At 41.5% G+C, this 72,089-nt stretch overlaps 1 protein-coding gene across 1 annotated transcript; it reads left to right on the top strand.

Annotated features, from left to right (window-relative positions):
• The first annotated feature begins 31,854 nt into the window (after window positions 1-31,854).
• Window positions 31,855-69,891, top strand: HOMER2 (homer scaffold protein 2). Its single transcript, XM_054387716.1, has 9 exons — window positions 31,855-31,910; window positions 34,387-34,543; window positions 52,562-52,693; window positions 59,020-59,112; window positions 60,584-60,723; window positions 62,279-62,435; window positions 64,672-64,782; window positions 68,200-68,280; window positions 69,703-69,891. The coding sequence occupies exons 1-9, from the start codon at window positions 31,855-31,857 to the stop codon at window positions 69,889-69,891; spliced, it is 1,116 nt and encodes a 371-aa protein (XP_054243691.1).
• The last annotated feature ends 2,198 nt before the right edge of the window (window positions 69,892-72,089 follow it).

Here is a 72,089-nt window from a genome sequence, read left to right as displayed (position 1 = left end):
CAGCAGTCTAAACTTAAAATAATATTGAGGTGTTATCTTGAAAATGCAAAGTTCTGATGGAGGCTCAAGAAAAACAAGCTCAGAAAATCTCACACATAAATGAAAACCACACAAGAAGGCTAACAGTATCCTGAGGTGCACTAAGAAGAGCATGTCCAGCAGATAGAGAGAGGTTCTTCCCCTCTACTCTGCCTTAGTGAGGTCCCACCTGGAATATTGCATCCAGTTCTGGGCTCCCCAGTTCAAGAGGGACAGGGATCTACTTGAGAGGGTCCAGTGGAGGGCTACAAGGATGATTAAGGGACTGAAGCACTGCCTTATGAGGAGAGGCTAAGAGACCTGGGGCTTTTCAGTCTGGAGAGAAGACAACTGAGAGGGAATCTCATAAATGTATATGAGCATATGAGGGCTGGGAGTCAGGAAGGGACAGCCTCTTCTCACTTGCACCCTGTGACAGGACAAGGGGCAATGGACGTAAACTACAGCACAGGAAGTTCCACTTCAACATAAGTAAGAACTTCTTTACTGTAAAGGTCACAGCAGCACAGGCTGCCCAGAGAGATTGTGGAGTCTCCTTCTCTGGAGACTGTCAAGACCCATCTGGCTGTGTTCCTGTGCAACCTGCGCTAGGTTCTATGGTCCTGCTCAGGCAGGGGGGTTGGACTTGAAGATCTCCAGAGGTCCCTTCCAACCCCTAACATCCTGTGATCCTGTGAGTATGATTGTTTCCTATTATGCTGTGGCTGCTCATTTTAAGAAGAATAGTTATTTTCTTGGTCTAGAACAGTGGTGTGGGAGTATCACAAACTTCCCAACGCTGATCTCCAAGCAGTAGCATTTGCAGCATATTGCAAGATAAAACTTCGCCAACCTGAAAATCTAAGCAAGATTCTAATTAAATCAGGGGGAAAATGATGAACTAGATATACATTTTTAGTTAAGGATGGGAATTACATAAGATATCAAAGACCTCATAGTTGCTTTCTGATGGGAAATGTTGCTGCCAGATCTCACAGACTATTTCCAGGGAGAGAAACACTTGTTCCCCTGGTTCCAAGTACTGTTGTGATTTTGCTTTCAGTGAGGACAGGACTTGGCTGTGGCTCTGACTCGGAAGTCACATCAGGCCAATTGAAAGCTGCAGATGATCCAGTAATAAAACAATGTGTCATTGTGGTATGAGAACACACCATAGTGCAAGCGCTGCCGTCTTTCCAGTGAGGAACAAATACAAAATCCTGACTATTTATGGTTATTAAAGATCCCAGTGCACCTTTTGAAAAGTAAGACTCTTAATCCCTGTGTGCTGGCCAAAATCTATTTTCAGTGTTTCCACTCTGGCTATCACCATTTCCTGTATTGTTCCAGATACAGATAGTGTCATCCATTGCCTCCTGTTCCAAACTGCATGCTGGGCTCCTCTCTCTTTTAGAACAGCTAGTGCTTTCCAGAGACAATCATGCCACAGTGGTGTGTGAAGTGATCTCTATATATCCCTCACTTGTCTCAGAGAAATTGAATGAGAATTAATCAATTATGACTGAATCATGTTTCCAGCGAAGTCAAAAGAAACAATTTTCCATTGGCGCCATGAGGTCCAGGGTTGGCTTTTGTGTGGATATTATTTTTTTGAGATACCCACACATGAAAGCAAATGAAAATGCAAAGCATTACCTTGAATGTGTCTGTGTAGTGAGAGTTCCTTTAGCTGGACAGGAAAATGCATTTTAAAGTCTGTTTCCTCCTGAGTCTGGTTACTTGTCACAACAGGCATTATTGTGCACAAGGTAATTCTGGTTCATTTAATGTGTCTTTAAGCATATGGTGTTGGCTGGCTGGCATTTGTGGTTTTGCATGTCATATGCATTCAAAACATTCAGGACTGGTTCCTGCTCTTCTCCCAATACAGCTAATGGTGTGGAATTGTATCTTGGAATCCGTGTACTTAAAACCATCAATAATTTGGTTTTCAATACCAGAAGAAAGTTTAATGCAGAGCAGCAATAGCTGTAGGTTATTTTTCTTGACCAAATGTTAGTTCCTCTGGGCAAACAAAGGATCTGAAAAAGAGCAACTCTGGTTAGGTTTGTAAGAGACTGTAAAATATTTCCTGCTTAGATATTCTATCACATGCCACTTATGATGTAAGATTTCAAATTTTAAATCAGTTTACAAGCTAGACAAGTGATATCACTGGAAATTTTTGCAGGATCACCTAACTTCTTCCACACGAATATGGTAATAGTACATCTCTGGAGCAAATATAGGAAAGAGTGGTCATGGACTATTCTGGGAAAAGCATACTCACCAGGTGGACATAGAGAGCGTATTCAGTCAGCCACTGAGGAGCAGAAGAAGAGTAATAAATATTATTAAAGGTGAGTATGGATGAACATTAGCCTGTTCCTGCAGGAAAACTATCAAATTAAACTTAAAAGAATGTTGGTAGATTCAGAATGAAAAATAGAGGATATGTGTCATCCTTACTTTATAATGTTGTCTTCATTTTCTCAAGTATGTAGAAATGGTTTTGATGTGTGTATATTAATATCACATTTGACTAAAGATTAATTTAAAATAAAACATTGCTCAAAGCCTTTTTGGCAGTCTGAAGTGTTCTGCTTCACCTTCCACTGAGTCTCATGGAGTTAAACTGAATTCTATAACTGTACGTTTCATGTCATCTCCCATGGCATTGCACTGGGATCCCTCCCCTGGCTCCAAAGCCCTAGCTGAACTATGGCTGAAAAGCTTTATATGGTATGAATGCATGGCTGCTCCTCCTTGCCATCCTTTCTGCACTTCTTCAAAACCAAGGAAAGCACTCTGGATCTAGAGGGTGCTTCTCCAGGTGCGTGAGCTGCAGACATGTCCCTAAACAGTTTCTTTTTAAATATTTGCAAGTGATTTAACATTTTCCTCTGCCCCTTTTTTAATTTTTTTTTTTAATGGATTTTATACACCTTACAAGCACTGTGAAATTTCCCCAGAAGAGTGGAATCTATGTTTACCATTGACGTGAGCATTTTTATAACTTCTGTTTACTAGAATTATACAAGACTGGATTTAAGAGTGTTGACAGTAAATACTTTCCAAGAAGTGAAATACAGAACTGGAAAAAAATTGATTGTGTTTGTTTAAATGATTGGTAGTGTTTATGTATTTTGTCATTCAAGTATTGTTGCAGAACAGAGTTACATTTGGTAGAATTAGGAAAGCAGAAGTTCCACTTGAGCTAGTTTTATCTAGGGAAGATGTGCAGCCCAACTTGCCACCCAGCAGATTCTTTTAAAATGCATTTCCTCATCAAACTATGGCTTACATCTTTCTTTGTGTGAACTGTATTCTCGTTGTTCTTTTGTCAAATAACTGTTTTTCACTTTTCCATATTTTAATTCTTAGTGTAGTAAAAAGAGAACAAATTCTGCAGGATTTGTGGCCTTCTGGCTTTACTTTTATTTTTGAGTAATTTTGTGGTTTAGCAGGACGTAGGCGTAAGGACTAGGTATTAATCAAAGTCTTTAAATTTACTTGGAAGTTGTATAAATTAAGTCCAATGGGGCTTTTTGGTTTGGTTGGGGTTTTCTGTTTGCTTGTTTTTTTTTTTTTTTTCCTAGTACATTTTGGAAGAATAGAAGTATTAACCTACTTCTTAATCTTATTTTCTGCACTTTGCAGGATGAAAAAGTCAAGGCTTTTTATTTCAGAGAATGATTCAAAATACAGCTATTGTGGTGACAAATAGATTCCTTCACAAATGAAAGTTTGTGAAGTCCCCTGTCTGTGAGAGATGCCTATAGCTGGGCATTTCTAGCTTCTTACCTTGAAGCCAGGTCTGGATTCCCTGAATTCAAGATATTTTTCATGACTGGAGGAAAGAAATTTTGTGCTGCAGTGCTACTTGCATCCTTATGAGCTTTAGTGAGAGCTTTGGAGTGCTTGTCCCTATACCTCAACCATCACTTTTTGTAAGTAGGCTTCAAATCTCATGTGGCTTCATTCCCAGCTGCGACTCTCTCTGTACTGCATAGTCCTTTGAGAAATTGGTCCAGGTGAGGCATCCAGATGCCTCTGCCCACAAGGAAACATATATAAGCCTTTATCAGGCCATTATGCATTCAAGTAAATGAATCAGACCTCCAGTGTACCCAGGGAAATGCCTGTCTTTTCCAGTAAGGCAAGCAGGGAGCTGATGAAGGGGCAAAGTCCACCAATGAGCAAATTCTAAGGAAATGCAAAGAACGTGGTATTTTGCATCTGTCTGTGTCAATTCCTACAAGCAGCCAAGGCAAGTAGTTCTGGAGAACTAAAATGCTCTGAAAGGTCTGGCCTCAGCCTCTCTTCTGACCTGTTTTATTATGGGAATAATGTTTTCTGGGGAGAGTGAGAGTGGGGATGCAGTGTGGAGTGACTCTTCAGGAAAGGAGCTATAGGATGGAGACCTGCCTACTGGTGTGTGCAGGACCCTGGGAGAAGGATGAGGAGGAGTTAGAGTGTCTTGAAGGAGGACAGATTGCAAAAAGAATAAAACAAATTTCTCACTACAGCTCCTAGGAACATCCCACGTTGCCTCTTCGTCCCCTTCCCTGACTCCCACTGCTCTGATCTCCCTTTCCTTCTGGTGTACCCATCCTGTGTCCACACATGTCCCTGAGTACACTCTGAAATTGTACTCACCACTGCAGACAGTAAAGTGTGGGGCAGCAAAATTCTGTGTTGCTTATGTGACTTGACTGGCTCTGCTCTCAAGGGCAGGATTCGTTTTATACACGGTTCAGGACCACAGCAGAGTCCCAGGCTCAGCAACAATCCCCCACCCACACAGTCCCCTTGGAGGCCAGACCCCCTTCCTGCTTTAGGAGAGCTGGCCACAGTGAACCTGGGGAGGTTCTTCTTCACCTCTCCTCTTCCTTATCCCCCCATTGCTTGTGGCAGCATGACTCCCTTGCCTGGCTCACCGACCCACACCCGCACCAGACATTGTTCATGCACTGTAGAGCCCAACACAGCCAGCAAGTGGAACGGGCTAATTAAAAAGGCAACATTTAAAATGCCAGTCCGTGGTTGCTTAGAAATGTAATCCCACTTCAGTATTATTTTCGAGCTCAGATTTTTGAATCCAAATTTCCATGTGACGGAAGAGATGGGTATTTAAACAGATGTCTGCAATTTCTTTAAAAAAAGAGAGATTGAGTTACAGATGGTAGAAAGGGCCTGAAAATTGAAAACTCCTGAGCTACAAGAAAATTTACATGTGAGCAAAATGGTTTCCTGAAATGAATGGTCGTGCGATTCTGCATGTTTGAAAATTAAGCTTCTTTCACCAAATTGTGAATACCTTTTCCCTTCCCAAAATATCTGCTTCTCTACTAGTGGCTTTGGCTGTCACCATCATCATCACAGCCAAGCTACAATATGAGGGTCCTGTTTCTAACAGACATGGCATACAGTTCTTTCCTTCTCCTATCACTTGTACAGTTTTGCCTTCTAGGACCAACATTTTTGACTGAATTAGTTTAGAAGAAAAGTAAACAGCCCCATCTGCATAGCTGGTACCTGATTGCCCTAACTCCTATTTTATAAATCACAAATAAATGGAATTTGGTGATCCAAGTCTGGTAGAAAACCAGAGTCATCATCTGTACTTGCAGATGAAATTAATTTTGGGGGTTTTCTTCTGGGGGGATTTAAAAAGAAAATAACCAAACTAAAAAGCTGGTAACTTCTTGTCATATGAAATGCAAAGGGCTGCCATTTGGAAGGGAAAGACTCAACTCTGCGTTGGTGAGTAGCTTCATGAAAATCTACACTCATGCATATGTGCTCAAAAGAAACCACTATTAAGATGTATATGCAACAAGAATGTAGACTCAAATGCAAGCTATAAGGAGACTTTTACATGCAATGCTCTGCACCTAATCTGCAGAGTTCCAGTCTACCCATTGTGAACCCAGCTCAAATAAGTATGATTTCAGAGAACAGCAGCAAGACAAACTAGGTGCAGAAGAAAGCTGTTATGTAAAGAGTGACTAACCTTACCTACTCTGTAGTGGAGTAGATACAAGCAAAGTGTCTCCATCAATGACAAGATTAAGAATGAGAATTGAGGGTATCTTTTTACCCTGTACTACCTCGTAAGTACAAAGAAATAGGTCTGTTAAAGGGAACAAGGTTTGCACCAAGTGTGGGACCACCTTAACAAATGTTCTGGTTCAGTGTGCAGTCGTGAACGTGTCCCAGGCTGGATTTCTAGTAGACCAAAGGATGGAGGATGCCTAGAGTATCTGTCCCAAATTGTTTATTAATGCTGACAGATGCTGTCTGACTACACCAGTATTATTAGAAATCCATCAGCCTCTTGCAATTTCACAGTCTTCAACACTGTGCTGGGTAATCACACTCAGGACTGGGAGACATGTGGTGACTGGTAGGGTGTTATTCTGGTTTTGCTGGCTTTCTTTATGTTTGTGTCATTTCTCTCTAAATCTTATTCAATATTAATTTTTGTTAGCTGTGTATTTTTCTTCACGGAGAAGACAGCATACAATATGGCATGACAACCACAGCTCTTTGCATTCAGATGAAAATCTGCTTTGAACTGGTGTTGGTGTATTTCACAGGACAGTGTTTTGAAAGGGAGGCAGAAAGTACTTGCATACATTCTATTCCACTTAAACAGGAGCTTCCTGGCACTAAGTAATTACATATAAGAATAAACTGCAAAGAATAATAAGAGAATCTTCAGCCTACTCTTTTAAAGGTGATTGACAAAATGCTTTTAAATGGAGTTCTGAGTTTTTGCTTTTAAAGACACAGAGTGTAGTCCCACGTCATTATTTTGGTTTGTTTCTGGAGAAGAGTGGAGAGGAAAATTACTTTTATCTTAGAAATCACATCTTGCTGGAGGACTTGTTGAAGGTCTCAGATGTTTATTATGAGGTCTGACATTTCAATCAAAAGGACACAAGTGTTGATTTTTTAAACAAATAGATCCTCTGTCCAAATCGTTCATTAGGTATTTGATTAAACAGGTTTTAACAACAAAAGTCATAAACTGGAGCATTTCCAGCAGTCTGACTTAAAATTCCTTCTTTTCACAGCTACTTATCTTTAAAATTTTATAGCCAGTGATATTTGTAATTACATTAATTCTCCATTTGTCTGGGGATTCTAAAAACTAATTCTCTGTTTCAAATGTGAAAATCAAGAATTCCCCAAAGCTTTTTTGTTAAACTGCTGGATAAGTTTAAAGCTTGAAAATGGTTGGTTATTTGTCAAAGGAGGGGGGGAAAGGGGGAAATGGCACAATTTTGTTGGAGTGCAGAAAAGGTGATTTTTTTTCAGTCCAGTCAGAAAAAAAGAGAAAACCACCGTACTGAATATTTTTTTTAATACTATCTGCCATGGGAAATAGGGTAAAGATTGTCTTGAAGTATAATAGTTGAAAAAGACTAAACAGCAGGTTCTCTGAAATGAAAGTATATCTAAAATAAAATAGAGTGGCAAAAGATGACAATAGTGAAAGCCAAACAAAAGGAGAGAACAGAAACACTGAGAGTGGAAGAGACCAGTGAGCTCTTTGCTTTTCAGAATGCAGACTGGGTACATACTCCTGATTTCTAGATCAGTTCTCTGAAAAGGATATTCACCCTCTAACTAGGAATCAAAAAATTATACCTTTAGGAGGCCCAAGGGAATAGGAGAAATTTCTCGTCTAAAGAAGTTACATCCGTTTACAGAACGTGGATATTTTTATTGCTCAGCTTGAATCATACCAAGGGATCCTGTGCCTTCAAAATTTTGAGTCTTCCTAACTGTGCCACAGTAATAAGAGCACACTTGTGAATACTAAATGAAGACTGAATCACCACCGTGTACACATCCTGCACCGGAACCCAATCGGAAGTGAATGTCATGTCATGTATGAAAGCTTGATTAATTTTGATAGCATATTTATAATTCTCATTTACAGAGAACCCAAAATACTTTAAGAAAACGGAATGCTAAATCTTACTCAAATATGACAACTATAAATGAGTTAGGACTCTCTGATAGTGGAGAAGTTCAAGATGGCACTATCTGTAGATCAACCACTTCATTCAGTGTTGATAAATGTTGAACAGTGTGGTGGACTGGAATGAAGCACAAACAGTCTTGCATGACGTCTGGGCCTTGTTCAAATCCGTGGCACTTAAACTAAAGACAGGACTTCATCCTCTTTTTAGCAGAAGTAAGAGGACAACAACAGTGTGTCGCACTTCAGAAAGAGGAATATCTCATTCATTTGGAAGAATAGAGGGAATTTCAGACAAAAAGAGTGCACTTAGAGCTCTAAGTCCAAATATGAGCAGAAAACTGGATCAATTTGCTGTCTAACAGACCAAATGTCTCAGGGTCCTTGAGAAATGGGACCACAACTCTGTCTCTTCTAGAAGACAGTTCTGAAAAGAGCATATATCAAATCAGAAGACCTTATAAACAAAAACAATATATGAAATTTCACAGCCAATTATGCTTCCATGAGGTGAAGCTTTTTTTTTTTTTTTTTTTTTTTTTTTTGTAATTGGGGATGAAAATACATTCCTGGATGCAAGACTGGAAAAGATTAAAACATTAGAAAATGCTAAGGCATCTACAGTTCCCCTTTCCACTATTCCTCTTATCATGACATATGTAGTAAGTGCATTACCCCATTTTGATCCAATTCCATAGATATTTGTAAGTCATGTACAGCACTGGTTCATAAATATAGCTTTTGGATACCCACCAAAATGAGCCAATTAATCAGAAAGGGCTGAGAGAACTCCTCTCTGATGAATGGAGTAATATGTAATTTAGCAAAATGAAGTAAATGGTGTAAAAACATCTATGGTGGGAGTTTTTTCCACAAGGTTGCTAGGCTGCTGTTTTTCCCCTTCAGAGAACACTACCCCAGGAAGAGAGGAATGGCCATATCAAAGCAACATTCAAGGCTACAGCCCATTGTGAACACCAAAGGATTGTCACATTTGCCATGACCATCCCAGATGAAATGGAACCTAGCCTTTCACTGGAAGAACAGGGCGTGGGTCTTTAGGCACCAGTAATTAGGTAAGGAGTTAAGTCTCCTTCCACATCCATAGTAACCTTCTGACCAGGAGAGAGGGTGGATACTTTGGAGTGGTGTCATCCTACAGCCTTTTTAAGGTGTCTTTGTAATTCACCCTGCTTTCCCCCCGCCCATGGTGTGACATTATTGGAGTGTATGGGATTGAAATTCCATTTGAATGTTCCAGACGTAGGAAATAGTTGTCTGTCAGAGTGGGAGAGAGTTTCATTGTCCATAGCTGGAAGGTGTTAGGTTGCTGGTTAAGTTTTGCTTTGAAAGTTCCCTTGAAGTCCCTTGAAGTCCCCACGTAACACTTGGGAACAACCCCAGCTGTTACATGTGAAGTTAAGGTTAGCAAATACAAAGCCTTTCCCATAACTTCTAAACTTTCTTTGAAAGAGAAGATAAATCAACATAAGATTAAAGAAGGAAAAAAAAAAAAGAAAAAAGAAAAAAAGAAAAAGATTAAAATAATTGCTCTAGATGGCAGGATATTAATTATAACTACGTGTGGGAGAAGTTAAAATCCTCTCTTATGTATGGAGAAGGCACTTTTTCCCCACAGAAGAATAACCGTCTGTGTAGCACAGCCCTACCAACACCTGAACAACACGGTCCATGGCTTTTCTATGGATTTGTGTCCTGTGATTGCCGGTCGGGTGTCAGTGTCACCCTCGTGTTGGGCAGCCCAAACACAGATCTTCCACACTGCTGCAATTTTTCCGTCCAGGGAAAGCAACCATCCCCCTCTTGATTTTCATGAAACCTGTGTCAGGAATGATAGCTTTGAGACTATGTGTAGCACAGATTTGCAGGTGGGCTAAGTAGGACCAAAAGAGAATAATTCCACCTGATGCAATTTACACTTCTGGGTTGAGCAGCAGGGTGGCGGCTTGGGTGCAAGACCCAGATCAGGACTGTAGGGCTGAGTCTGCCAGGGTCCGTCACCCAAAAGTGGGTGAAATTGACGGGTGGCGCGGGAGCTACTTGGGATGGCAGGGCGGGCGGGCAAGCAGGAACTGGCTGCTCTCCCTTCATGTCCCTGGGAAAACGGATTCAAGGCTTTAAGAGATGTGGGGAGGGCTTGACAGCGGGAGAGAGTCGCTTGCTTGTCTTTCACAAGACATCCCTCGACGGTGGCACCGGCCCTGGGTCGGAAGGGCATCCCCAGGACCCGCAGCCGTGCCCACGCTGCGGAGCCGGGGTTGCCGGCGGGGCGCCTCCCACGGAAGAAACCGGTCCAGGGACAGCCGGTCGGGAAGCAGCCATTCTCCTAGGGAACCTGATCCCAGGAGGAACACGTTACGGGACCGCCAGTCTGGACTGCCCGCCCCCTCCCGCCGTCGGGGCGGCTCCGGTGGCACCCGCACAAGTTCACCTGAAGTTTTCTTGCCGCCTCGTCCCCCTGCAGCAGGTCGCACCCACTCGTGGTGGGTACCAGGGGAGACGAGATGACCAAACCTCCCGCCGGGGCTTTTCGCTCTTCACGCGGGGCACCAACCGCCACACATAGACTTCCACCGTTTGCCCGCACCCGGGGCGAAGAACGGAGGAGCCCCGGGGGCGCACCTCGTCGAGCCTCGCCTCTCCGCGCTACCGCGCTGCCCCGCCCCTCTCCGCCCCACCGCCCCCGCCTGGCAGGGCGGCGGGTGCCGCGGGAGGCTGCTCGGTGCCGCCGCCGCCCGGGAGGGAGGTTATGTAAGGGGGGAGGGAGGCGGCGGGAGGAGGAGCAGGACGCCTCGTCGCCTCCGCCGTTGTCGCCGTGCAGCCGCAGCCAGCCGGGGCCGGTACCGGGGCGGCCGCATGTGCGAAGTGGGGACGCGGCCGCCGCTGGCCGCCGAGCGCGGGGAGCCGCCCGGGGGTGCCACCGCCGCCGAAAGGTGCCGAGACATGGGGTGAGTCCGCCGGGCTCCGGCCCCGCGTGAGCGCCGACCCCCGCGTGTGCGCCGCGTCTCGCTCCGGCCCCGCGTGGGTGCCACCGCCCTGGCCCCGCACCCGGCCCACGCGTGGGCGCCGCCTCCCTTCCCAGCCCGGTCCCGCCGCAGGTGGAGCGCCGGGAGAGTCTGGCTGCCCGGCGAGCGCTCCCCGAAACCAGCGTTTTATAATGTAATTAATCATTTACCGCTCGTTTTGAGCGGCGGCAGGAGGCTCCCGTCCGAGCCACCGGCGGAGCGGGCACGTTACCAGTGGCAAAATCCCCACTGGAAAAAACGAGGAGGAACCGAAGGTGTGGCGGACTCGAGGGAGGCTGGCGCGGGGCCGGGGTCCGGTCCCTCGCCGCGGAGCGGAGGGATGCGTGCCCGAGCTGAGGGGCGAGTTCCGTGCGGGGGTTCATGCTCGGCTCAGCGAGAGGTCTCGGCGGCTATAGGCACACGATAAACTTGCCTCGACTGTGCCAGTCGTTCGCTAATTTTCCTGATTTGTCCCCCTTCCTCCCTTGCTTTTTAAACGTGCCAGAAGTCTCTGCTCACATCCGATGAAGAATTCATTTTGATCATTCAAAAAACCAGTTCTGCATTTTTCCTAGCAGGGGAACGAGGGGACAAAAGCCAAATACTGGTGTTAGAGCAGTTTGTGAACTAAATATCAGAAAACAGAGGTTAACCTTGTGCTTTTGGCTTGAACTATATTTAGGTTTGAGATCCTCTCGACCAGAATGTCTTGGGGGATTCCAAACCCACACTTAATTTGCTTTATTTTTATCCTATTATGTTCTCTTACACCTTTTCGCTTCCTTGCCTCTTCTCACCCCCCTGTGGCAAGAAACTGTTCTCCAGTTTCTGGGCTTCTTCTTGCTGCTTCCAACTATGCACACTCCCACTATAGACTTGTGTGGTGTTGTCAAAGAGATACAATTTGAGACAATATGGATAAATAATGAATTAAAATGACTCACTTGTGTCTGAATTTGATACCCAGGAGTGCTTAACAGAAGTACAGGGGCAGAGGCGGAAATAAGATCTAAGTGAGTATCTCCCCATGTTTCACTTCAGGATTACAAGGGGCTCATGTGCTTCTTAATTATGTGAAGTTCCACTGGAAAATAAAACACAAGCTGTCCTCGGGGTTGGAGAAAAAAGCATTAAAACCTGTCTGGAGCAGCACTGCTTTGCTCAGTCCAGGATGGTCAGAAACATCCATACAAAGGAAACTTGTCTCCTTCATTTTTACCTAGGTGTCTCTAAAGGCAAATACATTTTTTTTTGTTGTCATTTTTAACCATTTCCATACTGATAGATCTGTTTAGCTGAAAAGTTTATCTGTGGCTTGGAGAGAATTAAGAGGAAGGTCACAGTGGTCATCACAGTGGTCCCCCACCCCCTTCTGTAAAATCAGTTGTAGTTCTGGGCTCATTGTGTTCCTGCTTTGATAGCCTTTGAGTGCTCTTGTGCTCATGCCCGTGCTGCTACAGAAGCAGTGTTGGGTTGTGTAGACTTGTACAGGATGAGGCACGTTCACCAGTCTAGCTCAATATCCTTATTTAATGTGTTTGACTTCAAGCGAGCTATTTCAGTCTTACACTGGCGCGTGTGAGATCAAGCTCCCAGTGTCATTCATTCCCAGAGTTTCAGTGTGGGCTGCACACAGTCATACGCTGTATAGAGTGCAGATAAGGTGGGTTTTGGATACACACTTTGACAGTGTCTCATGTCATTCACCTTCCTGACACAGAGAGCATGGAAATATGTTTGAGATAGTGCTATTGCAGCCATGGCTTAGCACATGTGACCTGAGTAATCCCTTCAGGTTCCTCCATGTACGACCTTTGCTGGGAAATTCTTCACCCCAGCATGTTCCAGTTTTTCCTTCTGTGAAATGAGCACCTGTCTACTCATCTGGCTTTGTGAAGCATGTTGTGCCAGGCATTCCAATGGGATTCGCTTCCTGGGTGCATTTTGGTGAAGGCATATGGGGTGTGTTCTCTCAGAAATTGTGACAATAACTTAACTCTTAAAATATTTTTATCCCTCTCCCCCTCCCACCTTTTATTTTGTCTTCATTTTCCTAGGGGGGGCCTTTGCTAATGATTCATTTAAATGCTGTCTATGGATTTGGCAGTGACTGATGGTGCTGTGAAACCTGATATAGCTACTTGAGCTCAGCAAAGTTATTTAAATTGCTTATTAACTGTGAGCTAAGCTATTTAAACTGTTGTTTTAGTTCAACTTACTAGGCAGCAAGATAGTGTCAAGTTTTATGGAAGTAATTTACATGTTTTAAAAAAATTAATGCCTGTAATTCAGGAGATGTGAAAACAACATTTAAAAACCCAACAACAAACCAAAGGCCTCAAAAGCATCTAAGTGTACAAAATAAATATATCTGCTTCAGTGTCCTTTAAAGTGAATGCAAAGGTTCCTGCTGCTTGAAGACTATTGTCTTTGAGGCAAGACACTGTTAAGGATCTCAGTGGACGAATGTTTACTTTAAAGGGAAAAAAGCTTTTCCTAAATCACCACTTTCTTCTGCCCAGCATATCTGATAGCTGCTGTTACCTCAATAGTCTCAGATCTTAAGCTTTAGCTGTTTGAAATCAACAATGTAACACATTTCCAGCTGTAAAAATCCTTGTTTGAAAATACCTCCTGCATTGTCTTGTGGTGTTGCAAGGCAAGGGCTAACACCACTGAGACAGTAGCTCGCTCCTATAGCTCTGCCTTCAGTGGGCTGTACCTACTTATCTAATAGCTGTGGTCTGATTCGATTTAGTCTCAATTTAAGCAGCCTAAACTAACTTTCCAGTAATAAGGATGCTTCAGGTTTGGTTACTGGATGATTTAAGGAGGCACTGAATAGATGCTTCATCTGTGCTTACCTTCTTTTCCTATTTGATTTCTTTGTATTTCTTTTTCTGTGTACTACAAAATATTTATTGTTTTTCAGCATGTAGCAAGTATCCACTTTGGATTAGACACTTTGTTGCTGCTGAAGCTGTTGTTTGTATTGTCTGTTGGGTTGCAACTCGACGAATTTAAATACCCTCTAGCAATAAAGTTGAATTTTAAATCTGTTTTATAAATCATATCAAAATTAAAATCAGGCCTCTGTGTGTTAGAAATGATTGCAGAAAGCTGTAAAACAGTGTGGCAGTGGTTGCTCTACAGGTTAATTATAAACTAGCTCATAGCACACATTTCACTGAAGTGAGATGGCTTCTCTGTGCTGCTTTCTCAGGGGCTGATGTGGTAAATTAGTTCTGTCTGTCTAGGACCCATCTGTACCTCCCCCAGGTGGGCTTTGAGCTCATACCTTCCTCTAGGAAGGTAAGAAAAGATGAGTTCTCAAGACTGGATCAAACAATGGAGTAACCTAGTCCTAAGGAGACTGGTCTCATGAACAAAACTTTGTCTCCTGTAATATACACATGAAAAGGTGCAGTTGAGGGCCTGTTTTTCTGAGAGCAGTCATATGTCACACAGTGACATTTAAGAGCATCAGGAAAGTGTGTTTTGAACTTTTTTCCCTTCTGCTGTTAGCAGTACTAATGTCCATTGGCCAGTGTATGGCTTTATTTGTGGAGTAAAAGGCAAACAAATGGGACAACAAGGAAAGAAGGTGGTGAAGGAAACAGAAGATGTGAGGAAGCTAGTGTTATAAGAAGACATTAATTTTGGATGGCTTCAAGCTGGCCTTTCCCAGTACCAGCAGTACTTTAGATACCATGGTGATAAGCTTCGCCTAAGAAGCTTCCTAGCAGGGAACAGCACATTGCAGAGGAAATTCACCTTGGCTGTTGTCCAGCTCCCACTAAAATCCACGAGAGTCTAACACCATTCCCTGCACAGTCTGGCTGAGCCATCTGTCTGTGAGGAAAGGGGGCATCCTGGGACCCTGGGAGTGGCAGGCATCCATCTTTTTTTGCAAAGCCACTGCCCCTCAAAGCAGGTTTTAATGTCAGCATCTTCAGTTCAGTTCCTATCTTAGCTCAAGGGGAGTGATTATATCAGGCATCATCCAGCTGGCGATGGTGGCCGTCAAGAAAGGGGACTGAGATCTGATAGATGCATAGGCTATTGATGTCATGATTTTTGGAGCAGCTGGCTGGGGATGCTTGACTCTTCACAGACTTTATTCCTTATGTAGCTATTCCCATTTTGCAGAGTGGATATAAATGGCCGCTGTTCTGAGTTGGAGAATTTGATATTTCTGTGTACAGATACAGGTGTATGTGCAAAATCCAGTGGAAAAGTCAAGGTCTAGAGAACTTTGAGTTCTGGAGCAGTGTGCTGGGTTTACTGAAATGGGTGGGAAAACTGTTGACTTCAAGAGTGGGTGTAAAACCTGTCATATGTAGTTCCTTTCTTGTATGTAACAACATTTAAATGAGTTTAGAGAGGCAGGGAGCTTGGTGGAGTGGGGGAAAAAGAATTGCAAATAGCTAGACTGTCATAAGGATTTATGTATGCTTAGGAATTTGGTGCAGCTGCATTCAAGTGAGTGAACAAACCTTTAATGTTGGAGTGTTTCATCCAAATGTGCCATCAAATAAGAGACCATGTTACCTGGCACACAATTATGTGAGGAGTTTGTAGCAGTGCAGATAGATGCAGGTAACTGAATTTGGGGGGAAAAAAAAAAATCTCCTGTGTGAGTAAAGTCCAAGGAAAATGTGGGATTGTGAGAAATTGTGAAACCACCCAACAAAAGAGTAACAGATAGAAATAATGAAGGATTGATTGGCATGAAGGGCACAGTGGGTTAAACAAACAAACAGTCATTGTGTCTGCTAGAGATAAATAGGAAAAACCAGTATCACAACTGTTATGAGTGCCCTGATGCAAATTTCCACCAAAATTTGCTCATGTAGACAATGCTGTAGAGAGTGGACAGAAAGAAAATGTAGTGTTGAGAGTGATCATAGTCAAGTTGCATTCAGCTGCCAACCTAAGTAATTGCCACTGTTAATGTGATTATCACTTGAGGAAAAAAAAAACTTATAAATAAAATATCCTCCACAGATTTGGAAGTCCCTCAAGCCCTTCTTTCTATTTGAAAAGAGGTTGGTGAGTAGGTCTCCTGATAACAAAGACATAATTTGAAACGTTAAAAAGAGTTATTTGATGTTCAGTTCCTTTAAACTGGAAGTAGTTTTAAGCAGTTTGAGATCTGACAAAGTGTCTTGAACTGTTCAAGCATATTCCCAGCATGACTGAAGGAGCAATGAGTTTGCTGAGAACCCAAGAGCAAGGACATCAGGCTAGTTTTGCATCTAGATTTTCCACTGCACTGTGTATTCATTCATTTGACTCCATTAATGCAGTGCCTACAATACATAGCCTCACCCATGAACATATATTTAAGGACATGTAAGCATTTTGAATCAGCTGTTGGTTTTCCTGTTGACTTTGTGATAAGGATGTATACAGAGTGGGAAGGTCCTCAGTACTGAAGGTTGGTACACAGTCAAATCTCTGCCTTCTCTCCCCTTGAATGCTGTCCATTGCATTTGTGCACTTTGTGCACTGCAAATACAGTGTGTGAGTTGTTTATACTGTGCATTGGCTCTTTATGATGTAAATGTGCTTAGAGGAACATATCTCAACTGTTTCTCTGATAATTCAGCTGTGCACTGTGAACAGCTGACAATGCTCTTATTAAATCTCAGAATGTGACAAGGGCACTGCCTTCAAACGAAGATGGGAAGCATTTAAGGTTGAACATTGAGGAAGCACTTTTAATGGCAAGAGCAATTAGTCAGGGAAGAGACCATTAGTATCAGGGAAGGTTACTGCTGCACCATAGCCACACATCACCCAGCAGAGGTTAGAGATGGTGTGACTAGAGGTTGTGTAATAGGTACTCATGCAAAATGTACAGGATGAGATTAGATGATGCAGTTGATCTTTGATTATATTTTTGATGACACATCCTAGCTGCTCTCTGCCTGTTTGTAAGAGAGAAATCTGCCCGCTGCTGCTGGCTTGGATGCTCTGTGCTTAGCTCATGTGTGACACAAGTAACTGGTTGCTTACTCCTCATTGACGTAGCAACTATTAGAGGCTATTGGATCCTCTTGCATTATTTGGAAAAGCTTCACAGTAATAATTTTGCCACTGGGGTCAGGATTAAAATGAAGATAATATTTTAAATAATTGATGCTTGAGGCATTTTAGGATTTGGGTTTTTTTGTTCGGAAATGGATATTGCTGAATGATGTCACCAAGTGGGACAGCCTGCTTAATGACTCATAGGGGAGCAGGAGGCTCTGCTGTGTAGGTGTTTTAGGATTTGTGGGCTTCATGCTGAAGGCTGGCAAGACTAGAAGCTTTAGCTGCAAAACAACTGTGGCTTTATCACAGAGAAGAGCAAGCAGATTTGACACAGGGGAAAGAGGGCCTGGCAATGGAGGTGTGAGCAGAACTGACTGCTGGTTACTGTGCAAGAGTTTTTCACTTCAGTAGTAACGTATCTTCCTTTCCTGCCTTACCCACATCCTAGTCTGATTTTATTTATTTGACATAGCTTATAAAAATGCAAGATTGCAAGAATTTCTGAAGTGACAAACTGTTTTCTTTCTGTCTGAAAGTTTCACTGCAGCCTACAGGATTTAGAAACTCAAACCCTGCTGCAATTCAAGAATAAATTTTCTGTTTGCACTTTTCTGCCTATGCATCAAGGGGTCTGAGAAAGCCCTCTGGAGCTGCTAGGTATTGTTCCCTATTAGCATTTGCATTATAATATTAGAAATCCTGCAACTGCATTCTTATCAGGCAAGGTTTAGCACATCAATGCAGCAAGACAGCAAAGGCCTCTATGGAATATGTTTAAAAATATGTATCCAACTCATACAATATGTTTTCCTAAATCTGCTTCTAGCTCTACTGAGGATCCTTCCTTGTGGGCTGTGAAATGGTGTGTATGAGTACTTACTGTATAAATACTTGTTCTTTGCTTCTACTTAACACCTAACAGTAGATTCTTCTCAGATATGGAACACTGTTTTTTTTTTTTTGGGGGGGGAAAAAGAATTGACATCTTGCATGGTTCTGAAGGGAAATGTTAATTTTTTTATTATGTGGAGATGTGAGCATCTTATTTTCAGCTTTCATTACTTATTTCATTCATCCCTATAGGAAGAACAGGTAGTGTAGCCATAGCTGGGGGTATTCAGTGAGGCTTTTCCTTTTGGAAGTGTAGTACTTCAAGGTATACACTGTTTCTCCTCATATTAATTGTGTTGCAATGCCTGACTCAAGTTCTTGGCTTTTGTTGAGTTGCTCTGTGGTACCTAACAGCATTGCTTTGTCGTTGCCTTTGTTTCATTCCCTGGGTTTATTAAGCTTTTGTATTCTGGCTTCCAAAATGTCTCCCTACAGTTGTTTAAGTGGGAACACATGATCTGTTTTGTGATATTGAAAGTTGTCAGTGAGAGCATTTGAAAAAAGACAGGCCAATTTCTGAGACAGGATGTGCCAAATGTCCCCAGCCAGCACTCAGGGATGTCCTGGGCCTCTGGTCTGCTTGGAGAATGCATGGAAAACATGGTGAGAGTATGGACACCTTATTACTGTTTATTACAAGAATCATAGAATCATAGAATCAACAAGGTTGGAAAAGACCTCAGAGATCAAGTCCAACCTATCACCCAGCACCTCATGACTAACTAAACCATGGCTTCAAGTGCCACATCCAATCCTTTTTTGAACACTTCCAGGGACGATGACTCCACCATCTCCCTTGGCAGCACATTCCAATGGCAGATCGCTTTCTGTGAAGAACTTTCTCCTCACCTCGAGCCTAAACTTCCCCTGGCACAGCTTGAGACTGCGTCCTCTTGTTCTGGTGCTGGTTGCCTGGGAGAAGAGACCAACCCCCACCTGTCTACAACCTCCTTTCAGGTTTAGCCTCCAGGCTAAACAACCCCAGCTCCCTCAGCCTCTCCTCACAGGGCTTCTGCTCGAGACCTCTCACCAGCCTGGTACTAGCAGGCTGGTAGTGTCGGAAGAGCAGGCAGGAGCTCTGTTCTGGTAGGTAGTTCAGATGCTGGTGCAAAAAGTGGCAAGAGCATAGTTCTTGCCCTGTCTCTACCTTAGCATTGCCTCATCCTTAACCAGGATGTATTATGCACTGCCCCTCCAGGTAAGGCCCCCACCTCTTACACCTTCACAGGGGACCAACCCCTGTAGCCCCAAAGCTGAAATATTCCTCCCTGACCTGCCAGGAGGTTTCTGCCCAGGCAGGACACACTGAGGTGGTAGAATGTATGCTCAAGGGCACAGCCATTGCCCTTGGGTGTGGAAGGAGAGGATAACTGACATCACAATGCTCTCTCTTCCAGCTGGGTTAGGGTGAAATGTATTCTTTTGTGAAACAATGGAGATTTAGTTGCCTCAAGCTTTACAGCACACAGGTGAATGAGAGCTCTCTCTTTTTCATGATTGTTTTATTCTGTTTGACAGCTACTTGTCATTTATGAAGTCCATTACAGGGGATAGCTAATTTTCTCTTGCCTGTTGTTTATAGAGATAAAAAACTTGTATTTAAGGTATCTTCTGAACATGCTAATACATAAAATTGAGCCTAATTTGGTTTATGGTCCTTTTCAAGACAAGCAGGAACTGGCTTGACTGAGAGAATAGGGATTTGTCACTTCAGTACACCCACCTAAATTCAGGGAAATTCAATTAAAAGCTCGAGTCTCTAATCTCAGTTACAATGAAACACAATAACTGTGGAGCAAGGGTCAGATCCAGTGTTCCAGAAATGCAGCTATTGGTTTGGGAGTTATCTGGGGTAGACAGGGAGGCTGCTCACTCCTCTCAGGCAGATCCAGATGTGTGCATAGTCTGTGCTTCCTTGGGGAAGGGGAACCTGCCTTTCCCCTCTTTGCTGTAGAGCAGAACAGTGTGTGTTTGTGCACAATGTGAAATTCCACTTGTCCTTCGTATCTCTCCGAAGGCAAAATAATGTCTTTAAAGTTCCAAAGCAATCCTCAAAGACATTCCTTGGGCAGAAAGTTCTGAGCATCTGTGTTCTGAAACCTTCAAAACTGCATATTATGGAAGATGTATCATCTTTGAAGGACTTTGTTGTATTCAGCCTGATACTCCCAGTAATCACTATTGCCCTGCTTTGCCTCCCCAGACTTCTTAGGGTTTTGTAGAGGGCTTCTTTCTTCAGCTGGACTGAGCTTCTCATGAAGCCTGGGGTAAACACCTGTCCTGTCATTGTGGTTACCTGCTTTTCCTTCTACAGAGAATGTCTATTCTGAATTTTTCAGTCTTGGAGCAGTAGTCTTGCATATATATTGTTCAGATCTTTGCAAGAACTTTTCTCCATTGAGTTAAAAATTAGCATTTCAAATTCTATGGGGGAGAAGTTGCCAAAGTTTTTATATTTTAAGCTTAGAGTTTGGAACGGAATCAAAATATCTGATCCACTTTGCATTCCCTGCTGAGTCTTTCCTCCCTGCCTTATGATTTGGCATCCTGTCCTTAGGAGGTAGAGCAATATTGTGCAACTCTGTAAGGCTTCTCCCATGAACTATCAAAGCAACACTGCACTGATTTGCAACACACTTTCCGGTAACTGCTAAATTAGCATAAGTGACATGAAGTTGTATTGGAAAGAGTTTATGCTTGTCAATTGCTTTACAGAATGACCTCTGAATTATTGGCCAGAAGAGAAAATAGACACACAACTGCTGGGAACGATTTGGGATGGTTCGGTGCTGCCTGTTACTCTTTTAAAAAAGAAGGGCTGATTTCCATGATCTGAACCTTGTGGTTCAAACGTTACACCTCTCAGTGCTAAGTTACTTTTCCTCCTTTTCTTTTCTTTTCCGACTCCTTTTGGCACTCTTCCTTCCCCTGTGGTGATGCTGGAGCCGCCCCAGCTCCCTGCAGGAGGACAGCCTGGCCTGTGCCTGGGGCAGCAGCAGCTGGGTCAAAGCCTTGGCTGGGGAGGCACAGGGAAAAACGCAAGGCAAGTCTGGGCTGTCTAGGGAGAAAGGGGCAACAGAAATGCACTTTTTCTGCCTTTCAGGGCTAGTAAAGCTTCCTAAAAGCTGTGTTTAGAGAGATCTGTAATAGAAGCTTTACAAGTGGCATCAGCTTAATTCTTAGGGTGCTAAAGTGTGAATGTGCAAAGAGCATAGTAAGAACTTCTCACCAGTTGGCACCTTGTCCTCAGTGGCTGAGTAATTGATCTGTCCTGCCTATAATAATTTTAGATCACAGGGACTAGGAAGAGTGCAGTTTCTAGCTATTGACTTGCTATGATTTACTAATGTCAAATTGGGGAAATTGCATAAACTTTTTTTCTCCCCCACAAGGGAAGTGTCTGCTTCCACTAGCAAAGAGGCTTATACCATGAGAGTACACTCGAAACATCATCTTTTATTTTAAAGCAAATAAATGTTCAGAATTTTGTTCCAAAAATGAAGCAAACAATAATTTATTCTTTTTCAATATGGGCTAGTATTTTAGCATAAAAATAGCTCTAGAATTTACAAGCTGGTTTTGCTCACGTTTCTTGGGTATAAAGAAGCAGTAACTTAGAGCAAAAGAGGATCTGTTCTCCTGCATGTACTCTTCTGTTGTGAAGGGTGAGTTCACTGCTGCCTAAGTCTTATATAAGGTTCAAAACCCCATAGCAAAAGTATTAGTAAAGGACACAGCAATAAACAGGTTGTGTCATCTGGGATCCTTATCAGCCTGATGTATTATCCATCGAGTGCTGTTTGCATTTGGTAAATATGATGAGCTACCAGCTTCATGCTGAAGTAGCACTGCAGAACTTAGCAATGGCTTATCCAGCTGGCAGTGAGCAGCCTGAGCCTCTGGTCAACATCCAGCCACTTTTTGTTTTACAGGATTGCTGGGACATAGTTCTGTCCTCTCCCAATTGATTCCTCTTTTGGGACCAGGTATGAGGACAGGTAAATGCATGTAGTGCATGTGTAAGTCCTATTCCAGAAACCCTACTGTCCCTTATTTGGGCTGTCCTTTACTGCATTTACATGGGGCAGAGTTGGATATGTGGCTACCTTAAAAACTAGGACAATAGCTTCAAAGCATTTTCAACCAGAGTTCAGAGAAGGATTTAGAAAAAAAATACTAGGAAAAAAAATATATGAATCAGTGCTGCCAGCTCAGAGGGCAGCTGGCATATTAAGCAGCAAACAGTAGCAACTAAATAAGGGTGCTACAGAAAAGTTAAAGGGAGGCATGTTAATCCCTGGCTGTCACAACAGAGCTGTGCTCCAGCTGAGGACCCAGTACACAGCCAGTTTCATCAATAACTCTGCAATACCCGCAGGCCCTCCAGCCTGCACCGAATGGGAATCCTGGGAGAGAGCCCAGCCCCGGTGTACTGGCTCACTGAGCCCAGCGTTTTTATCCCAGTTCATGGAAAATTTATTTTAGATCATCTCATCACTTTAAACATTTTAGTAAGTGTTAATATACTTTCAGCACAGTGGAAATAATCACCATATGGCTGTAAGATCTGCCATCTGTCCAGAGATGCTGAAATACAATTAGTCTGTGTAGTCCATTTATCAATCTATAAGTGACAATATTCACAGTCCTGGCAATTTTGGCTGCTGACAGAATCAGCACTTGTGCAGGCCTACCTGTCTGGCCTTATTACAGTCAATATATAAATGAGACAGAAAAAAAAAAATCTCATTGTTCAGCTCTGTCCTTCACCCTTGACAAAGGCAAAAAAAAAAAAAAGTCTGTATTGGTGTAAATGAGACTGAGGAAATGTTGTACTTTAATTTTTGTAGTGCTAATTGGATTTTTATGTCTACTAGGCCTTAATTTCATAAGGCAGAGCCAGATTTGCTTGCAGTCTTTCAATCAAGAAATACCAGCAGGACAGAGAATGTCACAGGGGGAGAAATTACTATTGAATCCACTTCCCTTGTATTACCTAACAAGGCACGGAAAGCTGAATGTTAGAAACATGAGAAATGTGATCATTAGAATCATATAGCTAAGACTTTCTTTTTTAACCCCCAAAGTTTCTTGTTTGATTTCAGAGGTGTGAGAAGATGGCTTTTCAGCAGAGTAGATAGTTTTTTTTCAAATAAAGGATTTTATTTTGAAATTACCAATGATGACACTGCAAGCAGACTTTTGACTGCTCCTGCAATTCTAGCTTCCGATGGGTATCCTAGCCTGGTCACTCAGAGCACTCCTTGAAACTTGGGTTAGATTTGTAATGACTACTGCATATCTAGAAAATGACTTGAACTTTTTAATTGGTGTTACATATTACCCAAGCTCGTCTTGCACAGTAAGTGTATAACAATAATGTGTGCTATGTTTTGTTTATTCTACAGAATTTCAGCCAGCCCACACTAATTTTTTTAATACCCCACCAACACAAGAATATAAATTTTTTATTATGTTTTTTTTTCCTTCAGTCTAGCCCATAGTTATGGAATCTGCACTGCATGAGAAATGCTGATACTTGAAATTAAATCCTTCTGTAGACCACACCTTGTATAACCTGCAAGTTGCATAACCCACAAGTTGGAGGCATGGGCATACAGAAATGGGAAGAGCCAAGGGAGCTCAGTCATAGGTTGCTGTTGAGGTGCAGGAATTCCTGGGATAAGTTTCTCCCAATATTACCTGCAAGTATGTGTAGTTTGTGGTGTTAGCAAGTTGTAGGGGCTTAGTTTTTGTGGGTTTACTGGTATATGGGGGTTTTGTGGCAAGGGGGACTAGTAGTTTTCTGGTTTGTAGCTACTGTATTTCTCACTAATAACCTGTTGGTTCGGTTTTTCAGATCTAGTAGGTTTTCTCTGTGAAGCTCAGGAGATTAGCAGAGGTCTTCACTTTTTTTTGCTGGGGTTGCTGACAGCTTTGTACACCAACAAGTAAATCTACTTATCTGAGATGCATAAATCTGATGGCAACAGATGGTCTTATGTTTTTAAAGATTAAAGTGAATAATGTTAGCTTCTAAATGTTTGAAATTTCCTTTGTATTTTTAACTTGAAGCAGAAGAAATGTGTCATTCTGTGATCTCACTGGCCACTAGTTTCAAGAACTGTGTCCTCCAGTTCCTTAGAGAGGTGCTTTCTGTGTGCTACCAGCAACCAAAACACACTGGATGTTGATTCTATTATTCTATTAAAATGGCCAGGTAATGGAATTCTGTTGTTTGTTTTTTTTTTTTTTTTTTTTTTTCCCCAGATAGTCTAATATAAACTACATTGAATGGGGAATGACATTAGCTTTAGCCATGTGTATTTGTGCCCAGCACCTTGCCCTTTCCCACAGTGAGGTTTCTGGCTGTGAGTAAGGGGAATACGCTTGCACTGGAACCTCTGCTGGTTTTAATACACACTCTTTGGTGTGCTTGACAATGTTTGGTGATTTTTGTCTTTTAGATGGTTTGCTCTAGAAGCAGGGCTGGTAGGGATAAATGTATTTAAGTGTGGCAGTGATTTTGCAGCCTGGTACTGTTCTCAGCATGGGCGAGTTGATGCATGTGCTGAAAACGCGGTGAGGGCATCGATTTGCATCTTTCTAGGCTCTTACAGAGTAAGTGGCTTATTCTGTAATTGCTTTTAATTTGTACATGCTTAAGTTTCATTAAAGGCATGTATCCTTTTATTAAACCATCTGTTGGCACCCTTTTCCTTGCAGTCTATGAAAGCATGCAGACCTGAGTGGTTTATTAGCCCAGGTGCTCTGGCAGCATCTCCGGTCACAGTGTGTACTGGCACAGGGTGCAAGCTGTGCCCTGCCTGTGCTGCCTGCACGTGGAGGTTCACTGGGACAAGCAAAGCCCTATTGTTTGCTTCTGATGTTTGGGCTGGGAGAATTCCTTATTTGAGCCTTTAGGTTGTAGATCAAAAAGAGTTATACAACTTGTTCTTTAAACTTGAACTGATTGGCTTTTTTTACCCCTGGTGTAAGTGGAAGAAGAGCCTCAGGGAAGAGGGAGAGTGTTTGAATAGGGCATGGGAAAACATATTGATAATTACATGCATGGATTAGTGCATTAAAGTACTTCCTTCCAAGGATCCACTTAGTTCTTGGCATTTGAAATAATGGAGTGTTTAATCATATTATTTTGCAATACTGAGGCTTTGATTATTCTCCTGATTAAAATCAACTTTTCAGATTTCTTTGCACAAAGATGACCTCAGCTGCCACACAAGTTCTATAGCATGGGAGGAGAAGTCCTACACATAAAGGTGCTGCCCTCTTGGTGTCAGTGTGTTTTACGTGCACAAACACACCATGGTCTTTCACTTCATAGTGTTCTGTTCGTAGGTATGTTGTATTTTTTAGTATCCTCTGACATTTAATCTCTTTTTAAATTAACACCAAGTAATGTACACAACCTCAAAGTATTTCCAGCTTACTGCCACACAGAAGACATAGTGCAAAGGATTAATAATTATAATAAAGACTCTAGTAGCATGTTAAAGGATTTTCCTGCTGGGTTACAAATGCAAAATAAATTACTCTCTTTCTCCAAAATTGTGTCCACATTATGTTATCTTATTTGATCATTTCTCACCGATGCTAACCTCCATTCAGGAGCAGCTGGGGCTGCTGCCACCTTGTCTTCCTCAACAAGACTATTGCTGGGGGCTCCTAGGCAGCACCCGGGGTGTGAGCGAGGGCTCTGCGGAATGCTGCTTCTTGGTTTTGGAGGATGCTTGAGGAGCTTGATGCAGTTCAGACTAGCACACTAGTTCTTTATTTCTTCTTTGTAAACCAAAACAACCAACCCTCCTGGTGTTTTACCTGCTTGTGAGAAAATTCATGGTGTGCAGAGCTGCAGAGTTGTGGTTCCATTTGGGTTCAGTTGGGCTGCTCTGACAGCAGCAGAGGCCAGTGTACTCCTGGTGGAGATCAGCTGAGTGTTTCCCCTGCTCAGCCCTGCCATATACTCCCCTAATGTGCTAATGAGCTCCTGCTCCAGCCTCCCTGTGCTGTGTCAGAGGGTCTCACTGAGAAGTTTCCAGAGCAGCCCTCAACACATCAAATGCAAGGCTAGTGTGTGCCAGTGCTTCTTCCTTCATTGCAGCAGCTGCATGGGGTAAGTTTTGGTGTGTGCATGCAGCGTTGTGAGCCAGAGCCTGAGTAGTTGGCACAAACCTGCTGTTCTCTGGGTTTGTGTCTGGGTGGGGATTGCTGGCACAAATGCGGAGGGAAGCTGCTCTCCCTCTCCTGCAGGCTTGTGCTTTCAGCTGAAGATTTACACTTTCAATTTACAATGGCAATCTCTTGCTGAAATGTTACAATGCAAACATTGTTCCACAGAGGAGGTTGTGCTAAAAGCATTAACTCTTCTGGAGCTGGGGTGAACCCAGAGGATGTAATCTTTAACTGATCCAGAGAAATAGGAAGGCTTTTGGGGTCTATCATTGAATCATAGAATCATTAGGGTTGGAAAAAACCTTTAAGATTGTCAAGTCCAACTGTAACTCAACTAGCATGACCACTAAACCATATCCTGAAACACCACATCTACCTGCTTCTTGAACTCCTCCAGGGATAGCAGCTCCACCACCACCCTGGGCAGCCTGTTCCAATGCCTCACCAGTCTCTCAGTAAAGAAGTTTTGCCTAATGCCCATTCTAAACCTCCCCTGGCACAACTTAAACCCATTTCCTCTCATCCTATCGTACCAGCCTCAGTCTGACCTCCTTTCAGGTAGCTGTAGAGAGCAATAAGATCTCCCCTTAGCCTTCTCTTCTCCAGACTGAACAACCCCAGCCACTCCTCATATGACATGCTCTCCAAACCCCTCTCCAGCCTGATTGCTCTTCTCTGGACATGCTCCAGCAGAGAGTCCACCTGTCTATGCCACTGGCTACCAGTTTCCTGAGGAGAATGCTGGGTCATCTTCTGGGAAGGGACCAGTTCCAATCAACTGAGCTCACCTCTGTGCTCAGGGGGCAGTGAAATAAATGGCTTTACCTGTGGAGGATTCATGCAGGGTTCTCAGTTCCTGTCACTTGTGTGTGAATATTTATTCACACTGTCTTGAGAGGTTAAAGTGTGAGCTTTTTTACTGTTCAAGTTAAGCCTTTTAATTTGTGTATTGACTTCATAAATGACTTCACAGATGTTACAATGGTTTTCATACAAAGAGCTTTTGTCCTCAGGATTTATTATCTTGGACTTACTCAGCTGCAAATCAAAAATGAGTGTAATTAATATCTGTGTTTTTAACAGAAAAGTCCTCTTTAGCTAGTTTGTTTTTCTTAATTTCTTCCCCTGTAAGTAACTGTAACTGTTATGTTTCTTACAAATGCAAGAAGCAGTTTTGCTATTTACATTCTGTCTGTAAAAATAATAATGCCTGTAAGAGAAGGCAGCTAAAAAGTTGGACATTTTGGCTTGAATTTCATATATTACTGCTGGTGAGTTGATGTCAAATATAGTGTAAAGTGGTCACCAGAGAATCGTGACAGTGATTATTTAAACAAGTTGCACAACCTTGCCCTCAGTTAGTGCTACTGCCAAATTCAGCACTTCTTTACTAGCTCTTAGCGAGGAGATCAGTCTGCCTACTGAACAGGAATCTCAGTAGCTAAAAGACTGAAAAAGAAGGACTTAGAGAAACTTTGCCTTTCTATCTGCCTATTATTCCATCATGCAACAGGGAGCACCACCTGGGGGCAGAGTATGGACAAGTGCAGTTTAAAGGGGTACTGCATCATTATTTTTATACAGAGAGTAAAAAGAAGAATAAAAATTAAGTGCTTTTGTTCCCTTCTAGCCCACTCTATTGCTCTGGGTCAGTTCTCCCATCCCTCATGTACAACAGATATGAAGGCCTCTTTCTCTCTGTGCTCCCCTGCTTGCCCTGTATTGCTCAGGGTTGCTTCTCCATCCCTTCAAGTAATTTTTGCTCTGGAAATACCTGCATGAATAGAACAGGTTTTCATTGCAGGACAAGTGGGAGCTGCTCATGTCTGTGGAGCTGAGCAGCTCTGGACAGACCTACCTCTGGCTACCAGTGCTTGGCTGCAGGCAGATGGTTTGCAGCCTGGCATCTTACCCCATCTTCCTCCATGTTGCATCAGATCAGTTGTTAAAGCCACTGATAGCTTCTCTGTGGTCTGTAAAGACTTAGTTTTTGCAATAGTCCTTTTGTTGAGTGTTGAATATTCAGCTGTTGATTTAGCCTTTTAAATTCACATAGAGAAAAAAATTCCCTGGGAAGGAGATCTGCTATAAAAGTGCCCTACAATGATTGTGATAGCAAAGCTACAGAGAGGAAATGAAATTATTTAATTTTATTTCCAATCTTACTCCTGGATCTGTTATCCCCAGCTGCCCTCTCCTTCGTGACGGCAGTTTCCTCAGGCGTAAAATGGAACCATTACCCACCAGGTTTCTTTCATGCTATGAGTTTTGCACTCCTGCAAGTTGAAACAGGCTCTTCATTTCTACTGGTTGCATATGCTGGCAGCCAGCACCAGAACCTTCCTGTCACACCTGATGAGACCTGAATGATCTGGATTAATTAGCATCTGCCAATTTGGTAAGGGAACAAGCTGCTAGCTTTCAAAAGGCCAATTTGGTGCTACCACATCTGTAAAAAATAATGCAGGTTTAGTGTTTGCCTCTATCCAGCTCTGCAACTTGCCTGTGCTGACTGGGCTCAGTCTGCTGTTCTGGGCCCCAGCCATGAACTGGGCAGTAATGGACATTGAGGTTACAGTACCTCAATGAACTGGGCTGTGACAGCTGATTCATCTTTATTTGTGCCAAACAAAGGGAAATGCAGTTGTCTTGACTGGAGTGCATGTGATGAGGAGGGATCCTCTGATTTTCTCCTCAGTCATCATTAAGAAACTAATTTGTGTGGTTTTCAGCTTCCTGAAAAGAAGGCTGGAAGATAGTGGACTCTCTTTTGCTTTGAGCAAAGATTAATTTTGTGTGTAAACTGCAACTGGTATGCTGATTATGTTGTATGACACCATGAACTGTAATTTCTCCCCATGACAGTTGAATCCTCCATCACTGCTCTGTCTTTAGTGGGATTATGGTGTTTCAGGGAGAGAGGTTGGTTATTTTTTGAACTTTGAGATGTGCATGTATGAACAGTGAGAACTGGTACAGGTAGATCAAACAGTATTTTCACTGTTACCACTGTTTGCCCAGGCTTCTGTTGAGATGGGTATTTCAAATAGGAGAAAATTCTCCATCCATGAACTCAGAGGCTACCATGTAACAGCAAAATCTAGACAGGTGAGGGAGCAGCAGCCTGGCACAGGACCCCTGGTTCCTGCAGTGCTGCCTGTTGACTTCTGGGGTCTTGGAGGAGCAACTGGAGAGCTTTCTGCTTTCAAGGGGCAGATTATATTTATTCAGCTTTGTTTGGGACCAAAGGCATGATATTGCCTCTCTAATGTGCTCTTAGCCTTTGGAGCTGTACGTGCATTTTTGAGAAGTCAAGGGCACAGGTAATGCTGGGTGGCTTTGGGAGCTGGTATTGGTACCATCCCAACTGGCACAGGAGTTGAGGGCAGCTGTCAGGTGCCCGGTGGGAGAGCTGTGGGTGTGCAGATAGATGAGCTTGGAGAGGGGTGGTGTGGAAACAGCACTTCTCTTTATAGCAAGGTTGCTTATTTTTTTAGTTACCATAAATGCAAATAGCACTCCAAACTACATCGTATGTGAAGATCTGGATAAAGGATTGGTTCTTTTTGTTGCATTGTCAGACAGTAATAGTGATGCTCTATACAAAGAACTAATATTGACACTGACTCTGTCATGTTGCTTTAGCAAATAATTTTTTTTTCTTCATGGCTATTGATGGGGGGAGGGTGTGTGCCACAATGTAGGGTTTTGCATTTGTACCTACTTGTGTTTCTTGAAAGGTCCTCATTATCTAATACTTGCTACAGCAAATCACTGCAGATCTGCTGGCCCTGTCAGGTAGTATAAACCTCAACATGTGCATGATGCTGGCTTCTAGCAGGAAGCACTATGTTCCAAAAACCCTACACTGACATACTCTCTGCAGTCATGTGCATCCTTCACCAAATAGCAGCTATATGAGGACAAGTTCTTTAAAAAACAAAAAAATTCAAATTGGTAAATCAGTTAATTAATGCAAAGCTATCTAGTATTAGTGTGAGGAAAGCACAAATAATCCTGTCTGGTAAGCAAGGAATCCTTAGCACAGGCATTTTTTGTGATCCCTTAATGAAAGTTTTAGCAAAATGTGCAAATAGTAGTTTTGCCTCTAGTGGTGTGCCAGAGCTCCTGTCACAGATATATTTGATGTTCCAGATTCTCCAACAAGGAGCTGCTTTGTTCTATTTACTGCTCAGTCAGCACATCCACCCGATATGCAGTGGGAAGTTTGCACTGAGGGGCATTTGAGGGGAACGTGAGTGCTCATCCAACAAGCACCCACATCAGTCACTGTGTTATACTTACTACCAAACCAGATTGCTCCAATGTTCACATCAGTGCCTTGTTGAGAGCTGAAGCTGGCTCCACCTGTGGCTGGGGTCTGGGGGTGGAGTTTCTCCCAGGTGCCAGCTGGCTGCTCAGCCAGGGCTTGCCGTGCTGCAGCTCCATCAGCCACCAACACCCCACAGCCCTTACAGTGCTGGCTGTCAGTCAGCAAAGGCTCTTTACAGCTGAAGTGATTTAAATCACTGGTTGTGCTCATGATTCAAATGATAGACAAGGAACTTAGAATTAAATAATTTGAACTTTCTCCTAAGTGAGAGCTCATTCTCCTTGATTAGGAAGAGTAATATAAACCAGATGGCTTACAGCTAGTCACACACTTGTGAAATTTGCCATAGTTGTGTATTAACCAGAAGGTAATACTGGATCTCACACAGCTGTGGATACAGTTAATTAACTCTGGTTGTAGGGGTTGCTTTTAAAATTCTTCAGGAAACCTTTATGACATATTTTTATGTTAATGGAGAATGAATAATTTTTACTTAAGGTTTGTCTCATATGACACAAAGATGGAAATTAAAAGTCAACTGAAATTAATATACCCGTAACTTCAAATTTGAAATCATATTTGTAAAACATCCTGACCATATTTAATCATTTAAAAAGTCTATTAAAGTGCATTTTCTGTCTTAATCTACATTATTAAACAGAGAACTAAGAACTATTAGCTATAATTTAGGTCTCCATTTGCTACTTTTCAAGCAGCTTTATTCTAAACAGTGGATATTACTGTCAAATTGATTTTTAAACAGATTTTCTTTTGTTAACAATTGATTAAAACCTCTTTTTAACTTTGGTTAGAATTCATGAGCTTTTAAGCACTCATAAATTCTCTTTGTCTTCAGATCTACGAGTCTGCAGCCTGGCTGACAGCACTACTGCTCCCTGCCTTCCCAGGCAAACTGGCAGGCTGACATAAGGGCCAGCTTCCAGGGGCTCAAAGGGCACAGGATATGCTGTAGGAATTTCAAGTCAGCATTGCTGTGGTTTTAAGTATAGCACTTGATAAATCTCTGATAAAATGAAAAGGAAAGAAACTCTGGGAAATAGTCATTGCTCTATCAGTAAAGTGCTTTCTTGAATGTCAGAAGTTGCAAGTGAGTAGCACAGAATAATCCTTCTCAATCTGGAGCTCTGTAAGGCTGTGGTAAGTGTTTTAGAAGTATCAAATTCAGTGTTTTATTTGAAAACACAGTTTTACAGTTGCTTGTGTAGGCTTCACTGGTGAAAAGGAGTCTGGGATGCAAAGACAGGGAACGTTTCCACCATTGGAGTCTGCCAGTAATGTTGGGTTTGCCATTGGGAAGATGGGGTGGAAGCAGCTTCCAGTGCCAGTGGTGCCAGCTCATGGGGCCTGCTGATGGATTTGGTTTCCCTGGGGTAATAACTGATCTCACCGAGAGGTCAGTAGCTCACTTATCTTGAATGAGTTTAAGTGCTTAACTTTACACATCGCATTTCCTATTTTTATAAATGATTTATCAACTAACACACTATCCCTGTGAGTGTCAGGGCTGCCTAATTATAAGGATTAGAAACATAGAAATGTAGATTTTTGCCTTCACTTTTGAATAAAAGCCCCATGTGAATGGATAAATGGCTGTCTCAAGCCCTGAGCTTCAGTATCCATTATTTTATCCACTTGGAAGCATGCAAACAGCTCTTTTTGACAACAGTGACTATTGCAAGACTCCTGAAAAGATGGACATAGACAGTTTTCCCCTTCATTCTACTTTTATTATCTCCAGATTTACTTTATATGCTTACTGCTCCTGCTGCAGAGGACCCAGGCATAGATTTAACAGGTGGTTAGTGGAATTGTTTTGCATGGAGGAAGCCTGAAAGTTCAGACTGCAGTATATAGGTTGTATTATCATTAATAAAAACAATTTTTAGTAGAATCCACTAAAAATCTAGTGCTGAGTAAAAGGTGAAACAGATTTGACACTATTCAGGAAAAGTAAGAGTAGACTAAAGGAGTAAAGAGCTTCAGGGAAACTTCCTTCCCCTGCATTCCTCGTTGCAAACAAACTCCATGATCTTTGTGGGCATTAGATTGCTGATGTTGTGTAATGGATGATGAAAGTATTTTGTAAATGTTATGGAGACTTGCTCCTTCTTTCCTCCCAACCGAGGACAATATTGATTTTAGCTTATGAAGTAAGAACCAAGTTCAGTGAGTTACTGATAAGGGAGAGCTGAAGCAAATTCTACTCTTTCACAGCTGTAAGGTGACAGTCTCATTATAATTTCAACTAATGTCATGTAAGTATCTTACAGGGTTCAGCACAGATGTCCATCCAGAAATCTGCATGTCAGCCCCTGGAAAAATGTAAAATTTTGCATATGTCTTGCAAGTAGAAAGCTATTGTCCATTTTCTCCCTCCTCAGGCCTTGCTCAGCTTTGCAAGCTCACTCCATTTTCCTGAGCTAATTCCATACTTAAATCACCTCATCTGTTTGATAGTCATACGTTTACTCCCCTCAATTTTAATTTAACTGTGATGATAAAAACTGTGTACAGTACCTAAAGCTGTTCTGTTCTAAAAATGCCCAGGTGGATATATGAGGAGCTGAAGATTATGGAAATCTTAATAAAAACATAGCTTCAAAATTGAGACTGAGAATAATAGAAGAGAATTGTGTATATGAATAGGAAAGAATAGCACATGAGAGCAAGAGATCTCTCTGTCCATTCACCTTTCTCTTCTCATTTGCTTTGTACAAAATTCAGCCTGGCAGCCTTTTCAGTTTCCATGTGGTAAACAATTTTGGGCAGTAACTCTATTGTAGTACAATTGGATTTGAATCCTATCATAATTCTGTCAAGTGTAACTATTCATGACAGAATGTTTTATATGTGATTAGAATATATTGAGTGGTACACTTAATATAGACTGTTATATATTGTAGCCTTTAAGAACTAAAAGCATAAAAAATTGTATAAAAGCACAGTAGAGCTTCATTTGCAGTTCACTTCTACTTCTAAACTTGGATTAAAGGTTCAGTTGGAAGTGAATTCAGTTTTATGACATTTAAGTAAGTCTTGATTCTGATCTTTTTCCTCAATGATTTTGTGTGTCTTTTTTTTTTCTTTTGGTCCTACATCTTCTCTGTTTTTCTGTGTGATTTGCATTGTCGCCTGTTGAAGGTAAAATAAAACCCTTCCAGTGCGTACACAATTTTCTTGGTGAGAAAAACCATCCAAGGATGTCCAGTGTTTAGGAAGGAGGTGTTAGGGGCCTTATGTGATCCACTGAGAGTTGAACTGAAAGGCAATATGTATCAACACAGGGTTTTGGTGGTGTTTGTTTTCCCATTCTCTCCAGGATGATTGACTGGTTTTGCACCTGATGAAATTTTCATGCACATCTGCAGAGCAGTGGGATTCTAATGATAGAGATTAATAATTCAGTAATTATACTGTGCTTGTAGGTTGTTGGAGTCCTTGGTGCATCCACAGAGGAGCACTGGTTGTAGGTAGCAACTCACAGGAATGCACAGCTGGAAGAAATCCAGCTGCGCATTGCTTGTTCTTGCTTTCTGCAAAATATGTGGATAAGAAAAGAAAGCCTGCATGGAATCCTTTCCTGGAATTAAATATCTCAAGGAAAATTTGGACACTGAGTTAGTATAATATGGGGAGAAAAAAAAAAAAAACCATTTGCTTCCTGGGCTATGGCAGTAACTTTAGGGTGCTGTATGTCACATAGCAATGCCAAGGAGAGGTACCCAAAGCTGGAGCAGCCTTTTCATTTGGGGTATTGCCAGGCATTCTCTGTCTTGTGCTTTCAACGTGCCTGGTCAAGGCTGGGCTTCTGCGACATTTCATCTTCCGCAGACTCATGCATGCATTTCTCCTGTCCCTCCCTATTCCAGAGAACAGCCCATCTTCACCACCAGAGCCCATGTCTTCCAAATTGACCCCAGCACGAAGAAGAACTGGGTTCCTGCAAGCAAGCAGGCTGTAACTGTTTCCTACTTCTATGACAGCACGAGAAACAGCTATCGGATTATCAGTGTGGATGGAGCCAAGGTAGGAGGCTGAAGGTACCCCAGCATGTTTACTGTGTGGAGAGGATCATGACTGTCAGCCCTGGCTGAAGACAGACATAGATGGGCTGCATTAAGCCCTGAAGTTCATAAGTACCCACTTTTTTATATGATCCATTTTGGACCCTTGTACTGATAACTGGAAAAACACAAGACACCTTCAAAGTGATTTTGCCAGGCTTTTAAATGATTTTATCTCTGACTAGGTTGACTCTATAATCTTAATGAGCCAAGAGCTTTAAATGTCCCAACTGAGTCTGTAGCACAGAATCTAAACCCACCAACCATATTAGGCAGATAAGGCTGAGGCCTTTTTGGTGGGGGGGGGGAAAAAAAATCTCTTTAAAGGGAGTGAGGAGACAGAGTAGAGCTTCTAATGTAAATGCCAACTGCATATTCACTTCTGCCTGGTTGAGCCATTTACAGGTTGGCACTTAATTTTCTTCAGTATTTGCACTGAAGTTTGACAGCCTTAGGTAACAAACTGGGCATGAAGACTTTCTTCACTGTTTTTTCTTATTTTGTTTCACATTTCCAGATAGTGTGCTGAGGTATTTCCTGTAAGAATCCTGATCAGCTGAATCTAATGAGTTGCTCAGACGACTGTTTTTATTATATACTAGATTCATCCTCTGATTAGTCCCTCCAAAGTTACTTGTAAGGTGACTGCTTTCCCCTAGCAGAGCCCAGCCAGAGGTATAAGTTAAACAGTTTCACTCATGTACAAAAATCATCAGTTATTTGTGCCAAAATGCAAACCACAGGGTAACAAGACAAGTTTACTGCCTCTTTATCCCTGTTCCTGTTTAGATGAGAATGCTAATATATCACTGTCCTGGGAGAGAGGTTGCAGAAATCATTCCTTAATAAAGCTTTTCTATTTGTCATGCCTATTTCACATGCTTGTTTTTCCAAACATCTCCTGTGCTATATTTGGTTATATATTGGCTTATAAATCAGCCATACCGCCTGCTGAAATTGATGGCAATGTTTCACTGACACTGGTTCAGCATTAATGTGTCACCATCTTTATGCTGTTTGTGCCAGTGAGTTCATTTCCAGAAATGCCAGCTAACCCAGCTGCCTTGCTTTGCAGTCAGCAAAGCAACCCCTGCAGTTTGCTGGGAAAAGCTGAGCCCCCAGCCCCTAATTTGCTTGCACCCCACAAATGCTCATGCTTCTACTGTCATGAAGATTGGTACTGGTGGTAGTGGGTTGTAGTCTTTACAAACACAGGCAAGCATGTCTGCCCAACCAAAACTGCTGTACTTCCAGCAGTGGCTGGCTTGATTTGTGGGTGTGCATGCATGCATGAAGACCAATTAATGAAAAGAAAGCAATTACTGTACGTGGCAGTGGGAAGCTTCAGGGGCAGCATATGTCCACAGCCAGAGGTCCAGCCCAGAAGTGCAATGTGTGCGCTAAGAACAAGATGGACATCCAAGCTTTATTTTGCAATTTGCCCAAAAGACATTCAGAAGGAACCACCCCCTGTTGTAGAATGTCCCAGAAGAACGTGGGCTTGTCATGATTAAAATTCTCCCCTGGGGCTTCCCAAGCTACAATCAATTGCTGGCCACATGAATTATTCCTTTTGTATTGAACCTTTGCTGATTAAGGAACAGGTCAAGAAGAGATGCTGCCTTCATGCTTGTCTCTGGAGAGTCCCCAGTTACCCTACCTGTCTGCTTTGAGTGCAGATTTGGAAAAAGAAGGGTGTTTATACCCAAAGAAATTACAAGTTGCTTTTCCTCCCTCAAACAAGTATTATTTATGTTTTGACCTACTTTTCTTGCTAAAAATGAAACTGTGATGAAGTATATAGAGAGCATTGGTGTCCTGCTTTATGTATATCTCAATTATTAGAATGAAGTCTTCCATGTGTTGGGAAATACCAGATGGATTAGCATCATGAATCACTACGGGCAGAAGATACCTCTGCTTTAAAGACAAAAAAGTTGAAGCTCAGTTGAATTAAGGGACTTGGCCTTAGAAGGAAGGTGGTGATGAAGGACATGTATCTCATACAATTCTCCATCCTTGTCTGAACTGCAAAGAGGCTGTTCTAACAGTTTATTTTGTACAGATAATAAGGTGCATGTTGGCTTGCAGAGATATCTCACTTAAATCCAATTTGTGTGCAGCTGTTTGTGGGTAATTGAGGTTTTTTTCACAGTATATCAGAGGTTGGAAGGGACCTCAAGAGATCATCAGGTCCAACCCCCCTGCCAGAGCAGGATCACTTAGGGTAGTCCACACAGGAATGCATCCAGAGAAGGAGACTCCACAACCCTCCTGGGGAGCCTGTTCCAGTGCTCTGTAACCTTCACTGTAAAGAAGTTTCTGCTCATGTTGAGGTGAAGTCTACCTTTTTACCTTGTGTTGACACTACATAGTTATAACAAAAATGTTTTGAAGTGATCAAGAATACAGGAGGGCACTTCACTTAAACATTGCTCATTTCCTGGTTGCATAGCTTTATTTTACAGTTAGCCCTCGACCTCTTGCTCTGGGCAGGATGTTGAATTGCAGGTATGTGGAGCAGCATAGGGCTGTTGAAACTCCTTGGTGCTGCTGTCATGCAGGACATGGGGTGGGCTGTGTAATGTCAGCCTTGTGTGGTTTTCTCCTGATGCACCACCAACCCAATAGGCTGATTCTTGCAGGAGTGGCTTCCACAGGTTGCTGCTGTCCCTAAACACTGAGACCCTGCACAGTCTCCTATCCTTCAGCTCCATTCTCTCTTCTTCCAGAAGGCTTAGCCTGTCCCCTTTTCCTTCCTGGCACATCCCTGTTCCTCATTCCCAAACCCCCAGGGCTCAAGAGGGTGAGGAGGGGTGCTGCAGGGCAGAATGGAGCAGAAAAATTTAGGACTAGACTGAAGGGAGGGCTTAAGAGAACTGCTGAGCCGAAGATTTAAAGGCACAAATATTTGGAACTCATTTTGTGAGCACAGCTGGCAGAATCACAGAATCATAGGGGTTGGAAGGGATCTCTGGAGATCATCTAGACAAGCTCCCCCATCCCCCAGAGCAGGTTGCCCTAGAGCAGGTTGCACAGGATAGCATTCAGGTGGGCTTTAAATGAATCCAGAGACAGAGACTTTACCACCTCTCTGGACAGCCCATTCCAGTGTTCCATCACCCTCAAAGTAACGAAGTTCCTCCTTGTGTTTAGATGGAACTTCCTATGTTCAAGTTTGTGCCCATTACCTCTTGTCCTGTCACTGACACCACTGGAAAAAGACTGGCCCCATCTTTCTGATAGCCACCCTTCAAGTATATGTAAGCATTGATAAGATGCCCTCCTCAACCTTCTTTTCTCCAGATTAAAAAGCCCCAAGTTCCTCAGCCTTGCTTCGTAAGAGAGATGTTCTAGTCCCCTAGTCTTTTGTCAAAGGGCAGGGGAGTTGCCTGGCAAAGTACAATGTTGCCCTCTGGTCCTTACCTGCTTGCCAAATGGTGCAGAAGGACAGAATGTTTTGACTGGCACATGTGGGGACAATGAAGACAGACATTGCAGCAAACTGGAAAATGGGACAGAAAAGGAGTAGAGGATAGGTAGAAAGCAGAGGAAATTCAAGGGAGCTTCCCTTGCAGAGGGATATGCAAGAGACTTGTGCTGATAACCAGCAGTCCTGCATGGTGGAGGGAAGTGAGGCAAGAGTGTGTGCCAGATTTCTTCCAGATCCTCTCCATCCAGCAACAGAAAAATCCATTGAATGATCCTGGGAGTCAAGCACTGAGAAGTGGACACACTAGATTCAAAACAGCTCATGCAACTTTAATTCCTCGTGCTTGTAAGGCTAGAAGAGAGCAGGTATTAAAATTCCTCTGTCTTTCACAGAAAGGCAAGTGCTGTAGACAGTAGCTTACAATTTATAGCAAAAAAATTTACAGATTCCATACAAGTATGCACTGGATGATCTTAACCCAGATTCCATTACCAAACAAAGGAGTAGGTTAATATATCTTTCAGTTTTAAGTGACTTGTGTGTTGACAAGAAATTAATTGCATCATGATGTTTTAAGATGTTTCTAGCTCTAGCCAAAGCCTGTTGAAACTGTACCACAATGAATGCTGGAGGAAAGGATAGAGTAAAATGCAAGGGCACACACTGATTCACAGTTAATGAAGTAACCAAGAGACTTCACCACAGGAAAGCACCCAGCATTGTGGGCCAAAGTCAACCCTGTGAAAAATGACAAAATACAGTGATGGTGCTGGTGGGACATAACTCACAGGTGCCTGCTGATGGCTGTGTAGTGTGTGGGGAAAGCCATACACAGGGTTCCTCATTAACAGTGACCTACATTATTCTGCCTTTCAGAGGTGAAAAGCAAGTCTGAAAACATAAAAATGATTCAGACTGATATCCTCTGGAATAATGCATGGTAGTGCCATGGTATTTGTTTATTTTCTATAGATTGGAAATAGGCATTATCCAAACAACATAGACAAGGGGGAAAGGATGAGAAACTTGTTTCTGTATACAGTTTGAGAATTGTCCTCATTTTCAGATGGTCAGCTGTTATATTTCTACAGAACTTGTGATACCAACAGCCTAATTTTTATCCTTTGAGAGAAAAGGAACATAAAGCCATCTTAAAAATTAATAGCCAGCATTACATTGTATAACGAGACCTTCTGAGATGGCAGCAGCAAAGTGACACAGCAAGTGTCATCTCAGCTGCCAGTCCTAAGTTGTCTCTGAGAGATTCTTAAACGGATGACTAGAAAAAAGTTAACATCAAGGTTAAAAAAATAGATTGCAGGAGTAATTTTGGTGACAGAAACAAAGAATTTGTGTTTCAGAGGGAGAAAAAATGGTTGATACATTCTCAGTTGCTAGATAATTTAGAAGAGTTTGTTAGCTAACGATTACCTTGAATATTGAAGATCAGCAACTAAGTTGGGCAAAAGTATGTGAGGGTATTGAAGAGAGAACCAGAAAAATTGCTGTGCTGGGAAAGCAAAATCAGTGGATCTATTTCTGAAGTAAATTGCAATTAGTAAGAATAAGAATATGGGCCAAATTTTGCCCATCAGTATTCACATAATGTTCCACAAAGTGAATGCAGCACATTCTATGGTATGATGAAGCTCTTTAAGTGGCATGTATGTGCCCTTATAATGTGTTCTATCAGGGAGTGTCACTGGAAGAACAGACTGTGTGATTTCTAGAGCAGAATGAAGCTGGCAGGGACACAGCCCCAGCAGCATGTGGTAGCAGGTATTTAGGAAAGTAGGAAAAGGCAATATGTAAACCCTGTAATATTTGATGTATTTCTGGCTTTCTCAGTTCCTGTACCAGTTCTAATTGCTACCTAACTTAATAGCTGCCCACCTCTTTATGACCACGCTTTTTTTTGTTTTCCTGACTGGAGGCAGGCAGCCTCAGCACACAGAGAGGAAATTCAGCGTTCTTCCAGTGCTGTGTTCAGAGAATCAAAACAAATCCTTTTCTTTGCTCATGGAAATGCAATTATTTTAAGACATGGTTGTTAAAAATATCCTAGATTATTTTGCCAAAAGGTGGCTCTTAGATTCAAGAAACTTTCCTTTCAGGGAGGGGGAAATTGCAGGGTATGGTAGCATGGATGAAATTCCTTCATCTGAATAGTTCTTTAGGTTTTGTGGGTTGGGGTTTTTTTTTGTTTGTTTTTTGTTTGTTTGTTTTTTAATATCAGTGATGCAAATCCAACCATTGAACTGACAGCAACTGTTTCTCAGGAAAAACCTATCAAGTAGTTTAGATATTACAAAATTTTGGGCACTGAATTAAAAAAAGCTTCTGTCAGCTTACCTTGCCAGGGGTCTGCATTGGTAAGATGGCTTTTAAATGTGTCTCTAAGACCTAAGAGATCTAATTGGCAATAACATGTAGCAGAAATGATGACAGCCTTGCCTTCCCTCTTGGCATTTCAAGTATTAGTGTGGCTTGTCTGACTCTGTGCTCAGTAAATTAGGCAGAATGATGTACTGTGTTTTATATTTTTTTTTCTTTTAATACCTAAGTTTTAAGAAATACTTATGGTTTTTTAACTACCTAACTTTTAGGGTTTAATAATTTTGTAGTGAAATGATCAGAGGATTTTTTGCAGCCTAAGATAAAGGGATGTAAAAGTACATCAAAAGTGACCTTACAAAATGGTTTGTTGTGTCTTCTTTTAATCTGTGTAGGAAATCTTGAATTAAATGCAATGATTCTCAAGGGTGTGGATGAGCATATATGTGTGTTTTGTCAAAGAGCCTGAGATTCTTTTATTTCCAGTTTTGCCTGCCCTGGTTTTATTTATGGCCATTGCTTGTCAGGAGTGCTGTGTGCATCCTGCAGGAGTGAGGTGCTGCTGGGGTCTGAGCCAGCTGTCCTGTGCCTGCTGAAATGCCCAGATGCCCCACTCTGTGCCCTGAAGGACATTTTGCTGACTGCAGCACTGGCAGCACTATGATTTCCAGACAACCTCTCCTAGTAAAATGTGATTAAATTAGCAGAAAATATTTTTATTCCAGCTTCTCAAAGCTTTTTTTTCCCACCACTGGGTAACCAAGATAGAGATTTCTCTCCTTTTTTTTTTTTTTTCTGCCTCAAGCTTTTCCTGCCATGTTCTTTTTGCCCTTCATGTTGTTTCTCCCAGGCCAGGTGAGAAATCTCTTCATTTCTGGTTGTCCCCTGAAAGAAAGTGCCAACCATAAAACAGGAATGTGGGAGAAGCATGAGCTCAATGTTACTTTACTTCTGAAACTGAGACTCAATGTGAAAAGGACCTTTCATCAAAGAGGTAATGTGTGACACTTGGAACTGTTTGAAGAGCCCAAAAGAGACAGCCCAGCTGAGTGGTGGTGCTGCATTAGGGTGATCTAGCTGAAAGGTGACCAGGTTTTGACCTCTGGAGGTCCAAGTTGACTGATCCAGTGTTTCTACATCCATACATGCCCACAAAAGAACCTGCATGTCATAAGAAAATATTTCCATTACTGATCTGTCTGATTACTGCAATAAAGAAATTTGAGCATGTTTGATGGCCTTCATCTTCTCTTTACCATAGTATGTTAAGTATTTCATCAGCTATTGGAGCTGATTTCAACATGATTACTAGCACTGGTGATGGTACTGGAACCATAAAAGAGTAATTCCCACAAATGATGGTACTGGAACCATAAAAGAGTAATTGCCACAAATGGAGCCAATTCACCCTCCACATAAAAGGAAGAACACCTTTTGAAATACAAAAACATGGTATCAAATATAATTTTAATGCTTTTTGGTGTGCATAGTTTGTGTATATGTTACAGTAAACACCTCATTTATCCTAGTGAGATGACTATTAACTAAAAGCATTACTTGTAATTTTATGATCTTTTTATATACATCATGTAATAGAGAAGGACGTTACTGGTGAGACAGGATAACTATAATAATATCAGCACTTCTATACTCTGAATCCATACTTGAGCTTTTAAAATAATGTGGTGCCATTTAGTCACTCCCATCAGATGAGTTTGCTTTATAAGGAAGGTGCAATGTGGACTTTTCCTGGTTCCGATTTCCCAGCCTGTGCAGGAGAACAATGCTTGTCTGCCAGAGACATGTTCTTAAATGAAGGGCTGTGTAAAAGATGCCTGAAGGGTCTCTAGTTGCTTTTTGCAGTCCTTGTTGGGCTGCTTGTTGCTGTAAATAATGAAGCTGGATCATGCTGCTCTCTGAGAAGGAGTGGCTCTTCATAGGGAAGTTCTTCATTTTGTATGAGCAGATTAAGGCAGGAGAACATCTGTCCTGCCCTGAGTCATAGCACACCAGCCTAAGCTAAGCTGGAACAAGCCTCTCTGACAGTGAAAGAACTTGCAGTAAATAGTATTTTTAATAGTGATTTCCTGATTTTATTTAAAGATGGTTGAGTTGTGCTGATGCACCTTCCAGATTTTTTAGTACCACTTTGAATGACTCAGAAGGAACTCTCAATTTAAAGGAAACTTGTCTTCAGCAGGTGATGCTGGTGCTTCCTAGGCAGAGATTGCTGCTCAGGTGAAGGCTGGAATGTGGGTGCTGGGTCAGCAGCAGCATTGCAGGTGTAGCAGCAGGAGAGTGTCTGCATGCAGTGGTGGGTTAGGCACCTTGAAGGTTTGGGGTGTGCCCAAAGTGTTACGCTCCAAAGGGGTGCTGTGGAGACATAAATCATTCAGCCTGTGGAGTATCAAAGAGAAATGTGAATGTTGGAGTTAATGGAAGTTAAAGCAGAAATGATGCAAGTGGGAAATAAAATGCACCCTTTAAAATGAAGATCAGTATCTGTGTGGGTGATCATACTGAGGTGTGCACTGGATCTTTCTGCTACATAGACCAGGACTTCACATTCTTAAAGACATCTTTGAAATAAGAGTGAGTGAAATTAAAGGAAGTAACAATACCCAGTGGTCTTAAGATATTTGTATTTTCTATGTTTGTGGTGTACTCTGCTTGACTAAAGTTACTGGAGTATTCTTCTCTAGACATTAAAGTAACTTGAGAATATTTTTCTTTGCAATTTGGTGATGAAGAAATACAGTCCAAAGGAGAAACAAAACTGTCAGCCAAGGATGAGTCTGCCTACTTGCATCACCCTTCATCTGCTTAAGGTGATACCAAGTATTCAGAAATTCAGGCCGAGGCGAGGTGCAGGATTTACTAATTGGGAGGATGGTACATTGCCTGGAGTTGTATGGGGAATCTTCAACACCTGCCAAGACTTGTTTAGATAGGTAGACCAAATAACATTGGGTGCACTTGTGTGGACAGGTTCTTGAATGTTCAGAGGACTTAAAAAAAGTACTATTAGGACTGAAGTGCACTGGTAATTTCAGAATTGCTAATACTAGTGGAGATGGGTTGAAAATGGAAGGGAAAAAATTAAATGTTTGCACAAACATGACCTGGGGCTTCCAGTAAAAGAAAACAGAAATGGAGCAAAGTGAGTGCCAGGAAATTTGGTGGGTCTTTTGAGAGTGCCTCAACCAGAAGTCATGATCCTTTGTGGAGGATGTGTTTTGTTGTTTAGGGTTTGTTTTCTTTAAAAAAAGTCTAGAGCTGTGGAACTTATGTCTCTTACATGTTTCTATTTTAATCTTTCTCCAACTTATTCACTTGGAAATGTGAAAAATCCTCTGTTCATTGTCTGGATTATTTCTGGAAGTAAATCCTTCAGAAGCTGATTAGTAAGCTTTGGAGGAAAGATAACAAAGTGCTGGCAACAGCTGTATCCTTGACAGAAGAACAGAAGCACATCTGCCACTGTTTGATCTTATCTGGCTCATTTTTCTGCTTGTACGTAGAGTGCAGCCTTGTGTCACTGGCTCTGGGAAGACCACACACAAGACTGAATCCAGGAGGTGGCAGGGACCTTTTCAGAAATGCAATTTGTTACTCTTCTAAAAGATGAGGGGGGAATAAAAAAAAAAAAAGATTATAAAAATCCATGCCAGAGGATTTCTCGCTTCAGCACACACCAGCAAGAAAGGAAACTTTGGTCTGGTAGATTTTTCCTTTTCAAAACCTCTCTATAAAATTTCTCAGAAAAGCTGTATAAAAGAAAGTGTTTCAGTACATAACTGCCTCACACAGAGTTGTGTCTGATCACCAGACTTGAGTAGGAATGTGGCATCTGAACATGTCAGAGGGCTTAGTTAAACCATGTGATGTTATTGTAAAGAAATCTGGAATAAAGCAAAGGATGCCTGGTTTAGGTCAAGGTCCTTCAACTCAGCAGAACTTTTTAAGAATCTTGAGCAAATTCAGAGTGAAAATAATCCATATCTGTCATTAGGTGAAAACTGAGGAAAAAAATGGTTTTGGTATCATCATCAACACAGGCACAAGAGAGTCTACAGGTGCTTTCCATCTTCTTTTTGGTTTCATTAGCTGATCTAAACAAAACCCATGAGATGAGACTTTAATAGGCAAATTTATAGATGGCCAAAATTTTCATACCTGTTCAACACAGTCCAGGGAGCACAGTGGTGCTTGGCTTGCTGGCAGGCTTTGCATCATGTTGCCTTTTTAGAAGAGGGCTGAGGAATCTTGTGCCCAGAGGTGAACTGAGCACGTACTCCAGCCCCTCAAGCTTCCCACAGCCTCCTCCCAGGGTGTTAGAGACTTCCATCAAGAATTACAGTAAGTGCAGCACTGGTAGGCTCTTTGTTTCCTGTTGGGATTTGTTTCTGCTTTCTTTTTAATTCTGATACTGAAGTAATAAAGAATAATTCCTCTAACCTTTATGAAACTCTCAGGAGGGAGGTGGTGGAGTCACCGTCCCTGGAAGTGCTTAAAATAAGACTGGATGAGGAACTTAGTGCCATGGTTTAGTTGATTATATGGTGTTGGGTGACAGGTTGGACTTGATGATCTCAAAGGTCTTTTCAAACCTGGTTAATTCTGTGACTCTGTGATTGCTTGTACACTGAAACAGCTGTATAAATTATTCCCTTTTTCTCCCCTGCTGTACTGCCAGAGAGATCTAATACCTAGAAATCCCTATTCAGAGAGTTAATGTATTCGACATGATAATCAAGACATGCCAGATGGAGTTTATAAATAAACTACATTGCATTGTGTATGCTTCAAATTTAAGCATCAAACATAATTCAAGGCAGTATTTTCCTAGTTTTACAAAAAAAGCCCAAAACCAAACATTGCTTCTTTCTTGACTATGGATTGTGAAGTTGCATCTAGTGGCACAGTGGTTGTTAGATGGAAAATGAGGAATAGTATAAATGAGTGTCAAACATTAAATACAAGCCCAAAGCTAATTCTGCCTCAGGAGTGGAGTGGAACCCCAGCTAACTGCCACCTGGCTTTATTTTCTAACAGCACAATAAGGGATGAGACATTTCTGAGGATACAGAAGGGCTAATATTTTATTATTATCTCATGGATGCCTTGTATCTTCAGTTATGTTAGTGTATTGCTCCTAAGTGATGCTAGATCTGATTGTCCTTGATTGTCATCTAACAGTGACCACTTTGAGGTGCTTTGGAAGATGCCAAATAAATCCTGGCACCTCCTAAAAATGTACTTACCCTTCTTGGCCATTCCTCATGCCAAGGGACAGTTTTTCCGGATTTTAGAGAGGAAGTGGTAAGCTATCCATCTGCTGAGTGCTCCATGGGATTTGTAGGTTGTTGAAGAGTAGAGGAGTCTTTAGTGATGCCGTGTGGCCCTACCATTCCAGACCTCTGTGAAGGGACCTTCAGGCTTAAGTGATGCTGTTGTCACGCAGCTTGAATGATGATCAGTGCTTATATGATTCATACAGGCATGTTGTTATACTCTGCACAAAGACCATTTGGTTTTATTAAATCCTCCAAAGCCAGAATGTGATATACCCAGGGGATTTTAAAAAAATCGTACTTAATTGTATATAACACAACCTTCTCCCTCACTTCAACGTTAGTCACTAGGAAGAAAATATAAAGACACTCCACTGTATTCTTCTCCCTGTCTCTGTTAAGTTAGAAATCTTGGGTTATTTATTTTGTAAAATGTTGCATGAAATTCCTGGTTAACAATTTGTTCCAGCATAGAGGGTTCGAAAATCCTTGCTGTAGATTTTCTTGGTGAAACAGCTGCTGGTGCTTTGAATCATGTGGGTGGGTGGATGTGTGTGCTGTACCTAAAAGGAAAAAAAAAAAATCTAGTCAGATGTCAAAGCAAAAATAGGAGATTTTAGAGATTGAGACTGGGTGGAGGAGGTGGGAAGCCAACTCTGCAGAGATGTTAATTACCTTGGGAAGAAAAAGAGCGCGATGCAGTAGGTGTAGCAGGAGATGTACTTAATAGAATTCACATAATCATGAACCCACTTTTGTTGCATTTAGACAGGTTCTCAGTGAGGGCCTCACAACAGAAATGTTTTACCAGAGGCAAAACAGTTATTAGTCTTTTTATTGGAGAGGAGGGACAATTTTTACATTTCTTTTCATGAAGGATGACAAGAACTGTATGGGTTTTGTTTGATTTGTTGGTTTTTGGGGTTAAAAATTAACCTCGTCATCCACTGAATTATCCTGGGGATTAAGAAAAAAAAAACAAACCACAAACACCTAACCAGCCAAACAAACAAACAAAAAACCCCAAAACCCAGCCCCACCCCCAAAAAAAAACAATCAAAAACTCCACCTGTGTGCAACTATAAAAATGGCTTTTCCCCCTGTAAAAGCAGCTGCAGCATATGAGATACTTCACCCATAAAAAGGGATTTTCCTTTCTGCAGAGGGAGCTCGTTTTGGGAAGTAAACCTTTTTTTGGACTGCAGCAAGTCCTCTGTGACTTGCAAGGTGTCCTATGTCCTGGCATCTTTCTCTTTGCAGCGTGCATGTGAATCACTGAGGTTCTGCTCTTGCCTCCCACAGGAATACATCATGTAGCTATGGAAGCTTCTAGAGTCCATTGATGGGTGAAGTAGCTGCTGTCCTGGTTAACTGTGTAGGACAGAAACTCTTGAAAAGGAGTGGCTCACTGGCCTTACTAGCACTGTAAGGATAAAATGATGGCTAACCAGAGCAAAAGCCTGGTAGGAGATGCCCTGCCAACTGTTGCCTGCCATGTGCTCTGCCCTGCCATGTGCAAATGATGGAGCAGAGCAGGAGGAACGGCAAAATGGAGAAACCAAATATGCTCCTTATCATATGGTTATAATGCTCCAAATAGAATTAATCCATACCCTCAGCCTGTCCCAGGTAAAGCACCATATACCTTTCAGGTGCAGCAGATAAAGCAAGACTAGAAAAAATGTCATTGCTACTTTCAGTTTTCTTTTATTTTTAAAGGATCTTCTACAGAGACTTAGCAGGAAGGGTGGAAAGAAAGATTTGATTACATCTGCTGGTCCTGATTTGTAAAACAATGGTAATTAATCCTCCTGCAGTGTAGGTTCACTGTTTTGTCCAAAGGCTGTTCTTTCTTTCATCCCCAAGTTGCTGCACTGATGTGGGCATGTCTTTGTGCTGCTCCTGCTTTACTCTGTTAGGTGGCATCAGTAAGGGACTCTCTTTTTCTCTTTACTAGCACTGTCTTGATTAACAATGTGTGTTTGTCTGTGATGGCTTTGTAGGACTAGAAATGAGATGATCAGTTTATCACCAGTCACATACTGGTGAAAAGATGTTACATCTAAGTCTAGAAGCTCTCAGTAGAGGCAGGAAGGATGGCAGCTAACAAAGGATAGTGCAAATCACGGGAACATAGGTGAGTTAATTCCACAAGGGAGTTGTTGAACATTTAAAATAGAGGGAGAATTTTTCTATATATTTCTCCCTGTCTCCTCATCTTCATATCCAGTGCCACAGACCCTTCTGATTCATGTCAACTTGATGAGCTGGAAGAACCTGCTGAGCCTGTGACAGCTGTGGCCAGAGGATTAGCAGCTTTTTTCATTCTTCAATTCTGCTTTTAGACTGGGTTATATCTTTACTGAATATTAGCAGCCTGGTGGGTTGGGGAAATTAAATTTCACAAAGACTGCAATCTGGAAAGCCCACATTCAGAAGTGTGAAAATAAAATGGGAAGGTTTTAATGTAGTGACTTCTTAATGAGTAGATACTATAGCCTCAAGCCTTGGGGCTTTTCGGAGGTAAGGTTACTTTGGAGTAAGAAGGGGTGTGAATTTAAAGGGGAAATTCAAGAATAAATCCTAACCTGGCACTCTTGTCCCAGAATAGCAGGCTCTTTCCTGGTTTAATTTTACACAGTTCCCAGAATGTGTTTGCTCATATATTCATTAGCTCTTTCATAGCTGTTGTTTCCATCTTTTCTCAGGTAGAGAAGTTTGTGACAGGGCTGGCTGAATTGGCTCATCATCCCTTTTAGTGGATGTCTCATACAAGGAAGTTTCCTGGCCAGTTCCTACCAGTGCCTTGTCCTTCCTCCTTGGGGCTGTGCCAGTGGCTCTGCCAAAAGCCAACCACGATCGATGTCCTCCTCCCCTTAGAAATGAGCTTGCTCTCATCTCTGCTTCTCGCTCCTGTGAATCCGGCAAGCCAGGGCCAAGGCAGCCAGGACATGCGCTGAGTGGAGCTGGCAAACTCGTGTGCTGCTCCTGCTCCACTCCCTCTGTACCCCAGCCAGCTGACACACACATTCACCTCACCTTAATGAAATGGTGGCTTGGGAAAGTGTATTGGCAGGAGCGCACTGGCTTTTCCCCTCCAGTGTGCTGCTGTGGTATGGGGACGTGGGAGGAGGAGCACTTTAAGTACTTGAAGCATCCCCTAACAGAAATGGCAGCTGTATATAAGAGCACTGCTCATATATTCCAAGCAGCATGACCTGCCAATACTTTTTTCTCCTTCTACACATTCACATCATCTTGTGACCTCTCCCTGCTTGATTCATTTGGCAGTTTCTCTCCACGGGAAGGCAGCAGGATGGGTGTGTTACAGCCTATGAATGTTCTACTCTATGCCAGCTTATTTGCATTCCCTTTTATCAGATGACTGTACCTGGTGTGTTTTTAAATGTCTGGAGTAATTTCTGGTTGATATAGCAGTACCTTGTACTATGAACGTTCTTCTGTGTTATCTTCAAATAAAAATTTAGATCTGTCAGGACTGTTTTTCTCCCAAAGGAAGTGAAATTAGTATGAGATTTTGTCTGGCTTATGTGGCTGTATCAGGAATGTTTGCCATCTGATACACTTGTGTGTAGATGAGAGCAAAGGCAGATATTTGTTTTTTTTTAACCACGTGTAGGCAGCTCGGTCAGTATGATGAATGAGTTTATTATTCTGTAAGGTGCTTATTACATTATGCTCCTCTTTGCTTTTGTCTTTAGGGAGAACTCTTTAACCACTTCAGGGATTGATTGCATTTGATTAGAGAGTAGTTGGTCTTTTGAATCCATTATCCTGGATGAAAGTCCACAAGTTTATTCCGTTTTCTGATGCATCTGGAATTGCAGTGTGTCTGTATTCTATGAATGAGAAACAAATGCTAAGTTATTTTGCAAGAACCCATTTCAAATGATGAGTGGCCTTTTCTTATGAAAGTATAATACAGGAATGCAGGTAAGGGTGGAAAAGAGCCTGCAGGCTCATCCTGCCCAGAGCAGCTTTCAAATAGTAGCATTTCTCTTCTTTACTCTTCCTCTCTACTCCTTCTTCCTTTGAAACTTGACATTCTGGTTCATTCTTTCATGAAAAGAAAAAAAAAAGAAAATTTTCTGGTTCAGTTGAACAGCCCTGTTCTGGTGGCTTCCCCTGCCTTCTGCCCTAACTGGAGACCTTCTTCTGGGAAGATGGAGGGTGATGAGGACTATTTTCTTTCTGGTCTCACATAGCCAAAAGTAAGCCAGCTTTGGGAGGGGATAGCCTGGGTTACCTGACAGTAGCATTTGCAAGCCTCATTTTATATTGTTCCTTGAAATCATAACACTCTCTATTTTCCTAAACACACCCCACATGATTGCTCGCAGGCCAGTGTAGTGTCTCTGCTCTGAAATGGTGACTGGATTTCCATGGGAAGTGATGGTACAGGCTGATGCCCCCAAAGTTTAATGTTATGACATCTCCCTGTGAGCGTGATGAGGAAGACTGAGTGGATAAGTATGATGTACCTGCAGCACCCAGCTCCTCTGAACTGTTTCCATGAGCACTGATTTAATCTCCTAAGCTTCTACTTAGGTTTTCTCGTCTCTGCAGGAAAGCAGTGTTTCTGAAATGCCTGACTGACAGGAGGATTTAAGCAAAAAATGATAGAGCCAGCTTCCAGGCAGTGTCACTAATTGCAGCCTATTATAAATCTAACAGATGAACTGTCAGTTTTTTGAAGGTGTGTGATCACCACAACCTTTTCTTGGATTTTGCACTGGCTATGGAATGAAGTAACCTATAAGATGCTAAGCTAATGTAGTGCACAACATCACTCAATAAAGTGTTCCTTGGTTTGCAATTTGCAGGCTTCATTATTCTTTTTATCATGGCTTTGAAAGTATTGGACTGTGGTATAAAAGATATCTTTGGTGTGGTTTTGTAATATAGTTGTATTTACTCGAAGATTATTGTAGGAGGTATGGAAAATTTTCACTCTTCTGAGTCTGCTTCCAGTGAGTAAAGCTTCTGTCTTTAAGTGATGTGGGTAATTTTATTAGTTTTTCCCTTCAGATGACTAATTTGATAGGCTCAGGAGGACTGAAATAAGTCTTTTTATCCCTTAAAATTTCTGAATATTTCATATCTTCTAAAATAAATTCTGTAACTTGAAGCTAAACATTTGTAAATATTTCAGCTGTCTGATGTAAGACTTTGACAGAAGTAGTATGTATGTAGCACTTCCCTTAAAGTTTTAGGAAAGCATCCTGATTTTTCTGGGTTGCTGGTAGCTTTTCCTCCTCTGGCTGTCCACAACATGCAGTCCTTGTATCATTGTACTTCTTTTGCGTTGTCAGAACCCTACATAAAATGCTTGATTTTCTTTGAATTTAACTCTCTGCAATTGCACTTATATTTGCTGCATCTCTGTTGTGTGACTTAGATGGAGGAGAGCAGCTTTGCTTATGTCTCTACCTGTCACCCAGCCATTCAAAAAGGTGTTTTGACCCTGAGAGGTGATGTCTGGGTCTTGGCCAGCATTGGTTGCAGAGTCATTTCTCCCTCTTTCTTTCCCTGTTTATTCCCATGCAAAAACAACTGGCCCACCTCTGATTTGATCTTTTTGGTGAAACTTTTGAGTGGTAGGAAATGGCAGAAAATGGTATGTTTACTTGAAGGTGATGACGCAAAAAGAGGGACTCACTGAAGCTGAGCAATTTCTAAGAAAGCAAATAAAAGCATCAGCACAGAGGTCAGAAGTTAGGGAGGGGACAGAGGCAAGTAAAGATCTTTCTCTGCTAAATTTAATTCATGCTTTTTTTGCTAAATGTAATTGATAGTTTAGGGGAAAAAAAAGCTGCTTGGAATACATAGTAAACGATGTTGCCAGGATACTTCCTGATCATGTTAATTAAACTGTCCCACAGATTTGGCTTAATTACTGCATAATTTGCATATTGGAACTGATGGTACACATTACTAAAGAAAGCTGCTATTTTTTTAGCAGAAAGAACATTGTACATGAATTAATTTCCAGGGGAAGTGGTCTCTAGACTCATATAATGGTGTATCTTGAAAACAAAGTTAAGATTTTTGATAATGAACTGGCACATATCTCACTCCTTTGTGCAAGATTACATTTCATGCTTCTTACACCAAGCTCCTCAGAGACCTCATTCCAGCAGCTTTCCTATTGTTGGCTATTTCTTTAATTGCAAGAACCACTGGTGGCTGTCAAGGTTGCTGGTGGTGAAGTACCTATTAGTTAACTTGTGTAAAGTGGCAGAGTATTTGTCGTGAGGCCCACGTTTGATACTGCATGCACATTGCTGGTGATGCACCTCACTACCCTCCCAAATTAAACTCATTATTAAGTGATCATTTTCTCCCTGTTTTTTTGTTGCTTGTTTGTTGGGTTTGGGTTTGTTTTGTTTTCTTTTGTTTTGTTTTAATTTCTGACATGTCTCTGCTATTCTGCTCGTGGAAGCTCAAGGTCAAGTGGAGAAATACAGAAATTTCTCTTTGCTCCGCTACTCAGAGGACAGCTGTTGCTAGTGAACACTTTGCTTGGAGGCCTGTGGCCATCCTGGGTGCCTGCCTGTAATGCTGAAAAGAAAGGATTCAGGATCTGCATTTCTGCCAGGGTGATTTCATAGCTCCTGTCCCTGCTGTTGCTTTGAGTTCAGTGACGTTCCTGCAGCTGTGTTTAACTGCAGGACCATGCTCTGGAAAAAGAAGACAAAATATCAAAATTCCTGGTTGAAGTAAGACAAGGGAGAAACTGGATTCTGGGGGGGAGGGGAGGGGGGGGGGGAAGAAATCTTCTGAGTACAGCCATTTCCAGTTTAGAATGCTAATTGCTTTTGATGATATTGTTGCTCAGATGTGCATTTCTGATGTGGCTTCCTCTTTTTAATTCCTTTTCTGATCTGTTTTTAAACAGGTGATCATAAACAGCACAATCACACCTAACATGACCTTCACTAAAACATCACAGAAGTTTGGCCAGTGGGCAGACAGCAGAGCAAATACTGTGTTTGGTTTGGGCTTTCCCTCCGAGCAGCAGCTGACCAAGGTAATGGGGCTCACTGAATTTCTGAGTGGGTTTCTTGTTACTGAAGAATTGCATATATCCACCTGACCTGAGCTGCATGCTTCCACAAGTCCTCTTCATCCATCCAGGTTCCCATCTCCTGTAACTCCCCAATGTCTGTATATACAGAAGCAGGTAGTATTGCAAAATTTGTAGTCAAAATTATGAATTAAGTCTTACCACTGACAATGGTACCAATGAGGTGACCTCAACAGTATCTTGCCCAGCATGGCTGGAAGCATTCATGTTTGTTGTGCTAACCATTACTGAAACAACATGAACTCAGTAATGGTTTCTGGCATCTCCCTGGTCTATGTGCTCATTTCAGCTGAAAATGGCACCAGAAGTGAAAGAACCACTGATATGGCAGTACTGTTGGCATTAGGGCTGCCTAAAGTGTCTGAAGGAAGAGAATTGCTGTCCCAGCCTCAGAAATTACATTTTGATGGCTTGCTGCTGTTGGTAGCTAACCAATGTGAAGAGGCTCCCACCCCCTGGGACTTGCTGGTGCCCTCATTTTGCAGATACCACTGTTAGTGGAGATGTGCTTTCAGGAGGCTCAGGTAAACTGATATGGATTAAAAGAATATTTCACTTTTGGTATTTTAGCTCGGTGGTGTGATTTGCAGACCTGACCCAAAGCTGCTTTATTGTAGACCTGAGGAGGTGGCAGTGAGTCATGGCAGTGTTACAGAGTTGAGTAGCCCAGGAGGTCTGACACCAGGTTGATAGCAGAGCTGCCTCTCTCAGATGTCAGACCTCACCATGAGTTTGGTATTAATGCAACACTTCCCTGGACCAGGCACTGGCTACAACTCCAGGCTTGTAAACTCTAGAAATGCCTCTTGTTGTGAACAGTCAGCAATTTAAAAACACATCCTCTGTCGTTAGATTTTGCCGAGTGTTTGTTCATGTGGTAAAAACCTCCCTACTTACCTTACACATAGTTGACACCTGAGGCATGGCTACCTGACACTGGGTTTTGTCAGCTGGCTCAAATTTCTGTCCTTGGGCATGGCACAAATTCTCTCATGTAGGGCTCAATGATCTTGAAGGTCTTTTCCAGCATAAATGATTCCATGATTCTATGATCTTCAAGAATAGTTTGTTTTGAGTAGCAGATAGGCATGAGACAATGCAACCTTAGGACACCAAATAGAAGGATCAGCACCAATGGACAGTAATTTTAAATCCTGGATTACTGAGTTCACACCTCTGTAACATGACAGGTGATCACACATACCTTGGTGCTGGCTAGGGTTAAACTGTCAGTGTGGGGAGTAGAAGGTGCTGAGACTGGCTCAGGTGGTGAGAGGTCTAAGAAACCATGAGATACATTTAAAGTTCCTTTCACTGTAATCTGAGAGATTTTAAAATATTCTCCCCAAATGACCAAACGTGTACTTAGATAAATGTAGTGCTGGTATCAGGAAGCAGCTTCTTAATGCCATGTAGCCAGACCAGAGCCAATCTGAAAAGCATACCATGTGGGCACACTGGCCTCAACACCAGCTCCGTTTCTCTCCAGATTGGTTTGTGCATCTGTTTGCACTGCATGAGCTTCTGAAGAGCCCACTGCTGATAATACAGCTTTCTACTTGCAGGAAGAGCTTTTCAAATCAGTAGAAAGATTCTGTGGTCCGAACACCAAAGGAGAGACCTTAAGGGTCTTCTGAAAATGGTTTGTGATGACAGTTACCTAGCTGGAAAATGTAAGATAGCCTGGTTTATTGCCACCATGCAAAGCAATGGGACAAAGATACCCCTTAGCAACCAGGCTTCTCACTTTAATTTTTGAACCATTAGTAAGAAAGATCAGAGATGATGGACAGATTACAGATGTATAAGTGTATTGGGAATAGTAAATCAAGTTTCATTTTCTGTTGATATCAAGCTCCTATAAAAGATATAAATCAAAGCTTGACAGTTTTACAGGAACTGATTGAAACTTTTAGTCAGAAATTGGAAGGACTCACTAGAACACCACTGAACCAGAGATCAATAGCCCTGGCTTTAAATAAATAAATCTGAAAAACGCTGAAAACAATGAATAATAATGAGACAAGAGAAGAGGTTAGCACACCTAAATATGTCTGCATTTTTAAGTATATTGATTGGACTAATAAAAGACATTGCCTGTTTCTAATACTTTGCTTCTCTTGAGATATTTAAGCATTAATCCATACCTATAGGGAAAAGCAATTTAAATTAAAAATGAGCCATTAATGAAAACTGCATTCCGTGACCTAGTAACCTAATTATCATTCACATTGATTGGGAGAATCCCACAATTTAAAGCTGATGTTCCCAGAGTCCTTTTCCCCTCTTTCAGGAGTTGCTGACCCTCCTTTTCTTCCCTCTCACCCTGTGCCTCAAAAGGTTCTCAAGACATCATTCAGACATTGCTGCAGCCAAGCTGAAACAGGAATCAAAATGGAATTAATGGTGTGCCTGGGTGTGATGAAGAGGCAGGGCTGTAAAGGTGGTGATGTGTTTTGCACATGAGTTGGTCAAGTAAGATTTCTGCTAGCAGCATTCAGGATGTTTCAACACAGACATGCTGTCTGAGGAGCTCTAGATAGCCCAAGGGTATTAGGGGCAAAGTTTTATACAGGTGAGAAACCCAGTAAACCCAGACTTTGCACATCATAAAACAACTTCACCTAACATCTGGGAAGCACTGGACGTGATTTCTCTACATGCATGCATGTTGTGTGTGTGGTATTTCCCAGGCACTGTGTTGTAGGGGAGAAAGCTTGAAGCAGTACCTGGCCCTGACCCCAGCATGCAGCCCAGCCCCCTGGGCCACCTGGCATGGGTGCTGGCAGTGCACTGGATGTGCTAGAGCAAATTACTGACCCCTTTCTTATTTTCTGCCAAACTGCCTGGTACTGAGGGTTCATCTAGAAAAAAACACAGGCAAAACCATGTGTGTGTTGTGGGTCACAGCACAGCGTGCTCCCCAATGAGAACTTTGCATCACCCAGCCTTCTGCAAACCCGGAGGGCGCTGAAATATTTATGAGACTGCTTTGGGTGGGAGCAGCTGTTTCATCTGACACTGCCACAACTTGGCAGGAGGAGACGTGAAATATAATACCAGATCAGGAGCTTAAAAGTTACACATGCAAAATAATGTTCTGTAGTGTATAAAATGCAAAGGAGGTCTATTTAAATATGTATTTATTTCTTCAGGTGACAAGCTAGCTGCAGGTTTGAACAGCCTTTAAATAATCTGTGCAATGCACAGTGGCATCCTTGGGTCCCCGTTAAATTTCACTGGCCAAGACTCAAAATTAAACAGTGCTCATGGGCTGCAGCAGCCTTAGACTAAAAGGCTCCTCACATGTTGTAGCAACAAATCTTTCCTGTATTGCAGCTTAGTCTTGCAACTTCATGGAGCATGGTCAGACACGTCATGTAATCCATGATGCACTATTGGAGTGGTGTTTAGTTGGGGTTTCTCTTAACTCTAGTGGCTTTTTTACCCGTTTTGGGGAACACTATCTGCCCACAGACGAGGATGGAGGAAAGAAGGGAGATGAAGGGAATAAAGATGGAAGGAAATGGATTTTTTATTTGGTTTGGGGTATTTATTACTCCTCGAGACAACATTTGTCAAGTTGTCATTTCCTAAACAGATTATTTCACTTTCTAACTAGGAATGGCACGTTTTAAAAGCACTCCCTATTGTTGCAATAGTTTGGTCACTCAAAGTCCATTTAGATCTTGGAGATAGCACAGGATTTTGTGGTATCAATTATTTGATAGTTATGTTTGGGACAGCAAAAATCAGTTACAGCAATAAAGCATCCTAATTTCTGCCAGTGATTAGACAGTGTGGCCATGCCATCACTCTCAGACAGCCTCAGAATCTGAGTAGCTTCAGAAATGCCTGGTCTGCTGCTGTAGTAATTAGCATTGGTAATGCTATACAAGTTTGGGCTGTCACCACCACGTTGCTGCACTCAGAAGAGTAATCAAGTGAAAGACTTAAATTTCATAATAAGCCAAGTAATCCTCAGTAGCTTTCAAAAGCAAACTGTTAGTAAAATGTAGCAGGCATTAATTAGCTAAGAATGAAGAAGCAGCAGCAGCAGAACTCTTTATGGACGTTTCCAAGTGTATGGGGTAAGGGGAAAATAGAAACTACTGTTTCTGTAACAGTCATCTTTACATTTGTAACAACAACAAGAATGGGTAATATTTTTACTCTTAAAGCTGAAGGTTTGTCACTAAGATGGTGAAAAATTATTTGCTCTTGTTTCTAAAAGCCAATGTGTTAAACACATGGGTTGGTAAACATAACTGAAATCTACTGAGCAATGAGATCATTATTGGCTTTGTATTGAAGATTAGTTTTGCTCAGTCATGTACACTTTTTAAGTTATTATTATGAAAATGTGTCAAAATGTCCTTTTCTTCTCTGCTCACATAGATTTGCACAGCATCTCTTGTGTGCTTTATGAAGATAGATGCAAAAATAAAATTTGATGGATTGCTTCCAATTCTTTTTGCCTTTTCATGTTTCATATAGTCCATGAAGAACCCACCATAAATTTCTCACACTTGCCATAAAGATTTATTGTAAAAGAGAGCTCAGAACAGGCCTTTACTATTTTAAGGAAACCCAAGTGTAGCTATTGCTGTTGATATAATATTTTAGAAGTAATCAGTTTGTTAACTCTGTTTTGTCACAGCAGGAGATACGTTTTGTGTAAAGCTGGAGTTAAATCACTTAAGGCAAAAATGTAATGTAGTTGTTTCTAATGATCTTCATAGTGCTACAAAGGTAATCAAGTCGTTTGTGTGTAGTGACTGCACATGCCATCAGATAACAACTGCTGCCATCTGAGAGCACATACTTTGCATATGCAAATTCAGCTGTTGTATAGAAAACAGCTGGATTTAAGAGCTTGATCTTCATTCATAAGCATCATCACAGAGTGTAGCCTACACCCCAAAATTCACTTGGCTTTGAGAATGTGCTCATCCATGGGCCTTAAGAATGATGTATGTGAAAATTTTCATCTGGGTGTGTTATAAAAAACACAGGTTCCTCCAAATAAACTCCCAGATTTCTGTTAGACCATTTGGAGAAGATTTGTTATATCAGTCTTTATAGTCCCATTATTTTACTGAGAAGGAGCATGCTAAATACCTGCAGTAAATCTAAAAGTTAGAAGATGAGATTAATAAGTGGATAAAGATTTTTCTCTTTCCTTGGCTATAAAATAAGATGTTTTTATGCTTTTATTTGCAGTTTTGTTGTGTTATTAATTATCGGAGGATATAATGGCAATACTTTCACTAACTGTGCAACAAAATACATCTATTTTTATTTTTAATACATCTTTCCTTTGTAGCATTTCAAGTTACTCAAAACACAGGCAGGCAAGACCAAGCTATTTAGCAGGATGACAGAGTTACCCATGCATTACTAAATACATCCTGATTTTAAAAAAATATTATGTAGTATGTCTTTTCTATCATCTCTGCAATTCAACACTTAAAACCTGAAACTCTGTTTAAAGTCTTTAAATCTCTGCAATTCTGACTGGCTGCAATAATATTTGTCTTTCAAAAGTGCCAGACTGACTTTGGAGCAGATGTCCTACAGCAACTTGCAGAGACTGGAATCATTTCTTTTCATTGTTATCTTTGCTTTCCCCTACCTCCCCCCGTTTGATATAATCCTCTTACAGGAGACTTTCAGGCCCTTTCTCTGAAGTCTTCTGTCTTTATTTTTGCCAGTAATATGAAAATTAGACTAGAAACTCTGTGTTTTCTTATGGCCCCATCATACATTCAGATCTACTTTACTCTTATTTGTTTCTGTGTCTTGATAATGCCTTGCTTGCACCCTGCAGATGAGCTCGTTTGCGTTCTTTAATTTAATTGACTTGCTCTTAGGAATAGAAGACATTGATAATTTTTTTTTAATCCAAACATGTCTTTTGTACTTTCAACTTTCATAGACTGTCAGCACCAAGTGAAACAGAGGAGGGAGAGGAAATAAACAAAACAAAACCAGATCAAACCAGTAGACACTAATAGCTCCTTTTTTCTCCATGGGTTATTACTGTGATCTACACAGCCACAGTGATGTCCCTCTTTTAGAAACACTCCCGTTCCTTTTGAGAGGACTTGCCTGCCAAAGAACTAAAATGTTCTTTTCTTGCCAAAAAATGTAAATTGCCAGAGTCAGTTGTTCACTTTTGGAGATCTATGAACCATATAAAGATAGTAATCTGAATAGTTTAATAGATGATAAATCATTTTAATAAATATCTTTCATGCTTTTTCCAGTTTGCAGAGAAGTTCCAAGAAGTAAAAGAAGCTGCCAAGCTAGCAAGAGACAGATCTCAAGAGAAAATTGAAACCTCAAGCAATCATTCCCAGGTCTGTAATTTAGTTTTTATGTATGAATGTATGCATGCAGGATAAATATTTTGATAAAGTTAAATTTTCTAATGGCCTGCACCAGCTTCAGGCAGCAAGCTTAAGGAATATAAAAGGAAGATTGGCAAAGGTAATTGTCAGCTGTGGGACATCAACATTGTTAGAGGAATATTTTTCATCCTTCCATGGTGTTAGCTTTCATGTAATGGTGTGTGTTTTGGTTTTGGTTGTTGGGTTTTTTTCACCAAGTTCTTGAGTTGTTCATAATAACAGGGAAAAATATACATCCTTTGATTTGTTCTGTAAGTCAGTAAGAAAAAAAATGTAAGTCAGCATAGTGCTTCAGCAGACAGTGAATGAGGTTCACTGAGATACTTTTTTGTCATCTGACTAATCTAGTGCTGCAGGAGAGATTGACTTAGTGGCCATAGAGTTTCATTGCCTAGGTGTGGCTAATAAGTTGTTGTGTAGGCACAAAGGCAATGCTTTAGGGAGTGGTTGGAAGAGTATATCACAGAATCACAGAATGTTAGGGGTTGGAAGGGACCTCGACAGTTCACCTACTCCAAGCCCCCTGCCAGAGCAGGATCACCTAGAGTAGATCACACTGGAATGCATCCAGGCAGATTTTGGATGTCTCCAGAGACTCTGGCAGCCTGGGCAGCCTGTTCCAGTGTTCTGTCATCCTCTCAGTGAAAAGTTTTTCCTCGTACCTGTACCATACCCTTTTCTAGGCAGCACACCAAGTGCTTCTCTGCCCAGGGAGGTCTGGGTGCCTTACAAACTGAAGAAATTTAGTGTTGTCCCATCCTCTTTATGAGTTTGATTATATTTTCATAGGCATTGCATTAGGTAAGAATGAACCCTATTCAGCAGCATTCTTGGCCCGGACCGATGTTTGGGAGAAGGTTAGATGAATTTTGATTAGAAAAGAATTCAGATGCATGATCAGAAAAAAAAGCTGCTGAATGTTCTTACTCTTGCAACTAACCTTCTTTGTAGGGTCCACAAGTACTGATCTAAGAAGCTGACTTTGGATACTCATATTTTAAAGATTTTGGTCATGGTCTTTATGGTTCATTTTGTTCTCTGTAGGTGATCAGCACCAAGCAGAACAGTATCTCCTTTTTCATTTTTGATTTGGACTTTCATGCTTCCAGGTGCACATAGGTGTATTGGTTCATGATATTAAAAAAACCAAACAATCTTTAGAAAACACAAGCCTTTGCAGTTAAAACTCTTAAAACATCTTTTGTAAACACATTCAGTGGACTTTTTTTTTATCATTATTATTTTTTCATTCTTCTTAAACAGAGCAGCTTTGCAACCAAGATGTGCAGGCTGTGTGTTTGTCACCAGGAAAGCATATGCAGGCTAGGTCTCAGCAGGATGGTGTGGGATCAAGATTATAATGGAATTGGTTTTGTGGTGTTGCAGGAGATGCAATGTTCATTTGTGTGTTGTGCTGCAGGAATCTGGACGTGAAACACCATCTTCCACTCGAGCATCCAGTGTGAACGGCACAGACGATGAGAAGGCATCACATGGTGGTCCTGCTGAGGCACATCTCAAGTCTGAGAATGATAAATTAAAAATTGCTCTAGCCCAAAGGTGAAGCTCCTTTAATACCTAAATTGCATCGGAATAGCATGCTGTGATTATCTGATGGTAATCATATTAACAGAAGTTATTCAAATGTAATTACATTCGTTTTAAATGATGCAGCAGAACTGATGAGTGAGCAGAGTTTAGCAAGTACCTCCCAGTACCCAGTTGACAGCTAATTACCAATTAGTTTTCTCCTGATCCAGTTGGTGATGAAGTGAGATCTCTTTTATTCCTCTGATGCCACCTCTTATAACCATCTATGTTTGTGAAGTTGTAGAGCTACAGAAATAACATTAAAGCCAGGAGGGAACAATTGCTACTGATAACATGTGAAGCCAAACTCTCCTCCTCTTTGAGTTTGCTACATTTACTCTGAAGACAATAGATATGGATACTTAAAATTATAAAAAGGAATTAACTCAACCCTAAAAAGCTGAAGTGAGGAATATAATTTGACTGAGCTGCTTAGAAGTCTTAGGAGGGTGTTTCTAAAGCTGTGGACAATGTCCCTTGAAGTCACATTTTTTTGCTATTTGCTTTGGTAAACTATTTGAAAATGCTGAGAAGAGTAATTTGCAGCTGTAGTGAAAATACAGACATTGAAATATGCAAAGTTACAACCTTAAAATAGAATCATTCTCTACTGGGATCTTGCCTTTTCTGCCTCTTGCATATGAATGTATCTGCGAATGGGAAGAAAATCTAACAGGATCAAGCTACTCTTAAAAAGATATTTAAAAATTAAAGCAGCAGCACCATAAGCAGTGTTACCCAGTGAGCAATGCTAAGGTTGCACATATTATATTTGAAGTAAGTCATCTCCCTTTATTTACATTTCAATAGTGTAACCTATTTCAAATCATAATGTTTGCTCATTCCTCTTGCTCAGGACATCTCCAGAGGCATGTAGCAACTAGCATGTAGGGAGTTTCAAAGCCTTCCTTCCATTCACTCTCTAATCTTGTGTCTATGCTGCAGGTCGAAGCTTTGGGGAATGAGTAGTTTAATTCTTCAGCATTATGTAACACTTGGATTTAAGGCTGAGCATAAAAAAATCAAATATAGATACTGCTGCAGTATAGATACCGTGACATCTTCTGTTCTGAATTATTGTACCATCTGCAAACGTGCAGAGTTGCTTTGTTGTACATGTACCATGCAGCAGGTGCTTGGCATAGCACAGCCATGCAGCTCTGGAGGTGAACACAGATTGTGAACAGCACCCAGATAAATTCCTGGTTGCACATGGTGCAGATCCCAGCTGACAGCTTGACCCTACATCCTGCTTTGACAGCAAGACTGCTGTTCCAGACACACAGGTCACTTTCTGGAGTTCACAGATCCCATGGTCTTGGCAGAGATGGAAAAATTAGGGATTATGTTCTCCTTAAGAAGGCAATGGCTAAAAGCAGTGACATACCCCTTGAGTAGTATTGATCTTACAACAACAAATAACTGGTAAACACATAGCAAAGGTGGATGAATTTGTGGTCAGGTAAAGAGCAGTGGTAGGCAGGATTATAGAGTGAAGCTTCCTAATGGACACATTTTTCCTCAGTTCATCCAACGTGAAGAAGTGGGAGGTAGAGCTGCAGACACTGCGGGAAAGCAATGCCCGGCTGACCACCGCGCTGCAGGAGTCTGCCGCCAGCATCGAGCACTGGAAGAAGCAGTTCTCAGCCTGCAAGGATGAAAATGACCAGCTCAGGAGCAAGGTATCACAACATACCTACAGGAGAACCATCTCTTCTAGTTAGCTGCTCCTGCCTTTGCTCTTTCTCTTGGAATTCTGTTGCTTTGTGTGTGTTTTAGGAGACAGATTTTGTCTTTGAAAAGCAGCTGCTTCTCTCTGCACACAGCAGGCAGGGAAGTTCAAAGAGCTGGGGATCCACAGGAGGATTGGTGCTGCCTCGTCAGATGAAGCTCCCTGAACCTTGATTTGGGACACTTGGTGTCAGCAGGGGTTGCTGACCAGGGTCAAAAACCAGAAAGATTTTAGAAGTGGGTTGCTCTTGCATATCCCTTTCAAAGCTCATTTAAATGCTGCCAGATGATGAATGAGCAGAAGGCATGGTTATGGTGTGGTTGCCCACAGGAAACCAGGCTGGGAACTACTCAGTATTAGAAGCAAATCCTGATGGCAGGCAGGAAAATGAGGACATGAGTTATGTCCTCAGCACTGCAGACTGCAAGCCAAGTCCTCCAGGGCTATTGCCAGGCGTATCTCACCAAAGCCTTTTCCCCTCTGTTACTGACAGAACCTTTCTCAGTAAGGTAAGAATAAGTGTGAGCAGCAGAGAACAATTCAGAAGTTTAAAGTTTTAAAGCCTCTGTTTTGAGCAGTCGTTGGTACTGTCCCTCAAATAACACTGTGCTGTCTGTAACAGCCCCACATGGGACTGACACCAGCCTGGCCATGGGGGATTCTGGTTTCCATGAACACTGCTTTCAGGGACAGTTTCACTATATTCGTCTTAAATGTCTTTGTAAAAGCTGGGTCCATTTTCTGCTCACTTAGGTGGATCACTGGGATGTTTAGAGCAGAGCTCATTCAAGTTGCATCAGTCTATTGAGGATTTGGGGGAGGGGGAAGGGATAAAGTTTGCCTTCAAAGAAGGAAGGAATTCTGTATCTCTTTGTGTGTCAGTAGGCTGCAAACAATATTTCAGCATTGAAGGTGGCCTGGATTGTCTGTCAGCACTGAAGATCCACGTGGAGCAAGCTTTTTCCCAAGGCAGATGCTCTCTATCTAGCCACATGTATTTTAGGTGTTCACAGTGATAATTCAGATGTCAAACCAGATCTATATTCACTCGTGTTACACTAAAAAATTAAGATTAGTTATTAGATGATTTGGATTCTTATATCCAGTCTCTTTTGTATAGGGGAAAAGTGAGACACTGGAACAGTAGGTTGTAAGGAAATACCATAATTTCCGGCATCATTTTTTCATTTTTCTGTATGTTGCATAGAAAAGTTGTTTTTGTTAAGAGCAACTGATGGACGTGCCACACCCTCAGTAGCTGTAGCATGGATATGAAATTACCAAAACACTGCCTTACTGCAGCTGCAATGTCATTGTGTTAGTGTCTAACCAGACTGTGCAGCAACACTCTCTGTATGATGCACTTTGTCTTTACAGAGAGGTTTTCTGAGCTTTTCACCCAGATAGGTTCCTTGCTCAGTGCTGCACCACTGCAGTGCCCTGGGAAGTTCCTTCTCCTTCATTAATTGGGTCAGAATTTTTTGCATACTGCTCTACCTTCCACTGAGACAAGTTATAATCCCAAAGCAACACGAAGCTGAGAATTAAAGTATCTACTTTAATGAGCTGGCCCATTGGCCTGTGGGAAGTGCATCCCCTGGGAACTAAATTCAGAGCTGGCAGGAGAAGGTATGGAGAAAGCAAAGCACGTCCCTGGGCAAGAGAACAAAGTGTCATACATTGCTCTGAACTGGTTCTCCCCCCAAAGTTTTGATGTTGTGTCCCTCATACTCTAACTAGAACAAATAAGCAGCCCCTGAGGAGGCAAGGCTGGGAGCACTGGAGAGATTTCTTCTCCTTGCTGCCTTAAGAAAACCCAACCCTTATAGTCTTGTGTTGGTTTCTTAGAAGTGAAGTACAGATTTTATCCACAGCTCCACTTAATTTATCAGCTCAGTGTTTTGTGCATTCTTGAGTACTTACATGAGATACTGTGCAAGAGAGAATAAACACAGTCCCAGGGCTTCCTAGTGGATGAGCAAATTGGCTCTTTTAAGGAAAGAAGTGATAATTTTGGTTGCAGTGAATAAAGTGCTATGGTTTAGGGAACAGATTCATGACAAATTAAAATTGTCTATACTATTCTCAGACACTCACTGGAGCAATGCCTATTTACTGTAGCTGTGTTCTGCCCCAGATTTTCAGAAATTTGAAAATTTGCACCTAATGTCTGACATTTCTTAAAGATTGAAGAACTGGAGGAACAATGCAATGAAATAGATAAGGAGAAGGAAAGAAATGCACAATTGAGTAGACGTCTCCAGGAACTGGAAACAGAACTTCAGGACAAAGAACTGGTAAGTGCCCAGAACACAGAAATGGCACGCTTTGGAGTTTTAGTGGGTTTGTCTGGTTCTCACTTAGGGTGTAGATTTATGGACTGACAGTCCAGTATGTCAGGGTGTTCACAGAATCATAGAATGCTGTGGGTTGAAAGGGACCTCCAGAGATCAAGTCCAACCCCTCTGTCAAAGCAGGACCACTTAGGGCAGGTCACACAGAAATGTGTCCAGGCAGGTTTTGGAGATCCTTGTTGAAGGAGACTCTACGACCTCTCTGTGATCCAGCACCCTCGCAGTAAGGAAGCTTTTTCTCATGTTGAGATGGAATTTCCTGTGTTTGAGTTTATGTCCATTGCTCCCTGTCCTGTCACTGGGTAACACTGAAAAGAGACTGGCTCCATCCTTCTGGCATCCACCCTTCAGCTATTTGTAGACAGATATGTATAGCCTGTTTCTAGATTGTCCATGTCCAGCTCCTTAGCCAGTTGATAAAGTTCCTCGGTCCCAGTTTCATGATGCATTATGTACTGTGACAGCACACTTTAATTTGGCAGTGGTTAACAAACATGATACTTACATGTATACAACACTTTACTCCTAATAGAAGAAGTGATGAAACTTGTTGCCCAAAGCCAGACAGATGTATGCATGTCAACAGTTTAGTTTTTCAGTCCCCATAGCCTGCGTTCCTGTAGACACCAGGACCATCATTAAAAAGACATAATTTACAGAATAACTCAATGTTTGGGTAACAAGACCTGTTTCTTGGTGGTTCTTAGTCTTCAGATTTGCCATTTTACAGTCTCCTTCTGACCTCAGGACTAATCCCAAGAGTGAGTATCTCAGATTCATTAAGAGTCCCCCAGTCTGTAATTTTTGACATAGAGGGTGATCACTTTTTCTAAGGACAATGGTGTCAGTGCCTTGGAGCCCCTGAACAGTGGCTTTTTCCTTCAGTACAGTGACCAAATACTCTGTGTTGGCTGAAGAGAAAAAGCTGTCATCAAGTGCAGTGAAGTTTGCCATGTGTCATTACAGCATCTCTGCTGGTGCTCTTAAAATCAGTGCTGTTAAGGGGCCATAGTTTAGGGAGATGGATTTTGATGTGCTGTTATAAATATAATATGCTTTTCAGCCCCATATTTCAAAGTAAAATGTCACATTTTCTTCCAAACATTTCTGTGGTAATAGCATGTATAATAACACTTATTCTCTGCCCGCTTTTTCCTCAAGACTCACATTTCTGTGGTGCCAAATGAACCAGAAAATTGATTGACTTGTGCATATTAGATGCCTATCTTCCATTTATACTGACAATATCCTAACTTGTTTTCAGACTGCATGCTTACATTAACAGGTTCTTGATTAGCTCTAAACCACCCCTAAGTAACCTTTTTGTGGTCTACAATTCAAACCAGCATGAAGCTGCTCCTGGATGTTGCCATGTAAGAGGAGCTGCAGATATTCTTTTCATGTAGGCAATGAGGAGAGAGAAATGCAAAGATGTGGAAAACAGGACAGAGCTATATAGTGAAATATTTGTATATATCTCATATGCCATATGCCATGCACCATGTATATAACATATATATGTACACACACTGCATTACACTACATATCATCAATACACACTATTGGAGATTTTTTAAATATATGTATATATACACTAAGTATATATAGTGTACTATATTCATATTTTGACATGTGAACTAGCAGGCATTTGTTATATATATACTAATATGTCTATGCACAGGAGATCAGATTTCAAAACAAAGGGCAAGTAACCTTTTCTCTGCCCTATATTAGCATCTGGGACATTGCCTGTATATAGTTATTCTTCCATTAGTTAAATTTTTCCATCCAGTTCACACAAAATCTGTAGTCTTGCATGATTTGTCATCTTAGAAAAGAAAAGAAAGAAGAAGCTGAGAGGAGACTTTATCACTCTCTACAACTGCCTGAAAGGAGGTTGTAGTGAGATGGAAGCCAATCTCTCTCAAGTAACAAGTGACAGTACAAAAAGAAACAGCCTCAAGTTGCACCAGGGGAGTTTTAGGTTGGACATTAGGAAAAATTCAGTCATAGAAAGTGGTGTAAAACCCTGGAACAGGCTGCCCAGGGAATTGGTGGTGTCACCATCCCTGAATATATTTAAAGGCCATGTAGATGTGATGCTTAGGGACATGGTTTAGCAGTGTCCTAGCAGTGTTGGGTTAATGGTTGGACTTAATGGTCTTAAATGTCTCTTTCGACCAAAATGGTTCTATGATTCTCTATTGTTGTAAACTAATGCTTAAAAAAATGGGTGGAAACAATAAAAGTAGTTGGAGTTGTCCTGGAATTACTAGATTTAAAAAAAAAAAAAAAAAAGGTTGTAATGTTGCTTTTGGCAAACCTCAGAAGAAAGCAGCATCCTCTCCAGGATACAGGGGATTCTTGTGAACTTTGGGTGAGACTGGAACTGCAGAGTATTGATGTACTTAGAAGAAGAGAATTGGTGGGACTTGAAAACCTTACTGTCTGGTTCTGTGGAAGATCTTGACTTATGGCTTCTGTTACACTGGTATTAGTCTGTAAGCTCTCCTGTTAGGGAAGAAATAATCTTTTGGTAGCTAAGAAATCTGCCTTTCGGACAAAACTGGGCAGTTTCTGGAGGAGGATCTTGCTCTCTCTTCAAGTCACAGAGTTTTTCTTGGACCTGCAAATGGGCTTTTCAGATGGCTCTGACAAGCCTTCTGCAAAATGTGCAGACTTTGAGTCTTTCTCTACTGTTCACATTGGTGGCGTTGGTTTGTGTTGTTAATGTACTCAAGCTGATTCAGTTTCCATTAGAGACATGGATTCCCATCAAGTCATATTGCTCTATTCATGAACTCCTTTCAGCCAGTCCTCTCAATTTGGATAGTGATGCTAAAATCAAACACAAATTTCAGAGCTGTGAGATTCTCAGAGGTGTACAGTGAAGGAGAGCCCATTACAGCTGTGCTCTGTAATGATGCCTCTGTATATGCAGCTCGTAATGCAATTGGCCTTTTGTTTTGCTGCCATGTATCATTGAAAATTCATATCTAATTTGCTATAAATTGCTTGTAGCATTACAACTCTCCACATTTCTCTCTTATTGAATGTGTCTGTTGCATATGTATGTGTTTCAGGTTAATATTTCATTAATAGAATTAATGACATTTTTGTGAGAGATTTGATTAAACTGCTTTAGAAATACAAAGCAAAAAATGTAGTGAAAAATGTATTCTAGTAGAAAATTAGCATGTGTTTGGGAATGCAGACATGCTATTTTGATTACTTTACACCCAAATACTGTGCAGAATACAATAAAATATGCAAAGCCATTTAATATTTTCAAATTTTCATTGTGTTGTAAATTGAAGTTTGCACTCATTTTATTTTTTTTTTCCTTTTGTATTTTCAAAGGAACTGGAAGAGCTCCGAAAGCAGGGTGAAGTTATACCACAGCTAATGTCAGAATGTGAATCTGTATCTGAACAATTACAGGTACCATTTAGCAATGCAATTTATTTTAAAAACAGTTGATGTATTTACTTGCTTCCTTGTAGCTATATGGTGTTCTCTGTTCAGACTTCAGTATTTGAAGGTGAAAGAGTTCTGGTTTATATAAGCAAAAAATGCTAATTCAATGCAAAACACACCGTGCCCTTCTCAGCATAGGAGTAATTAAATAGCTCCATTTCTTTGCCTTGCTGCTTGCAGAAATTGTTTTGCCTGGGATCATGTTGCAACTGTTTCCTGCAGGTTCCAGGCTGTCTTGTACCTGGTATTTCTGCTGCTCTGGGCTTGTGGAGCCCACAGCCATGTGTGTTGAGCAGCACGCCAAGACTCGTGGCAAATTGCTGCAGTGGCACCAGGGAGGGCTTTTTGAAAAGAAACAGATGAGCAGAGCTGCACAGCACTGGGGAAAAAAAGGTCACCTGAGGATGTGTTTACACACTGTCATTCCTTTCCAGCAATGCATAGCTCACTGTGGCTCAGGTCTGCACATGTAGCTCCTCTGCCTCAAAGTGGAGCTTGCTGGGCTCTGGGAGCCCTGCTCCAGCCAGCAGCTGGGCTTGTTAAAGTCTTGTGTAAATGCTTGTGTAAAGGCTTGTGTAAATGCAATAAATTAATACCTGAAAGGAGAGCAAATATAAGCAGTCTCGTCGATGAAACAAAATCCAGTTGATCAAATAAGCCACTACTCTGATAATCTAAATTATCTGAAATAATTTTGAAGGCTGCTGAGGAGTGCAGATGCTGACAATTGTTAAAATACGGATTTTGTTTGATTCAGCATGGTGAAGTTTGTCATCTGTGGCTTGTGGTGAGAATAAGCACCTGCTTACTCACATGAAATGGAGAGCAGTAGGCAGAAGAGCTAACGAGAAGGGAAGGTAATGGAACAAACTGCAGCAAGGAAAGTTTTATGTGGCTGCTCTGTTTCTTGCCCAAGTGCTCACACAAAGTGGAACTTTAAGAAAAATACCACTAAATCCCAAAGTTCTGAATAAAGCAATATTACTCCTCAGGCAGTATTTTCTAAGCTTGTTTTTCAAGTTTAAAGCACCATGGATAATTCTGTATGTTATTGGTGGCACGGTGTCTAATTCTGCAGCTGTAGCAATGACAGAAATATATGCATAGTGCATGAGTTAAATCCAGCTGAATTTCAAGATATCAACCAAAATGACAACATCTGATGCAAAGCATCTTTTCCAGTTAATCTGTGTCCTTTCCTGTGTGGGCTTTCTTTCCTTCTAATCTGACTAGCACATGTCACTTGCTTTCAAAGGTGCCTGTGTTAATCGGTTTGCAGAAGTGGAAGGAAACTTTTACAGCCGAGCTGTCATTTGTTGCTTTACCCTATTAAATGTGGTTCATCCTTCTTCTGTGATTCATCTTATTGTCTCTTTTGTCTTTAAGGCTGCAGAGAAAAAGAACAAAGATCTTGAAGAGAAAGTCAGTATGCTAAGGACAGAAGTCGAAGAGAGCAAACATAGGCAGACCAACCTTAAAACTGAATTAAAGAATTTTTTAGATGTACTAGATGGGAAGATAGATGAATTACATGACTTCCGACAAGGACTGTCTAAACTTGGAGTTGACAATTAGATGGCAATAGATTCTTTTTTTTTTTTTTTCTTTTGGTAATCTAGGGTCTGGATGTTTGATGTTTTGTTGATCCCAAACATGTGTTTTACAAAATATAATGAAAACGTTCCACTTGTTTGCATTGTTTTTGTACATAGAGGCTGAAAATTTGCTATGGGGGGCTGGGGGATTTTTGTTTTCTTTGTTTATTTTCCAAACCAATCGTGCTGCTCACTGAATTCTGTTGAGATTAGAAACTTTATATATTGCTGCTCTGGCTTCGTGAGGTTGGGAACAGGTAGAGGGTTCTGTCTCAGGAATCTGGAACTAGATCTACCTTAAAATGAATATGCAGTTAGTTGTTGCAGGGAAATTTATATCTTTCTTAAGGGCTGTTGCAACCATAGAAACAGAAAAATAAAGACTTTTTCTTGTCCAGACTGCCAGCACTCCTAGTAAACCACTTTTAGTCCTTGGTGGAGCAGAGAGAAGATTAGCTGGAGCTCCTGCAGTTTGCGAAATGTGCCTGTGATGAGCTGCAGTCAAGTGAATCACTTCACACGGATGCCAGTATCTTTAGGGACCATGTCAATCAGGCCTGATTCACAAAAAAAAAAAAAAAAAAAAAATTGAGTGGATTGCAGATAACTTCCAATACAGGTTGCAGATGGTTGCCCCATACAGCACAAAGTCAACAATATAGAAATTAATTTCGTCTCTTCAAGTCATGCTTCTTACCCAGCAGATGAGAACAGAGGCCATCTTGCTTAGCAAGATCATATCTCCTTGGCCTTCAGTTTTGAGCCCATGTAGTTCCATCATTATGTGCACCTCTGAAAAACACCCACCTGAGTCTTGGGACCAGATGCTTGTTTTAAAAAGTGATGTGTTGCTGATTTGTACACAGGACACGTGCACTTCTGTGCGGCTTGATCACTCTCGATTAACTTCTGCAGTATTGAAGGAGACGTTGACCTGAAAAGCAATAAAAAGGTTACTTGAAAGTGTTGCTTAGAAGTAAGTTCCTGCCCAGGAGACTGGCAGATTTCATGGTCCCATGAAATCAAAATCCTTTCCTATGATTTCTGCATTCTCACCTCATGCATCTTTGACAGTAGGATGGGAATTAGCCATCGAGTTAAGACGGTCCAAAAAAACCCCACCTACTGAAAAAGCAGGAACACTGTTATGTTCTCAAACTGATTATTCAGCAGCTCTAAATGTGTTTTGAGAAAAGGTCACACGCTGGGTTCCAGCTAGAAGGAAATTCACTTCATCACAGGCAGAAGGGCAAGAGAGAGCATTCAGCACAAATTTCACTCCTGCTCCTAGGACTACCTTCAGCTTCTTTCTCTTCTTTCTTCATGACCTGGTTTGAGAGCCTCTTTACATGGGGTCTGACATTAATCAGGAAATAACTTTTATTTAAGTGATGTTATTATTTACTTAATTCAGGTGAAAGTTTAGTTAAGCTCCATGTTGGTGTATTGCAGCAGTGACTGATACCAAAATGCCACGTTTGTGGGGTTTTTTATTTTATTTAGGAGCCTTTTTCTTTTCCCAGCACATCTTAACTGTAAGAGTGACCTTTAAAAGAGGTGTGGGTTATAGATGAAACATGCATTGAATGCTTTTTGTACATGGATATATAATCCCCATGTTGGAGACAGGTTCTATTTGCAGTTGTCCCTTGAATTTTCACTTAGTATGTTACTGTGGTGTTATCTTCATTGCCTATTTTTCAGACTGGGCTTATTTTTGCCTTTTACTCCTTTTAAACAACGGATGTGAAACTGCGACCTTTCATAACCATTACGACCATTTAAATCTCTTTAAAAAAAAAAATCCTGCAGGCTGTTGATTTTTAAAAATAAAAATCAAAATCAGGTACATAGCAAGTAGGCGTGTGAAGATTAGACATTGCCAGCATGGAAGATTCAACAATTGTATAATGTCGGGTTAGATCAGACTTCTCAAAATTGAAAATGACGTCAGAAGCTGCGTGTGGTTGTGCACAAATAATCTCCATTTTTAGTCTTTTTATTCAATAGCAAGTCAGACAGACACCATCATGTAACAGGCAGCTTGTTTGCTGCTCCTCTAGAGTTCCCAAACTGCAGCTGATCTCTGCATCAGCTGGGAATGTTGCAGTGTTTAAGACATCGTCTTAAAACCAGCACAGGGAACCAGAGGACAACACAACTGAGAGCAGCCAGCAG

This window comes from Indicator indicator, chromosome 16 (assembly GCF_027791375.1).
Source record: "Indicator indicator isolate 239-I01 chromosome 16, UM_Iind_1.1, whole genome shotgun sequence".
Taxonomy (NCBI): Eukaryota; Metazoa; Chordata; class Aves; order Piciformes; family Indicatoridae; genus Indicator; species Indicator indicator.
This window is presented reverse-complemented; position numbering and strand designations above follow the sequence as displayed.

Bases quoted from the DNA above. Each gene is read 5' to 3' on its own strand.
- HOMER2 (XM_054387716.1), top strand. From the start codon at position 31,855: ATGGGGCCTGCTGATGGATTTGGTTTCCCTGGGGTAATAACTGATCTC. The intron at 60,724-62,278 runs GTGAAGCTCCTT...ATTTTTCCTCAG, and splicing joins AAAATTGCTCTAGCCCAAAG to TTCATCCAACGTGAAGAAGT. The intron at 68,281-69,702 runs GTACCATTTAGC...TTTGTCTTTAAG, and splicing joins CTGTATCTGAACAATTACAG to GCTGCAGAGAAAAAGAACAA.